We start from the raw sequence: 71,500 nt of genomic DNA on the forward strand, positions 1-71,500 counted from the left end.
CTAGAGTGACAGAAGCTTATGTTGGGAAACGTAGCAATAATTCAAAATTTTCCTACGTGTCACCAAGATCAATCTAGGAGATGCTAGCAACGAGAGAGAGGGACTGCATCTTCATACCCTTGAAGATCGCTAAGCGGAAGCGTTACAAGAACGCGGTTGATGGAGTCGTACTCGCAACGATTCAAATCGCGGAAGATCCGATCTAGCGCCGAACAGACGGCGCCTCCGCGTTCAACACACGTACAGCCCGGGGACGTCTCCTCCTTCTTGATCCAGCAAGGGGAGAGGAGAAGTTGAGGGATAACTCCAGCAGCACGACGGCGTGGTGGCAATGGAGCTCGTGGTTCTCCGGCAGAGCTTCGCTAAGCACTACGGAGGAGGAGGAGGAGGTGTATGAGGAGGGAGGGCTGCGCCAGGGAAGAGGTGCGGCTGCCCTCCCACCCCTCCACTATATATAGGGGCAAGGAGAGAGGGGGAGGCGCCCTAGGGTTTCCCCTAGGGGGCGGCGGCCAAGCAGATTGGATCTCTCCCTAGGGAAAATCCTAGGGAGACTTGCCCCCCAAGCCAAGCAGGTGGAGGCTTGCCTCCCAAGCCAGGTGGAGGCGCCCCACCTCCCCAAGTAACGTGGGAAAGGGTGTGGGGGGCGCACCACCCCTTAGTGGGCTGGTTTGCCCCTTCCCCTTTGGCCCATGAGGCCCTCCAACACTTGTCGGGGCTCCCGAAACACCTTTCGGTCATGCTGGCCATAGCCTGGTACCCCCGGAACACTTCCGGACTCCAATACCCTTCGTCCAATATATCGATCTTCACCGCCGGACCATTCCGGAACTCCTCGTGATGTCCGGGATCTCATCCGGGACTCCGAACAACCTTCGGTAACCACATACTATTTCCCGTAACAACTCTAGTGTCACCGAACCTTAAGTGTGTAGACCCTACGGGTTCGGGAACCATGCAGACATGACCGAGACACCTCTCCGGCCAATAACCAATAGCGGGATCTGGATACCCATATTGGCTCCCACATGTTCCACGATGATCTCATCGGATGAACCACGATGTCGGGGATTCAATCAATCCCGTATACAATTCCCTTTGTCTATCGGTATGTTACTTGCCCGAGATTCGATCATCGGTATCCCAATACCTCATTCAATCTCATTACCGGCAAGTCTCTTTACTCGTTCCATAACGCATGATCCCATGGCTAACTCCTTAGTCACATTGAGCTCATTATGATGATGCATTACCGAGTGGGCCCAGATATACCTCTCCGTCATACGGAGTGACAAATCCCAGTCTCGATTCGTGCCAACCCAACAGACACTTTCGGAGATACCTGTAGTGCACCTTTATAGCCACCCAGTTACGTTGTGACGTTTGGTACACCCAAACCATTCCTACGGTATCCGGGAGTTGCACAATCTCATGGTCTAAGGAAACGATACTTGACATTAGAAAAGCTCTTAGCAAACGAACTACACGATCTTGTGCTATGCTTAGGATTGGGTCTTGTCCATCACATCATTCTCCTAATGATGTGATCCCGTTATCAATGACATCCAATGTCCATGGTCAGGAAACCATAACCATCTATTGATCAACGAGCTAGTCAACTAGAGGCTTACTAGGGACATGTTGTGGTCTATGTATTACGGTTTCCAGTTAATACAATTATAGCATGAACAATAGACAATTATCATGAACAAGGAAATACAATAATAACCATTTTATTATTGCCTCTAGGGCATATTTCCAACAGTCTCCCACTTGCACTAGAGTCAATAATCTAGTTCACATTACTATGTGATTGTAATGAATCCAACACCCATGGGGTTTGTTCATATCTCGCTTGTGAGAGAGGTTACTAGTCAACGGGTCTGAACCTTTCAGATCCGTGTGTGCTTTACAAATCTCTATGTCATCTTGTAGATGCAGCTACCACGCGCTACTTGGAGCTATTCCAAATAACTGCTCTACTATACGAATCCGGTTTACTACTCAGAGTCATTCGGATAGTGTCAAAGTTTGCATCGACGCAACCCTTTACGACGAACTCTTTCACCACCTCCATTATCGAGAAAATTCCTTAGTCCACTAGTTACTAAGGATAAGTTCGACCGCTATCATGTGATCCATTCCTGGATCACTCTTGTACCCCTTGACTGACTCATGGCAAGGTACACTTCAGGTGCGGCACACAGCATAGCATACTGTAGAGCCTACGTCTAAAGCATAGGGGACGACCTTCGTCCTTTCTCTCTCTTCTGTCGTGGTCAGGTCTTGAGTCTTACTCAATACTCACACCTTGTAACACAGCCAAGAACTCCTTCTTTGCTGATCTATTTTAAACTCCTTCAAAATCCTGTCACGGTATGCATTCATTTGAAAGTACTATTAAGCGTTTTCGATCTATCCTTATAGATCTTGATGCTCAATGTTCAAGTAGCTTAATCCAGGTTTTGCATTGAAAAACACTTTTTCAAATAACCCTGTATGTTTTCCAGAAATTCTACATCATTTCTCATCAACAATATGTCAACAACATATACTCATCAGAAATTCTATAGTGCTCCCACTCACTTCTTTGGAAATACAAGTTTCTCATAAACTTTGTATAAACCCAAAATCTTTGATCATCTCATCAAAGCGTACATTCCAACTCCGAGATGCTTACTCCAATCCTTAGAAGGATTGCTGGAGCTTTGCATACTTGTTAGCATCTTTCAGGATTGACAAAACCTTCTGGTTGTATCACATACAACCTTTCCTCAAGAAAATCGTCAAGGAAACAATGTTTTGACATCCTATCTACAAGATTTCATAAATAATGCAGTAACTGCTAATATAATTCCAACAGACTCTTAGCATCGCTACGAGTGAGAAAGTCTCATCGCAGTCAACTCCTTGAACTTGCCGGAAAACATCTTAACGACAAGTCGAGCTTTCTTAATGGTGACACTTACCATCATTGTCTGTCTTCCTTTTAAAATCCATCTGCACCCAACAGCCTTACGACTATCAAGTAGTTCTTCCAAAGTCTACACTTTGTTTTATACATGGATCCTCTCTCGGATTTTATGGCCTCGAGCCATTCGTCGGAATCCGGGCCCATCATCGCTTCTCCATAGCTCGTAGGTTCATTGTTGTCTAGCAACATGACTTCCAAGATAGGATTATGTACCACTCTGAAGTAGTACGCATCCTTGTCGACCTACGAGGTTTGGTAGTGACTTGATCTGAAGTTTCATGATCACTATCATAAGCTTCCACTTCAATTGGTGTAGGTGCCACAGGAACAACTTCCTGTGCCCTGCTACACACTAGTTGAAGTCATGGTTCAATAACCTCATCAAGTCTCCACCATCCTCCCACTCAATTCTTTCGAGAGAAACTTTTCCTCGAGAAAGGACCCGTTTCTAGAAACAATCGCTTTTGCTTCCAGATCTGAAATAGGAGGTATACCCAACTATTTTGGGTATTCTATGAAGATGCATTTATCCGCTTTGGGTTCGAGCTTATCAGCCTGAAACTTTTTCACATAAGCGTCGCGGCCCCAAACTTTTAAGAAACGACAGCTTAGGTTTCTCTAAACCATAGTTCATATGGTGTCGTCTCAACGGAATTGCGTGGTGCCCTATTTAAAGTGAATGCGGTTGTCTCTAATGCCTAACCCATAAACGATAGTGTAATTCGATAAGAGACATCATGGTATGCACCATATCCAATAGGGTGTAGTTATGATGTTCGGACACACCATCACACTATGGTGTTCCAGGCGGTATTAGTCGTGAAACAATTTCCACAATTTCTTAATTGTGTGCCAAACTCGTGACTCAGATATTCATCTCTATGATCATATCACAGACATTTTATCCTCTTGTCACGACGATCTTCAACTTCACACTGAAATTACTTGAACCTTTCAATAATTCAGACTTGTGTTTCATCAAGTAAATATACTCAGCATCTACTCAAATCATCTGTGAAGCAAGAACATAACGATATCCACTGCATGCCTCAGCACTCATTGGACTGCACACATCAAAATGTATTACTTCCAACAAGTTGCTTTCTTGTTCCATCTTACTGAAAACGAGGCCTTTCAGTCATCTTGCCCATGTGGTATGATTTGCATGTCTCAAGTGAGTCCAAACGATCCATCTGTATAGACTTTCTTCATGCATATATACTAATAGACATGGTTCGCATGTCTCAATCTTTTCAAAAACGAGTGAGTCCAAAGATCCATCAACATGGAGTTTCTTCATGCGTTTTATACCAAAATGACTCAAGTGGCAGTGCCACAAGTATGTGGTACTATCATTACTATCTTATATCTTTTGGCATGAACATGTGTATCACTACGATTGAGATTCAATAAACCATTCATTTTAGGTGCAAGACCATTGAAGGTATTATTCAAATAGACAGAGTAACCATTATTCTCCTTAAATGAATAACCGTATTGCGATAAACATAATCCAATCATCTCTATGCTCAACGCAAACACCAAATAACAATTATTTAGGTTTAACACCAATCTCGATGGTAGAGGGAGCATGCGATGCTTGATCACATCAACCTTGGAAACACATCCAACACATATCGTCATCTCACCTTTAGCTAGTCTCTGTTTATTCCGTAGCCTTTTATTTCGAGTTACCAATACTTAGCAACTGAACCGGTATCCAATACCCTGGTGCTACTAGGAGTACTAGTAAAGTACACATTAATATACTTCTGTCGACCTTGCCTGCCTTCTCATCTACGAAGTATCTAGGGTAGTTCTACTTCAGTGACCGTTCCCCTCATTACAGAAGCACTTAGTCTCGGGTTTGGGTTCAACCTTGGGTTTCTTCGCTGGAGTAGCAACTGATTTGTCGTTTCATGAAGTATCCCTTCTTGCCCTTGCCCTTCTTGAAACTAGTGGTTTTACTAACCATCAACAATTGATGCTCCTACTTCATTTCTACTTTCGCGGTGTCAAACATCGCGGGTTGCTCAAGGATCATCGTGTCTATCCCTGATATGTTATAGTTCATCACGAAGCTCTAATAGCTTGGTGGCAGTGACTATGGAGAACCATCACTATCTCATCTGGAAGACAACTCCCACTCGATTCAAGCGATTGTAGTACTCAGACAATCCGAGCACATGCTCAATGATTGAGCTTTTCTCCCTTAGTTTGCAGGCTTAAGAAACTTGTCAGAGGTCACATACCTCTTGACGTGGGCACTAGTCTGAAATCCCAATTTCAGTCTTTGGAACATTTCATATGTTCTGCGACGTTTCAAAAACGTCTTTGGTGCCACAATTTTAAACCGTTAGCATCACACACTGAACTATCACGTAGTCATCAAAACGTGTATGTCAGATGTTTCGCAACATCTACAGACGACGCTCGAGGTTCAGCACACCAAGCGGTGCATTAAGGACAGAAGCCTTCTGTGCAGCAATGAGGACAATCCTCAGTTTACGGACCCAGTCCGCATAATTGCTACTATCAACTTTCAACTAAATTTTCTCTAGGAACATATCTTTAGTAGAACTAAAGCATAAGCTACGACATAATTTGCAAAGACCTTTTGACTATGTTCATGATAATTAAGTTCATCTAATCAAATTATTTAATGAAATCCCACTCAGATAGACATCCCTCTAGTCATCTAAGTGATACATGATCCGAGTCAACTAGGTCGTGTCCGATCATCACGTGAGACGGACTAGTCATCATCGGTGAACATCTCCATGTTGATCGTATCTACTATACGACTCATGTTTGACCTTTCGGTCTCTTGTGTTCCGAGGCCATGTCTGTACATGCTAGGCTCGTCAAGTCAACCTAAGTGTTTCGCATGTGTAAATCTGGCTTACACCCGTTGTATGCGAATGTTAGAATCTATCACACCCGATCATCACGTGGTGCTTCGAAACAACGAACCTTCGCAACGGTGCACAGTTAGGGGGAACACATCTCTTGAAATTTTAGTGAGGGATCATCTTATTTATGCTACCGTCGTTCTAAGCAAATAAGATGTAAACATGACAAACATCACATGCAAATCATAAAGTGACATGATATGGCCAATATCATCTTGCGCCTTTTGATCTCCATCTTCGAGGCACGGCATGATCACCTTCGTCACCGGCATGACACCATGATCTCCATCATCATGATCTCCATCATCGTGTCTTCATGAAGTTGTCTCGCCAACTATTACTTCTACTACTATGGCTAACAGTTAGCAATAAAGTAAAGTAATTACATGGCGTTTTTCATTAACACGCAGGTCATACAATAAATTAAGACAACTCCTATGGCTCCCGCCGGTTGTCATACTCATCGACATGCAAGTCGTGATTCCTATTACAAGAACATGATCAATCTCATACATCACATATATATAATTCATCACATCCTTTTGGCCATATCACATCACATAGCATACCCTGCAAAAACAAGTTAGACGTCCTCTAATTGTTGTTGCATGTTTTACGTGGCTGCTATGGGTTTCTAGCAAGAACGTTTCTTACCTACGCAAAAGCCACAACAGTGATATGCCAATTGCTATTTACCCTTCGTAAGGACCCTCTTCATCGAATCCGATCTGACTAAAGTGGGAGAGACAGACACCCGCTAGCCACCTTATGCATCAAGTGCATGTCAGTCGGTGGAACCTGTCTCACGTAAGAGTACGTGTAAGGTCGGTCCGGGCCGCTTCATCCCACAATGCCGCCGAATCAAGATAAGACTAGTAACGGTAAGCAAATTGAACAAATCATCGCCCACAACTACTTTGTGTTCTACTCGTGCATAGAATCTACGCATAGACCAGGCTCATGATACCACTGTTGGGAAACGTAGCAATAATTCAAAATTTTCCTACGTGTCACCAAGATCAATCTAGGAGATGCTAGCAATGAGAGAGAGGGAGTGCATCTTCATACCCTTGAAGATCGCTAAGCGGAAGCGTTACAAGAACGCGGTTGATGGAGTCGTACTCGCAGCGATTCAAATCGCGGAAGATCCGATCTAGCGCCGAACGGACGGCGCCTCCGCGTTCAACACACGTACAGCCCGGGGACGTCTCCTCCTTCTTGATCCAGCAAGGGGAGAGGAGAAGTTGAGGGAGAACTCCAGCAGCACGACGGCGTGGTGGCAATGGAGCTCGTGGTTCTCCGGCAGAGCTTCGCTAAGCACTACGGAGGAGGAGGAGGAGGTGTATGAGGAGGGAGGGCTGCGCCAGGGAAGAGGTGCGGCTGCCCTCCCACCCCTCCACTATATATAGGGGCAAGGGGAGAGGGGGAGGCGCCCTAGGGTTTCCCCTAGGGGGCGGCGGCCAAGCAGATTGGATCTCTCCCTAGGGAAAATCCTAGGGAGACTTGCCCCCCAAGCCAAGCAGGTGGAGGCTTGCCTCCCAAGCCAGGTGGAGGCGCCCCACCTCCCCAAGTAACGTGGGAAAGGGTGGGGGGCGCACCACCCCTTAGTGGGCTGGTTTGCCCCTTCCCCTTTGGCCCATGAGGCCCTCCAACACTTGCCGGGGCTCCCGAAACACCTTTCGGTCATGCTGGCCATAGCCTGGTACCCCCGGAACACTTCCGGACTCCAATACCCTTCGTCCAATATATCGATCTTCACCGCCGGACCATTCCGGAACTCCTCGTGATGTCCGGGATCTCATCCGGGACTCCGAACAACCTTCGGTAACCACATACTATTTCCCATAACAACTCTAGTGTCACCGAACCTTAAGTGTGTAGACCCTACGGGTTCGGGAACCATGCAGACATGACCGAGACACCTCTCCGGCCAATAACCAATAGCGGGATCTGGATACCCATATTGGCTCCCACATGTTCCACGATGATCTCATCGGATGAACCACGATGTCGGGGATTCAATCAATCCCGTATACAATTCCCTTTGTCTATCGGTATGTTACTTGCCCGAGATTCGATCGTCGGTATCCCAATACCTCGTTCAATCTCGTTACCGGCAAGTCTCTTTACTCGTTCCGTAATGCATGATCACGTGGCTAACTCCTTAGTCACATTGAGCTCATTATGATGATGCATTACCGAGTGGGCCCAGAGATACCTCTCCGTCATACGGAGTGACAAATCCCAGTCTCGATTCGTGCCAACCCAACATACACTTTCGGAGATACCTGTAGTGCACCTTTATAGCCACCCAGTTACGTTGTGACGTTTGGTACACCCAAACCATTCCTACGGTATCCGGGAGTTGCACAATCTCATGGTCTAAGGAAACGATACTTGACATTAGAAAAGCTCTTAGCAAACGAACTACACGATCTTGTGCTATGCTTAGGATTGGGTCTTGTCCATCACATCATTCTCCTAATGATGTGATCCCGTTATCAATGACATCCAATGTCCATGGTCAGGAAACCATAACCATCTATTGATCAACGAGCTAGTCAACTAGAGGCTTACTAGGGACATGTTGTGGTCTATGTATTCACACATGTATTACGGTTTCCAGTTAATACAATTATAGCATGAACAATAGACAATTATCATGAACAAGGAAATACAATAATAACCATTTTATTATTGCCTCTAGGGCATATTTCCAACAGCTTAACCCTAGTTTATGCGTTATTCTGTAAGCGGTTGATTTGGATCCATATGTTCCATGCTATGGTTAGATTTATCTTAATTATTCTTTCGTAGTTGCGGATGCTTGCGAGAGGGGGTAATCATAACGGGGTTTCTTGTTCAAGTAAGAACAACACCCTAGCACCGATCCACCCACATATCAAATTATCAAAGTAGGAAACGTGAATCAACTAAACATGATGAAGTGACTAGAAGATAATTCCCATGTGTCCTCGAGAACACTTTACTTTATATAAGAGGACTTTCTGGCTTGTCCTTTGCTATAAAAAGGATTGATCCACCTTGTTGCACCTTTGTTATTATTGGTACTTGTTACTTGTTCTGAATTATCTTGCTACAAAACTATCTATCACCGATACTTTCAGTACTTGCAGAAAATATCTTGTTGAAAACCGCTTATTATCATTTCCTTCTGCTCCTCATTGGGTTTGACAGTCTTACTTATCGAAAGAACTACGATTGATCCCTTATACTTGTGGGTCATCACCCACCGCCACCTTCATGGGAGCTGGCGCGGGCTTCGCCGGTCCTGATGGCAACGAGGTGGTGGGGAGAGGAGGTGGAGGAGGCGGCGGTGGGATCTAGGGTTCCCTCGTCGTAGCCAGGGTGGGCGATGCGGGGGGGGGGGGGGGGGGGGGGGGTGAGGGGACTGGATTCTTTTTGTTCCTATGCTTGTAAGTGATCTAACGGAAATGCCTAATGGAGCTCGGGCTCCATGTAGCCCTTTATTTGAAAACTTCAAAATCTAAATTTTTAAGTTTCATTTCTTTCTTGAAAAAAATACACATATACATATGGATATATACTACTTGTTTGTGAAGTTTCATGATGAAATACTTTTTTATGCGAGCTACACAAAAATGACAAGATCACGCCTGGCCTCATAATTTTCACAAAAAGATGTTGAAAAAAAAATCTCACATATTTTTTATACCATGTAAACATCTGCAAACCTTTCTGAGATATTCCTATATATTTTTGTTGTCCTGTGAAGTAGAGGAAGATAGTTAGTACGGCTACATTAGCCATTCATCACTTGACTTCTCGCATGATACGAACAAGCAGATACTTCTTCCACCAAGAACTCAGTTCGAAAAAAAAATATCACACGTATCAGTCCAAATTAATATGAACATGATGGTCAGAGTATGTTTTCCTCAACAACAAAAAAATGATGGTCAGAGTATGAAGATCTGGGTCAACCATTCCTAAACTAGCATTGCCACCGACCCAAACCGAGTAGTACTAGTACCACTACCATGTTACTCCCACCTAGTACATGCGTGTGGGCCTGGTGCATTACTGTATTAATATTTCGGCTGGGGTGCTATTTTTAGCAGTATTTTCGGTACTTTTAGGTATCTGGTCTCTCACTTCTCCTTGCATCTATGCTGTAGCTTTGGGGTAAATAATTTGGCCACATGTCGCATGCACTTGACCACCAAAGCATCAAAAAAAAAAAAGTACCCATCACGCGTTCGTGGCTATATATTTAGGCGTCGTACTACGCCTCAGCTCTCACAGACAGTTCGCAGCCCTGTGCATGCATGCACATCTCCCAAGTCCTAACACGTCCACACACACCACACACACACACAGCACTACGACGATCGAACATGGCCGGAGCTCATCATAAGGTCGGCGAGCTGTTGCACCACACGCCGCGGAGCTCGACGGCCGCGGTCGACAAGGCAATGTCCTCGCCCTCCAGTTCATACGCGCGGCACCACATCATCAAGGAGCGCGTGGCGCGGTGGCGGCGCGCGCTCGCCGGGCGGTTCTGGCCGCGTGTCGGCTCGCTGCTCGTCCACGTCGCCTACTTCCTCGGCGTCTCCTGGCTCGGGTACCTCCTCCTCGCGCAGCTCAGGTTCCGCGCCGGCGGCGACGGGACGAAGCGGCCCCGCGGCATCGACCTGTTCTTCACCGCCGTCTCGGCCGCGACGGTGTCCAGCATGTCCACCGTCGAGATGGAGGTGTTCTCCAACGGGCAGCTCCTCGTCCTGACCGTGCTCATGCTCGTCGGCGGTGAGGTGTTTTTATCCCTCATAGGCCTCGCGTCCAAGTGGTCCAAGCTGAGGAAGCAGGCTGCACACAAATCCCGGCGCGTGGAGATCCACCACGTCGCCGAGCTTGAGATGCCGCCAGCCGCCGCCGCTGACATCGATAACCCAACGTCTACCGCCGATGATGAGACGAGCAAGTCGCTGGAGCACGTACATGACACGAGGCTGCGGCGCGACGCGGTGCGGTCGCTGTTCTTCGTCGTCCTCGCCATCCTCCTGGCGGTGCACGTCCTCGGTGCCGGCGCCATCGTGGCGTACATCGTGCACGCGTCGCCGGCGGCGAGGCGGACGCTGCGGGACAAGGCTCTGAACGTGTGGACCTTCGCCGTGTTCACGACGGTGTCCACGTTCTCGAGCTGCGGGTACATGCCGACGAACGAGAACATGATCGTCTTCAAGCAGGACACCGGGCTGCAGCTGCTGCTCGTGCCGCAGGCGCTGGTCGGGAACACGCTGTTCCCGCCGCTGCTAGCCGCGTGCGTGCGCACCGCCGCCGCCGCGACCAGGCGCGTGGAGCTCAGGGAGACGGTGAAACAGGGCGGGGAGCTGACAGGGTACTACCACCTGCTCCCGGCGCGGCGGTGCGCGATGCTGGCGGCGACGGTGGTGGGCTTCCTCGCCGTGCAGGTGGCTATGCTGTGCGGCATGGAGTGGGGCGGCGCGCTGCGCGGGATGAGCCCGTGGGAGAAGGTGTCGAACGCGGTGTTCCTGGCGGTGAACTCCCGGCACACCGGCGAGTCGACCCTCGACCTCTCCACCCTCGCGCCGGCCATCCTCGTGCTCTTCGTGCTCATGATGTGAGTCCTCCTCGATCTGTCTTGTCTCTCTCTTTCTCCTCGCTGTCAGTCGATGCTTACGAGAATGCCATAACTGAGTTCCCTACGTTGAACCCCAGCTAGATTCCAGAAGGTAGAAGCTACTAGGATTTTATTTTCCTGTGCTTCTCAACTAAATGTTTGGCACTGATTATTCATGAACTTCCATAAATCTTTTTTTTTCAATCAAGAGCTTATATTACTCAAAACGGGGGGATTACATCGAACTGAATACAACCCGCTAGGAAAGTAGGCATATAATTAACAGTTTGTCTAATTCACATCTAGATGTTTTTTAAGGATGTCACATCTAAGCTTCCACAAATATATAATGCAGCAATAAGAAATAAAAAAAGACTAGAACAAAAAAATAGACCACAAACAGAGTGGACATCAGCTTAGATGTGACATAACTATGTCATATATAGATGTGTCATAGACAGACCCATTAATTAATCCACAAACATCTCCTTGTCTCCTCTATGGCCTGTTTTGCGCACCGCTTCATTGGCTTCCCTACTTACAAAAGTAAGCTCACAGCTAATAAAACCTCCCATTAACTCTTTGATCTCATGGCAAACGGCAGCAAAAGCTGATCTCTCTGAAAAATTAGAGTTGCACATTTTCACCATCTCCTTTGCATCACTCGCATTTGATCAACACCCAATCATCCTCATCTCATTGTGAACCTACAAACCAAAAATTAGCAAGCGCATTTCACTAGAATTGCACACCTTCAGAGAACAACTTCAGGCTTTGCAGAGAGATATTCTCTTCTTTTTTTTGTACATGGGATTAACAGGGATTTTCAACAATTTCAGGCCAAGGGTAAATGTTATTATAGACAGGCTAATTAAGCTTTGACTACCAACGCGAAAGAATAATACTGTACGTAAATAAGTGACATTTGGACATGACTGTAGTCAAACTGTTAACAATTTCTATACTGCAGTCAAACTTTTAACAAATTTCTTCACAAACAAAAGCATACTAGAATAGAAGTAGCCCCTATATAAAACGTTTTTGCAAGCTAACACTGAACTATGCGAGGACTGCATCGTGTGTACATAGTAATTGGCGTTCTTTCTTAATTCGCTTTAATTAATCTGTCGTCCAAATTGTATATACCCCGATCATTGCTGAAGATACTCCGTGCCAAGGACCAGTCCAACATGGGTGGCGAGGTGCACTTCAGGCGGTTGGCCATTGTGATTGTGGACCTCGTTTCTCAAGGAAATGCCGTTCAATAATTGAACGGAGAGGTCTTTTTCAAAACAATAGTTGAACGGAGCGGTAGAGGAATCTTCCCTCCCTGTGAAAAGATTCGAGCTCGTCAACCTCCTGGCAAAAAAGAAAAAGAAAAAAAGAAGAGCATTGCCATCCACGAGTCGACAGGCACGCACACGCGCTGGCTGACCGCATGCACCTTGGCCGGCCGGAAGAAAAACGAACCACCAGCATCGACACAAGTTGAGAATCGGAACTCTGATCGAAACGTATTCGGACGTACCGTCCAGGCCTCCATTCAGAGCGAGGCCCCATGCATCATGCACATGTCCGATTCAGTTCGCACCGTTGTAGTAGCTTCTCCACTACATTGTTCTCTGAATTCCATACATGCATGCATGGTGCAGTGGTCCATGAGAAATCGTGACCACGTACGTATTGGCAGCGAATCCGGACCCGTGCCATTCCCTGGGAATGTTTCCACTCGCCGGAATGTCCTTGCACGTCGACGTCTGGATACTGAAAGTCCGCTAGTAGGTGCCATTTTTGGGATATCTTCAGAAGAGCAAGTAGAACTGAAGCTCCCGCCCGCGAGTGCTTTCATACCGCATATCTACAATTGGACGCTCTTCTCATTATCCTCACGCACTACACAATCCCAGCGCGTTTTTCCACGAGTTTCAAATCGATAAAGCGCGTTCGTGCGGTCTTTGTAGCCACTAGCCAGGCTTGCCGTCTTGGTCGTCTCACTCACGTTCTGCTTCTTCTTGCTTGCAGGTATCTGCCTCCATACACGACATGGCTTCCATTTGGAGAGAGCTCCAGCGTGAAGGACCATCCCAGGGAGGAGACCCAGGGGGTGAGGCTGCTCAAGAGCACGCTTCTGTCACAACTCTCATACCTCGCCATCTTTGTCATCGCCATCTGCGTCACCGAGAGGGAAAAGCTCAAGGAGGACCCCCTCAACTTCAACTTGCTCAGCATCGTCGTCGAAGTCGTCAGGCAAGTCCCCTCTAACCCTAAGCAATTCAAAGCCTCAAAAAGGAAATAACATACAGTTAAAAAGTGTATACGATAAGAGCTGCAAGCCGCATCCTTCAGGAAGCTGACATTTTTCAGTGTAACGTTCTGCAGCGCTTATGGAAACGTGGGATTCTCCATGGGCTACAGCTGCAGTAGGCAGATCAGCCCGGACGGGATGTGCACTGACAGGTGGACCGGCTTTGCTGGGAGGTGGAGCGATTCCGGCAAACTCATCCTCATTCTTGTCATGCTCTTCGGGAGGATGAAAAAGTTCAGCATGAAAGCGGGCAAATCCTGGAAGCTTAGTTAGAAGAAGCAGCAGCTGATCATTTGCAGTTGCAGACACCAGTGGTCATGGAACGAGCTCCGAGTTAGGCACAAGATGGGGTTCCCCTCTTCTTTTCACCCCCTCTGTATCACTGCAATCTGCATGTCTGTATTCTTTTTAGATGCAGATTACCTTGCCACCTCACTAGTAAAAAACAGGGCTTTGGTCACAGCTCAATATACAGGGCTTTGGTCAGAGCGGCTAAAGGCATTAGTCCCAGTTCAAATGAGACCTTTAGTCCTAGTTCGTATCTCAAACCGGGACTAAAGATTAGACCTTTAGTCCCAGTTTGAGACACGAACCGGGACTAAAGGGTGCGATGCCCTTTAGTCCCGATTCGTGTCTCAAACTACATCTACTAGAAAATGATAAAACTTCAAAAAATAAAATCCTTCGAGATGTAGTTATATTACTACATCTACTAGTTAGGAAAATTAAAAAACTTAAATTTGGGCATGTTTTGCAAAAAAGTGTTATGAAAAAGTAAAACGGCTATAACTTTTGCATACGATGTCAGAAAAAAAGTATAATATATCAAAATGTTCAGCACGAAAATCCGCATCCGATTTTGACCGCCATAGGCCTGTTTGCAAATTTTTAGAATCCTCAAATTCTAAAAGGAAAAAAAGTTATGCTTAAATTTCAGTTTTTTTGAATTTTGGTTAAATCTGGTCAAACTATGGTCAAACTACTTATTCAAGAAGTATTAGTGTTACTAAATAATTATTCAAGAATATTAGTGTTACTAAATAATTATTTCAGCTTTTTTGAATTTTGGTCAAATCTGGTCAAACTATGGTCAAACTACTTATTCAACAAATATTAGTGTTACTAAATAATTATTCAAGAATATTAGTGTTACTAAATAATTATTTCATTTTTTTGAATTTTGGTCAAACTGTGGTCAAACTATGGTCAAACTACTTATTCAAGAAATATTAGTGTTACTAAATAATTTTTCAAGAATATTAGTGTTACTAAATAATTATTTCAGTTCTTTTGAATTTTGGTCAAATCTGGTCAAACTATGGTCAAACTACTTATTCAAGAAATATTAGTGTTACTAAATAATTATTGTTTTTTAGAATAATAGTTTCAAACTCAAACAGTGAAATGTGTGACTTCATGCTCAAGCTAAACTCCTGAGGGTTAATAGGATTGGCATCTTACTATTGTCAGGAAAACAACAAGTGCAGATTTGGAAACAAGGGGGAATAGAACCCGGAAGTTAAGCGTGCTTAGGCTGCAGTAGTGAGGGGATGGATGACCAGCCGGGAAGTTAGATGATTTGGAATGATGAGGGGTGATTAGAGATTAGAGGTTAAATTGAGCACTGATGAGGGGTGATTAGAGAATGTCTATGGTTTACCGTCTGCACCGACCATAGGGGTTGACAACCATGGGTCAACCGTCCTATTCGGAGTAGGCCTTCTAAAGGATGAGATAATAGCATCTACAGCCGGACTCAGCAAATCCGGCCCCTCAAAGCCCGCGGCGCGCGCCCGCAGACGCTGATCGGGCATCCCTCAAATAATGTAATCGACATCCGGACACCTCTATTATCATATCTCAAATCCATACAAACTCATGCAACTATGTCGATTCACCTACGTCGTCCGGCTACTCCATCACTACTAACTAAACATGCCATCAGACTACCAAAATTAGGCATGTTTGGCTATGGTGGAGTTCATCCACGGCTGCCCTTGCCCTTCCTGGCGCCCTTGCTGTCCTTCTCGCGGAATTACCGGTCGAACACGCAGTACGGGTCGAGCCGGATTTGCTCGTCGCCATCACTGTCCTCGTCGTCACTTTCCACCTTCTCCTCCTTCGGTGGCAGTACGACCATGGCACGGATCGCCCGGTTCTGCTCTCGGGCGAGGGCACGCGTGTTCCTCCGCTGTCGGTTCTTCATAATGCGGGCGCGGATGGCCTCCTCCTCTGCAGCTGCCCGCGCCGCCGTCGCCATTTCCGTCGCGATACGGGCCTCATCGGCCCTTATCCTCTCCTTCCCACGGCGGGCCGCCCGGTCCCGGTGGGACTCATAGTCTGCCTAACCGGTGATGGGAAAGGAGAGGAATTCCGGCTGCCATGACCACGAGGATCCAGCCTCGGAGGAACCTGAACGCTCGGTGAACCGAAGCTATGGAGTCGCGGTCGACAGATCCGTCCGTCGGCCAGGCGCTGTCCTCCCGGGAGCAGCGGGGTGCAATGTGAACTGCCATTGCCTCCTCCAACCCGCACGAGATGACACCCCAATCGACGGATCCAGACTGGTCAGAGTCCGATCCGCTGCATGCCATGGCGGAGAAGGCCGGAAACCATCGGAGGTGAGCTCGGATGGCAGAGGGGAGTGGAGTGAAGTGGCTAGGGTTTGCTCCGGCGAGCGGATGGGAACGAATATATGCGGGGTCGGGTGGGCCAGCGCGGTCCTGGTCCGACGTGACGGGCATGCCCGGGCGTCACTATATCTGTCACATATTTGGGCTGAATATGAGGGGTGTCGGTCAGCCCGGGCGTTTGAGGCCCGTTTGAGGCGTCCGTCTGGGTCGAAAAATCATGACCGGTCAGTGACCAACGGCTCGCCCAGGCTTTTGAGGAGGGTTTGGAGAGCCCGGCTATAGATGCTCTAAGCATATTTGTCAAGGCGATGGGAGAAAACGGACCAAAATATAATAACAAATCAAGATAAGGCGGTGAAGAAGGAATAGAGAACGCACTTCCAAACACCAGGCACAGGTTTTGCTGGTGACATTAAACATATAAACCCAGGCAACCCGCCATTCTGGAGGCCTTGCGCGCGCTGAGCTTCGTCGTCCGTTCAATTTTTTACTGTTCATCGATTTTGTCTTCTGGCGTTTGGTCAACCATTGGTCCTTCTGTACATCAGCAGCAGCTTCATAGGTCAGTGACGGGTGGGGCTCATTGGCTGTGGGGTCGAGAGAATTAGGTGGTTTTGCTTCGATTTTGCGTACGTGAGGGAATTTTACTGCAGTGGGGACGACGAGAACGTGGGGTGAAACCCTATCAGCCAATCCCTCGTGCTCCTCGAGCCCCGCATCCATCCTCCTCCCCCGCTATCCACTCCCCACCCTCCCCCCACACAGCCGCCGCCTCTTCCCTTCCCTCCTCATCTCGAGCCCTTCCCAGCCGACGGAGGAGCCCCCATCCCAATCCCGCGTCGGAGTTCAGAGGCAGGGGAGGTGTGGATCGATGATGGTGTAGCAAAGAAAAGGATGGGAGATCGAGGAGGGAGCGAGCCGTTGCAGAGGAGATGGGAGAAGGGGGTGCGCGGTGGTGAGGCATCGGCACCGGAGAAGCAGATCAGCGGTGCGCGGTGAAGCGGGATAGGTGACGCCGGCCGGCGCTTGCGGGTACGTCCTGCGGGATGAGACCGCAGCTCCAGTCTTCTCCCCGCGGTGGTCCACGGCGCTATCACTGTCGTCCTCAGCAGGAGGAGCGCGGGACGCAGAGGCGGCCGGCTCCGTCCTGCTCTTGTGCCATCGTACCTCTGCCTTTCTCGTCTGCCGCGCCTCAGGCTAGCAGGTGGACGGCGTGGAGAGCTCTCGTCACAAGACACAGGAGGATGGCTCTCGCCGACGCCGCGCACTGCTCCTCTCGCCTCTGTCGCGCTCTGCTCCGGCTCATCCTCGCCGCGCTCTGCTCTGGCTTGTCGTCACCGCGCTCTGCTCCGGCTTGCCACCGAAAAGGTTGTGCTTTCGGTCCAAGGAGACGATGGGTCGCCGGATCCGTCGGCCACCCCATGGACTTCGCCTGGAACGCGGGCTGGGAGGCGGCGCCGCCAGCCTGCAACCCCGACCCCGACCAACCCGGCGCCGCAGAAGGTGGAGGCGGAGTCCATGATGCTTGTCTCCGGGCCGCGCGTCGCCGTCTCCGGGCTGAGGCGAGCCGACTGCCGCGCAGGTCGTGCTCTCCACCATGTCAAGTTACCGTCCTTCGCTGGTCTTGCCGTGGATTAGGCTGTTGCGGTCCATGAGTTGACAAGTGGATTCATAAGGTCGGATTGATAAGAATCTGGATAGGAATCCTTGAGTTGGCTCGGATTGATAAGCACTAGGAATGGTGCAGCCCCCAAATCCTTGAGTTGGTTCAGAGTTAGCCTTGGCTGCTCCCCTGCTTGAAAATGGCCCTGATTTAGGTTTAGAGTTAACCTTTCTTAGGCTATTTCACACGCTATGACTGAAGTTTTTGTTCCCTGCTAAAAAGCCTTCATTTTTGTTCCCTCCGATCAGGTTCATTTTTGTGTACTGCTCCCTGCGAAGAAACCTTCATCTTATACTGCTCCCTGTTCTTATTACCCTTTCAGTGCCTACTCTCATGAAGATGAATGTGTCATGTTCGTCAATGCCGGTGGGTATATCTGAAATAACTGCAAAGGAAGCAGAAGACAATGTGCTCCCGAGAGAGATGGTAAGCAGTGCCATCAATCTTGACAATTAATTTGCTAGAATTATCGCAAGACTTGTCAAAACTGAAAATTTTGACTGCATCGGGTAAGATTGACTGAAGAAAGCAACTAAAACTTCAGAGAATATATTGTTGTTTATATAAACTGAATACTGGTGTACTGTCAATATTCAGTAGCAGAAATTAAACTTCTGAGTATATTGTACTGTCAATATTCAGAAGTAGAAATTCAGTGGTGTACCACTAAAACTGTGATGGTTCCTCTTTGCTGTGCAATGTTAACATCAGATTATCCAATGTTCCATATTTCAGCACAATATTCAATACTCTTATGTCCCGCACAATGCACCGCACAAGGTCCCTGCTCCCTTCCCTGCTGCAGGTAGCACCCTCCCTTTTGTTCAGTTTCAGTATGCAAGCGAACATGTGCAGTTCATGTGCACTGATTCTCAAAACTGAAGCATTTACATGGCCATGTTGGTTTCTTCAGTGAGGAGACGAGAGAGGAGATTGCTGGATCTGGAAATGGAGGTCAGTACCACCTACAGGACAAGAGCGCCGCTCCTCTCCGACTCTTCAAGTCTCTCATGCTCTGCTCTTTGCTCTGGCTGAATTAGAAGGTTAGGTGTGACAAAAAAACTGAAACTTTATCTCCTAATATCCCTCCATTTTTGCAAAATCAAATTTGTGTCAGCTATGTGACCAATGATCATACACTTGTTTCGAATAATCATACGCTTATCAATTTCCACGGACAGGTTAATGGTGTATACCTGCTTCTGAGCTGCCATGCAGAGACTCTGTTATCTCTTGAATTTATCCACTGCCAACTTTATCCTGCAGTCATGGATAAAGTTTGCATTAGTCTTTGCCAGCCAGGTTCCCAAAACTACAAGTTCCAGTCCTTTTATTCTGCCTTGGTCCTAATGTTAATTTTTCTGCCATATGTTAAATTTTTTGTCATATGTAGGCCAACAGATAACTTGTGTATGTTCATCTAGCTGCAAAAGAAACTTATGACTTGTGCCGTCAGTAAAAAAAATAGTAGATAGTTGAAAGGACCAGGCACAGCCATTTGCTTGCTGTGTTATACTCTCAATGAATCTTAATTATTTCTAATTTCAACAAATGACAAGACTAATCTGTCATTCACAATGTTTTTGCAGCTAGCATTAAAAGCTGATGTGTTTTATAACAGAGTGACAAATATGACTATTTGGGGTAACCATTCAACAACTCAGGTGAAGATATGATTACAAACATGGCTACTCTGTTGGTAGTGCTTTGGAGTACTGATTTGATGATTTCCACTTGAGTAGGTTCCTAATTTCTTGAATGCCAAAATTAATGGGAGGCCAGTAAAAGAAGTCATCAAAGATACAAAGTGGCTAGAAGAGGATTTTCCTATAACTGTTCAAAAGGTACACAATTCCTGATTGATTGGGACAACTAAGAGAATATTGTGTACTGATTGATTGATTGATTTCTTGAATATTTTGTATTGGCTTGAGGTCATGCAACTGCTCTCGTTGCTTACGCAGGTACATGGAGAAGGTGGTGGTGCCGCCGAGGCTGTTGCTCCCGGTGTTAGAGAGGGCGTCGCTGACCGATGCCGCCGGCTTGCCCGAGGTGGCCTGCACGTCTTCATGACCAGCCATCTCCCCAGGTGAATCCCTTCCCTTTAGGAAAATCTATCTAGCTAATTTGTTTGTTAGGATTGCAGAACGTGAATCTTCCTTAGTCATCACCAAATTGACATGCTCTGACTAACTGAAAAACAACAAAGTATTGAATGGTGCTACTCGAATGGAGTATGAAATGATTTAGTAATCACTTGTATGCAAAAAGAGGTGCACAATTTGGTGTTGTGAGAATTGAACTGGAACGGAATTTTCATGCCTATGTTTTTTTCCATGTCGACCTATCTCCAGTCGTATGCAGATCCACAGTGGATCAAGCGGAATTGGCACATTTGCTATACAGATTGCAAAGCGCCTTGGAATCAAGGTTTTTGTCACTGCAGGTTTATTGGTTCAGATAGATACAGTATATATGGTACAAAGTTGTTTTCCGGAAGCAACTCTGTTATGCCGCTCTAGAAAGCCAAAGAGAAACTAACCGCTTGCGACGTTTAAGGTGTGGATATATGCAGAAACTACAAAACCTTTGTAGCACGTATCGAAGAAGAAACTAATGGAAATGGTATTATCCTGCCATCCTCTTGTGACGCTTGATGCCCTGATGCAAAAGTAAAATAAAATTATTTGGCTTTACCAAGTTATACCCGTCAATTTCATATACATTCTAACTGTAATATGTGGAATATCTCTACAAGACCTTGATGTCATTCTGGACAACGTAGGCAGATCTTATCTCCAAGGCACTCTGGATAGCTTAGCAGTTGATGGTAGACTTTTCATCGTTGGTTTCATGTGAGGCGCTGTAATTGAAGTGAACCTGCAGGCGATGCTTGCCCGAAGACCGACTGTACAAGGTTGTATCGATCTATCTATATACAACCATGCCTCTTTCAGTTTTATGTGTTTTTTCCTGATAACACATCTTACTCTCTGAACACAATGCTCATAGGACTGTTGATGCTTTTCTGCTGTTAGAATTTCATGCTTTGTTTTTCGGCAACTGATTATGCAGTGCTATGATGTAGCTTTGTGTCTTCTAAATTATTTTTTACTCACAAATAATTTATTAGACAACGGAAGAGCTAAATGCGTACTTTTGTGTATACTTACCTCCATTCACCTGATTTCTATTTCAGCATCTCGCACAATGTATTCAGAGAGATGCTGCCACTGGTGATACATCTGTGCGAAGCCAGATCCAGAATGAGTCGACAGAGTTGGGAGTAGCGATACAACATCTGGGGGCTATGCTTTTTGAGCTTGGACGCTTAGAATGGGGCCATCTCCTGTATACATTTTTCTACTATGTCACTATCACACAAGTGATTCACAAGGTTTAAGTATTCTTATAGCTTTTTTATTTTGTAGGCTAATGTTTTTGTAAATGCTGGGCATGCTGCTTATACAAACCCCACTGGACCAAGTCCAATCATGGTTCAGGCTACCTGTATAGCTTTGCTTTCCTATCATGAACTGCTGACAACTTTGTTTTGGGCTATCATGCTAGCATGCACTGTAACATATATCACTATGTATTAACATGCTACCTAAGTATCTATTTCTTTATACATTAAGGATCTTATTATCAGTCCTTAAACAAATTTTACGTGCATGATTTGAATGCTTGGTTTGCTGTCGCCCTTTGCACCATCGGCGCAACGGGTGGTTAGCTGCTTTTTTATGTGTGAGAATGTTAGGAATGTTTCTATATGTGCCCAGATTTATTTGGTGTGCCTGCTATGTTTCACTTTCACTGCTCTTTGTTGAATAAATTGAGAAATTCTTGATTCTTTTTATGTTATTTCTTTACATGAAGGATCCAGATTAAAATCTAATGTGTTATTCTTGCTGGCTTAGTTTAAACAAATGCATTTTAGATCACCTACTTCTCAGTTCATGATTTTTGATTCGGTGTGTTGCAGCTGATTACCGGAACACACTCACCCAAAGTGTCGATCTACATCCATACATAATTTACTAAAAGAATTTTTTTGAGTTGTTTCTGCATATGCCTCTTGGTATTTACTAGGTCACCTTCGAGATTCGTTAACTAACATACATATCCTATCTACGCTTTTCAAATCCATATAATGATGCCATGTTTTTCCTTTTGAGTAGACGATTCTTTATTTATTAACCTATACATCAATATGTTGTTTCCATTGATCTCATAGTACTTTTTTGTGTGTTTCTTTATCTTGGGCTGAAAACTTATTGTCGGTTCAAGCTATTTTTAAGTCATGTATACTATGGAAGTTGTGTAAAAGAACGTTTACTGAAATGTTATGTAAAACCTATGGCTCAAAGCTAAGCTTCGGTAAATTGGAATATTTATAGATATATTTGGGAGTTTCATTAGATTAATCTGGAATTTCAAACTAATCCATTTAATTATTTGAGAGCACCAGCAACACAATTTTTGAAAAAAAAACATGCCCACCAAACGAAGGGCATGGCTATGTTGTCCATTTATGCAAATCTCTAGGAAGGAGAAACCCTCAAGAACTGCTAGGAAGGAGAAAGCCCTTCCACGTCTCCGAGCCTGACTATGCCTCCGTACGTTCCCTCTTTCGATCTGTCTCTCCCCTTCCGGTCCGTTCCGTTCCCCCCTCACGGCGCCCGTGTTCGTGTCTCCTGGCCTGACGTATGTTGACGTATGTGCGTGTGTGGTTCTTCTGCAGCTCGCGGCGAGGATTGCTGTGTCCAACCTGCCCAGGGCCCCAAGTGGAAATAGTCTGTGTGGCGCTCGTAAATAGAGAGCATTCTGGTAGAAAGGTACAGGAAAGAATAGGGAAACTTCTGTCATTTTCTTTGGTCTCTGAAAAATAAATGGTGATATGGGCTGATACATTGCTAAATTACATGATACAAACTCACTTCTCTTTTTTGATTTTTGGTTTACTTCGTTGTGCTACAATGGCTCTCCTAGGAATGTCCTTCCATGCTTTGATGTGCACAATCCAGAAAGTGCATGCATCCAGAAACCAAATAGGATTTTTTATGTGTTATCTTCTCATAAATCTTGTGCTCGTCCAATAAGAATAAGGTTTGGTGGTATTGCTTTTGTCTGTCACCCGGTAGATTTCAGACTTCAAGCTAGCTGCAGTTATTTCAGGTTATATGCGCAAATCCTTGGTGTGACATGATTGGTAACTGACCATGAATACGTTGCAATCTGATATGTCTAATTCTTGATTTATGTGGTACCATGGTCTAAAAATTGGTCCTAAAGATACATGATGTTTTTGTACAAAGTTGAGACAATTATTTTTGAACGGAGGGAGTATTAGATTATTTTGTTCCTTTTTAATTTGGTTCTAAAGATATAGTTTCTGAGTGATCATTTTGCATCAGCCAAGCTTGCCGTTGTTACAAATAATTGTTCTGTTGTCCTCAATTCACTTTCTCGGTTTTTTAATGCTACAAGCGTTATTGTTCCAGTTTTTTTTAGTTATTGATCATGCCATTTTTCTTTCTGCCTTTGTAGCTGAAAGATTAGTGAGACTGACTAAATTCTGAACATGTTCCATGTGAGAGAAATACATGTTGATTTCATCTTGAAATAATCACAGCTGAGGGACGAGGTTCGTAACTGAGGGTCATGTGCAGAGCTGGAGGAAGAAGTTGCGAGGCTTGGAACTCTCCTTGTGAAGGGCTCAGGGACAGCAGTGAGGACTATGCCCTTTAGTTGTGATTGTGATACTCCTGATGTGCAAGTAAACACTCCTGTGATACTCCTTATGCTACAATGTTGATTGTTAGTACAGAGGTGGTGACATTATTTGGTTCTTTGGTATTGATTTCATGATTTGTGGTTAATACATGACGTAATACAATCCACATTGCATTATATTTCCAGTTACATCTCCTACTTACTCACTACTAACATTCTTTCTAATTCGCTTCTTGCGCCATTGGCGCAACCAGGTCATCTAGTATTAGAAAGAACATGAAGGATTTGCACAACAACCAACAATGTGTGAAGAACTCACTCTAATAAGCAAAAACTCCTAGATTCAGATGAGTTCAAAAGATCTTGCAAAGCAGCAATTTTAAGATATAAAGCAGAAGGAAACAAACACTTTAACCCACCATGAAACTCTGCTCATTCTGGGTGCCAACCTACTTCAAGGACTACTTCTACCCATTCTCAACAACAACTACACAGAACGAGAGAACAAACTCTGTGGAAAAATTACGTGAACCATGAAGACACCATAAAAAAACTTTGTTGAGGCTTACAAGTACATTCAACAAATTACCTTGCCACCCGCGACAAGAAAAGATACAGAACAATAGAGAAGACATCATCAACAGAGACTGGCTTCCTAATCGAAAGAGAAGCAAGCCAAATATACACAAACGATATATTCAGAAACTTCCAGTTAGAGCTAAAGAACAGAACATACTACCATGACGTGGCACAAGGGAGACAGTATCTCTTAAAAAGGATTGAAACGATAGGGGGAAACCGTACCAAGGTGAAGAATTCCACAGGTCAGAATTCAGAGTAGATGTAGATGACGAAAAGGAAAAATACAAGTGCACCTTCAAGAAGATGCAAAGGGATGGCATACATTGTTGTCACGTACTTAAGGTAATGGACGATACAACAATGGTGGAACAACTGCCAAAAACTTTTATCAACCCTAGATGGACAAATAACGTAGTAGGGAGCATGGAAGCACTGACTACTAGTTAAGAAAAGAGCATGCCAGTAATAGATGACGAAAGCATGAGATTCAGCCTAGCGTACACATAAGTGGCAGAAATCTTCTCACACGGTAACAATGAAGACAAAAGATACAAAGTGCTAATGGAGTGTATGTAAGACATGAAAATTAAAGTATTGCGGCACTGTACTCGCCTCCTTCACCGAGTAACTCCGGCGGTGGTGATGATTGGTACATGGACACGGGCGCTACCACTCACATGTCAGCACATCTTGGTAACGTCATCTCTTCCTATCCAGTTCACACATCCACTCGCATCATCGTTAGCGACAACTCCTTTACCTATCACACATATCTGTCATAGTTCTTTTCCTTCTACATCCATGGCATTATCTATGTCTAACATCCTTGTCTCACCTGCACTAATCAAGAATCTTGTTTCTGTTCGTTCTTTTACTGGTGAAAATCTGGTCACTGTTGAATTTGATGAAATTGGCTTTTCTGTTAAGGAAGCCCGTACCCGATGGTTCTCCACCAGTGCGATAACCTAGACGAGCTCTACCCGGTGCACTCATCCTCCACCACCATCGCCACCCCTGTCGCCCTCTCCGCTGGTGTCAACCTCTGGCATGCTCGTTTAGGTCATTCCAATTCAGCCGCACTTCGTCATATTCTTTAGAGTTTCTCCTTCACATGTAATAAGATCGATGACCATACCTGCCATGCTTGCCATGTTGGAAAGCATGTTCGTCTTCCATTTAGTGCATCCACCACCATATCTTTGTTTCCGTTCCAATTACTTCATAGTGATATATGGACATCTCCGGTCGCGAGCAATACTGGCTATCTTTATTACCTCGTGATCTTAGACGATTTCTCACATTATGTGCAGACGTTTCCCTTATGTCGCAAGTTTGATGCACTCGCGACTCTTACGGCTTTCTATGCCTACGTCTCCACACAGTTTGGTCGTCCCATACATGTACTCCAAACCAATAATGGAAAAGAATTTGACAACCTTGCCGTTTGCACACTTCTCGCATCACATGGCACCATCTTTCGCCTCATATGTCCATACACATCTCAGCAAAACGGACGCGCTGAATGCGTGCTACGCACTCTCAATGATTGCGTCCGTACCCTTCTCTTTCATGCTAAGGTGCCTCCTCGGTTTTGGCCCGACGCACTCGCCACCGCATCTCTTCTACTTAACATACGTCCGTGTCGTGTTCGCTGGAACTATGCACCCCACGAGCTCCTCTTCGGCACTCCACCCTCGTATGATGAGCTTCGTGTCTTCGGGTGTCTTTGTTACCCTAGCATCGCCTCCACCACCCCACACAAGCTCGCACGATGCTCCCTCGCTTACATATTCCTCGGGTATCCTCCCAACACCAAAGGTTACGGGTGCTATGATCCCGTCTCCCACCACGTGTTGACCTCGCGACACGTTTACTTTGACAAGAGAGTTTTTCCCTTTCACCAAGTACCACCGGCCGCGACATCTTCGCCGCCCCCTCCTGAAGCGCTCCAGTCCTGGTGTCCTAGACGGACGAGGGCCACTGCTACGGGCGCGACCGCCTTGCCACCTCCCTCAAGCGCGGCCACCTCACCGGCCTCGTCGAGCGCGACCACCTCACCGACTACCTTGCCGGCCCTCTCACCAGCCTCCTCGGACGCAGCCACCTCGTTGGCCGCCTCGTCGGCTGCCTTGCCGGTCACCTCGGGTGTGGCCTCCTCGCCGCCCGTGGGTTCTGGATCCACGCCGAGCTCGACACCACCTTCGCCCGTCACTCCTCTAGTGGTGCCCCACCACATGATGACTCGTGCTCGCGCCGGTGTACTCCGTCCCAGCACGCGCTATGCATCTGACGAGTACGCATGCACCACGTCGACATTGTCACCACCGCCGGTTCCCTCTTCAGCTCGCGCTGCTCTTCGCGACCCTCATTGGCTCGCCGCGATGCAAGAGGAGTTTGACGCGTTGCAGCGTAACCGCACGTAGAAACTTGTGCCGCGGCCCCCTCACACCTACGTCATTACCGGCAAAAGGTGTTCCGTCACAAGACCCGCCTTGACGGTTCTCTTGAGCGCTACAAAGCGCGATGGGTGGTCTGGTTTTCGGTAGCGCGCCAGAGTTGACTTTCACCGACACCTTCACTTCGATTGTTAAACCAGGCACAATCCTGTTCGAAATATGCCCTAGAGGCAATAATAAATGGTTATTATTATATTTCTTTGTTCATGGTAATTGTCTATTGTTCATGCTATAATTGTATTGTCCGGAAATCGTAATACATGTGTGAATACATAGACCACAACGTGTCCCTAGTAAGCCTCTAGTAGGCTAGCTCGTTGATCAACAGATAGTCATGGTTTCCTGACTATGGACATTGGATGTCATTGATAACGGGATCACATCATTAGGAGAATGATGTGATGGACAAGACCCAAACCTAAGCATAGCATAAAAGATCGTGTAGTTTCGTTTGCTAGAGCTTTTCCAATGTCAAGTATCTTTTCCTTAGACCATGAGATCGTGCAACTCCCGGATACCGTAGGAGTGCTTTGGGTGTGCCAAACGTCACAACGTAACTGGGTGACTATAAAGGTGCACTACGGGTATCTCCGAAAGTGTCTGTTGGGTTGGCACGGATCGAGACTGGGATTTGTCACTCCGTGTGACGGAGAGGTATCTCTGGGCCCACTCGGTAATGCATCATCATAATGAGCTCAATGTGACTAAGGCGTTAGTCACGGGATCATGCATTGCGGTACGAGTAAAGAGACTTGCCGGTAACGAGATTGAACAAGGTATTGGGATACCGACGATCGAATCTCGGGCAAGTAACATACCGATTGACAAAGGGAATTGCATACGGGATTGATTGAATCCTCGACACCGTGGTTCATCCGATGAGATCATCGTGGAACATGTGGGAGCCAACATGGGTATCCAGATCCCGCTGTTGGTTATTGACCGGAGAGGCGTCTCGGTCATGTCTGCATGTCTCCCGAACCCGTAGGGTCTACACACTTAAGGTTCGGTGACGCTAGGGTTGTAGAGATATGTGTATGCGGAAACCCGAAAGTTGTTCGGAGTCCCGGATGAGATCCCGGACGTCACGAGAGGTTCCGGAATGGTCCGGAGGTGAAGAATTATATATAGGAAGTCAAGTTTCGGCCACCGGGAAAGTTTCGGGGGTTACCGGTATTGTACCGGGACCACCGGAAGGGTCCCGGGGGTCCACCGGGTGGGGCCACCTTATCCCGGAGGGCCCCATGGGCTGAAGTGGGAAGGGAACCAGCCCCTAGTGGGCTGGGCGCCCCCCCATGGGCCTTTCCCCATGCGCCTAGGGTTGGGAACCCTAGGGGGGGCTTCCCACTTGCCTTGGGGGGCAAGGCACCCCCTTCCCCCTTTGGCCGCCGCCCCCCCTTGAGATCCCATCTCCAGGGCCGGCGCCCCCCCACCCAGGGGGCCTATATAAAGGGGGGGGGGGAGGGAGGGCAGCAACCTTACACCCTTGGGCGCCTCCCTCCTCCCCTGCTACACCTCTCCGTCTCGCAGAAGCTCGGCGAAGCCCTGCCGAGACCCGCTACATCCACCACCACGCCGTCGTGCTGCTGGATCTCCATCAACCTCTCCTTCCCCCTTGCTGGATCAAGAAGGAGGAGACGTCGCTGCACCGTACGTGCGTTGAACGCGGAGGTGCCGTCCGTTCGGCACTCGGTCATCGGTGATTTGGATCACGGCGAGTACGACTCCGTCATCCACGTTCATTGGAACGCTTCCGCTCGCGATCTACAAGGGTATGTAGATGCACTCCTTTCCCTCGTTGCTAGTATACTCCATAGATGCATCTTGGTGAGCGTAGGAAAATTTTAAAATTATGCTACGATTCCCAACAGTGGCATCATGAGCCAGGCCTATGCGTAGTTACTATGCACGAGTAGAACACAAAGCAGTTGTGGGCGTTGAGTTTGCCAATTCTTCTTGCCGCTACTAGTCTTTTCTTGTTTCGGCGGTATTGTAGGATGAAGCGGCCCGGACCGACCTTACACGTACGCTTACGTGAGACAGGTTCCACCGATTGACATGCACTAGTTGCATAAGGTGGCTAGCGGGTGTCTGTCTCTCCTACTTTAGTCGGAACGGATTCGATGAAAAGGGTCCTTATGAAGGGTAAATAGAAATTGGCAAATCACGTTGTGGTCATACGTAGGTAAGAAAACGTTCTTGCTAGAAACCTACAAACCACGTAAAAACTTGCAACAACAATTAGAGGACGTCTAACTTGTTTTTGCAGCAAGTGTTATGTGATGTGATATGGCCAGAAGATGTGATGAATGATATATGTGATGTATGAGATTGATCATATTCTTGTAATAGGAATCACGACTTGCATGTCGATGAGTATGACAACCGGCAGGAGCCATAGGAGTTGTCTTTATTATTTTGCATGACCTGCGTGTCATTGAATAAACGCCATGTAAATTACTTTACTTTGTTGCTAAACGTGTTAGCCATAGAAGTAGAAGTAATCGTTGGCGTGACGACTTCATGAAGACACAATGATGGAGATCATGATGATGGAGATCATGGTGTCATGCCGGTGACGAAGATGATCATGGTGCCCCGAAGATGGAGATCAAAGGAGCATAATGATATTGGCCATATCATGTCACTATTTGATTGCATGTGATGTTTATCATGTTTTTGCATCTTATTTGCTTAGAACGACGGTAGTAAGTAAGATGATCCCTTATAATAATTTCAAGAAAGTGTTCACCCTAACTGTGCATCGTTGCGAAGGTTCGTTGTTTCGAAGCACCACGTGATGATCGGGTGTGATAGATTCTAACGTTCGAATACAACGGGTGTTGACGAGCCTAGCATGTACAGACATGGCCTCGGAACACACGCAATACACTTAGGTTGACTTGACGAGCCTAGCATGTACAGACATGGCCTCGGAACACGGAGGACCGAAAGGTCGAGCATGAGTCGTATAGAAGATACGATCAACATGGAGATGTTCACCGATCTTGACTAGTCCGTCTCACGTGATGATCGGACACGGCCTAGTTAAACTCGGATCATGTTTACACTTAGATGACTAGAGGGATGTCTATCTGAGTGGGAGTTCATTAAATAATTTGATTAGATGAACTTAATTATCATGAACTTAGTCTAAAATCTTTACACTATGTCTTGTAGATCAAATGGCCAACGTTGTCCTCAATTTCAACGCGTTCCTAGAGAAAACCAAGCTGAAAGATGATGGCAGCAACTATACGGACTGGGTCCGGAACCTGAGGATCATCCTCATAGTAGCCAAGAAAGATTATGTCTTAGAAGCACCGCTAGGTGATGCACCAATCCCAGAGAACCAAGACGTTATGAACGCTTGGCAGCAGCGTGCTGATGATTACTCCCTCGTTCAGTGCGGCATGCTTTACAGCTTAGAACCGGGTCTCCAAAAGCATTTTGAGAAACATGGAGCATATGAGATGTTCGAGGAGCTGAAACTGGTTTTTCAAGCTCATGCCCGGGTCGAGAGATATGAAGTCTCCGACAAGTTCTTCAGCTGTAAGATGGAGGAGAATAGTTCTGTTAGTGAGCACATACTCAGAATGTCTGGGTTGCACAACCGCTTGACTCAGCTGGGAGTTAATCTCCCGGATGACGCGGTCATTGACAGAATCCTCCAGTCGCTTCCACCAAGCTACAAGAGCTTTGTGATGAACTACAATATGCAGGGGATGGAAAAGACCATTCCTGAGGTATATTCAATGCTGAAATCAGCGGAAGGGGAGATCAGAAAAGAACATCAAGTGTTGATGGTGAATAAAACCACTAAGTTCAAGAAGGGCAAGGGTAAGAAGAACTTCAAGAAGGACGGCAAGGGAGTTGCCACGCCCGGTAAGCCAGTTACTGGGAAGAAGTCAAAGAATGGACCCAAGCCCGAGACTGAGTGTTTTTATTGCAAGGGAAGTGGTCACTGGAAGCGGAACTGCCCCAAATACTTAGCGGACAAGAAGAAGGCCGGCAACACCAAAGGTATATGTGATATACATGTAATTGATGTGTACCTTACCAGTACTCGTAGTAGCTCCTGGGTATTTGATACCGGTGCGGTTGCTCATATTTGTAACTCAAAACAGGAACTACGGAATAAACGGAGACTGGCGAAGGACGAGGTGACGATGCGCGTCGGGAATGGTTCCAAGGTCGATGTAATCACCGTCGGCACGCTACCTCTGCATCTACCCACGGGATTAGTTTTAAACCTCAATAATTGTTATTTAGTGCCAGCTTTGAGCATGAACATTGTATCTGGATCTCGTTTAATTCGAGATGGCTACTCATTTAAATCCGAGAATAATGGTTGTTCTATTTATTTGAGAGATATGTTTTATGGTCATGCCCCGCTGGTCAATGGTTTATTTTTGATGAATCTCGAACGTGATGTTAGACATATTCATAGTGTGAATACCAAAAGATGTAAAGTTGATAACGATAGTCCCACATACTTGTGGCACTGCCGCCTTGGTCACATTGGTGTCAAGCGCATGAAGAAGCTCCATGCAGATGGACTTTTGGAGTCTCTTGATTACGAATCATTTGACACGTGCGAACCATGCCTCATGGGTAAGATGACCAAGACTCCGTTCTCCGGAACAATGGAGCGAGCAACCAACTTATTGGAAATCATACATACCGATGTGTGCGGTCCAATGAGTGTTGAGGCTCGCGGAGGATATCGTTATGTTCTCACTCTTACTGATGACTTAAGTAGATATGGGTATGTCTACCTAATGAAACACAAGTCTGAAACCTTTGAAAGGTTCAAGGAATTTCAGAGTGAGGTTGAGAATCAACGTGACAGAAAAATAAAATTCTTACGATCAGGTCGTGGTGGAGAATATTTAAGTCACGAGTTTGGTGCACACTTAAGGAAATGTGGAATAGTTTCACAACTCACGCCGCCTGGAACACCTCAGAGAAATGGTGTGTCCGAACGTCGTAATCGCACTCTATTGGATATGGTGCGATCTATGATGTCTCTTACCGATTTACCGCTTTCATTTTGGGGCTATGCTTTAGAGACTGCCGCATTCACTTTAAATAGGGCTCCGTCGAAATCCGTTGAGACGACACCGTATGAATTATGGTTTGGAAAGAAACCTAAGCTGTCGTTTCTAAAAGTTTGGGGATGCGATGCTTATGTCAAGAAACTTCAACCTGAAAAGCTCAAACCCAAATCGGAGAAATGCGTCTTCATAGGATACCCTAAGGAAACCATTGGGTATACCTTCTGCCTCAGATCCGAAGGCAAGATCTTCGTTGCCAAGAACGGGTCCTTTCTGGAGAAGGAGTTTCTCTCGAAAGAATTGAGTGGGAGGAAAGTGGAACTTGATGAGGTGATAGTCACCCCTTCCGTACCGGAAAGTAGCGCAGCGCGGGAAGATGTTCCTGTGGTGCCTACACCGACTGGGGAAGAAGTTAATGATGATGATCATGAAGCTTCGGATCAAGTTGCCACTGAACTTCGTAGGTCCACAAGGACACGTTCCGCACCAGAGTGGTACGGCAACCCTGTCCTGGAAATCATGTTGTTAGACAACGGTGAACCTTCGAACTATGAAGAAGCGATGGCGGGCCCGGATTCCGACAAATGGCTTGAAGCCATGAAATCCGAGATAGGATCCATGTATGAAAACGAAGTATGGACTTTGACTGACTTGCCCGATGATCGGCGAGCCATAGAAAACAAATGGATCTTTAAGAAGAAGACGGACGCGGATGGTAATGTGACCATCTACAAAGCTCGACTTGTCGCTAAGGGTTATCGACAAGTTCAAGGGGTTGACTACGATGAGACTTTCTCACCCGTAGCGAAGCTGAAGTCCGTCCGAATCATGTTAGCAATTGCCGCATACTATGATTATGAGATATGGCAGATGGACGTCAAAACGGCATTCCTTAACGGCTTCCTTAAGGAAGAGTTGTATATGATGCAGCCGGAAGGTTTTGTCGATCCTAAGAATGCTAACAAAGTATGCAAGCTCCAGCGCTCAATCTATGGGCTGGTGCAAGCATCTCGGAGTTGGAACATTCGCTTTGATGAGATGATCAAAGCGTTTGGGTTTACACAGACTTATGGAGAAGCCTGTGTTTACAAGAAAGTGAGTGGGAGCTCTGTAGCATTTCTCATATTATATGTGGATGACATACTATTGATGGGAAATGATATAGAATTCTTGGAAAGTATAAAGGCCTATTTGAATAAGTGTTTTTCAATGAAGGACCTTGGAGAAGCTGCTTATATATTAGGCATCAAGATCTATAGAGATAGATCAAGACGCCTCATTGGTCTTTCACAAAGTACATACCTTGACAAGATATTGAAGAAGTTCAATATGGATCAGTCCAAGAAGGGGTTCTTGCCTGTATTGCAAGGTGTGCAATTGAGCACGGCTCAATGCCCGACCACGGCAGAAGATATAGAAAAGATGAGTGTCATCCCCTATGCCTCGGCCATAGGGTCTATTATGTATGCCATGCTGTGTACCAGACCTGATGTAAACCTTGCCGTAAGTTTGGTAGGAAGGTACCAAAGTAATCCCGGCATGGAACACTGGACAGCGGTCAAGAATATCCTAAAGTACCTGAAAAGGACTAAGGATATGTTTCTCGTTTATGGAGGTGACGAAGAGCTCGTCGTAAAGGGTTACGTCGACGCTAGCTTCGACACAGATCTGGATGACTCGAAGTCACAGACCGGATACGTGTATATTTTGAATGGAGGAGCAGTAAGCTGGTGCAGTTGCAAGCAAAGCGTCGTGGCGGGATCTACATGTGAAGCGGAGTACATGGCAGCCTCGGAGGCAGCACAGGAAGCAGTCTGGATGAAGGAGTTCATTACCGACCTAGGGGTGATTCCCAATGCGTCGGGCCCAATGACTCTCTTCTGTGACAACACTGAAGCTATTGCACTTGCGAAGGAGCCCAGGTTTCACAGGAAGACCAGGCATATCAAGCGTCGCTTCAACTCCATTCATGAAAGTGTTCAAAATGGAGACATAGATATTTGTAAAGTACATACGGACCTGAATGTAGCAGATCCGTTGACTAAACCTCTCCCTAGAGCAAAACATGATCAACACCAGGACGCAATGGGTGTTCGATTCATCACAATGTAACTAGATTATTGACTCTAGTGCAAGTGGGAGACCGTTGGAAATATGCCCTAGAGGCAATAATAAATGGTTATTATTATATTTCTTTGTTCATGGTAATTGTCTATTGTTCATGCTATAATTGTATTGTCCGGAAATCGTAATACATGTGTGAATACATAGACCACAACGTGTCCCTAGTAAGCCTCTAGTAGGCTAGCTCGTTGATCAACAGATAGTCATGGTTTCCTGACTATGGACATTGGATGTCATTGATAACGGGATCACATCATTAGGAGAATGATGTGATGGACAAGACCCAAACCTAAGCATAGCATAAAAGATCGTGTAGTTTCGTTTGCTAGAGCTTTTCCAATGTCAAGTATCTTTTCCTTAGACCATGAGATCGTGCAACTCCCGGATACCGTAGGAGTGCTTTGGGTGTGCCAAACGTCACAACGTAACTGGGTGACTATAAAGGTGCACTACGGGTATCTCCGAAAGTGTCTGTTGGGTTGGCACGGATCGAGACTGGGATTTGTCACTCCGTGTGACGGAGAGGTATCTCTGGGCCCACTCGGTAATGCATCATCATAATGAGCTCAATGTGACTAAGGCGTTAGTCACGGGATCATGCATTGCGGTACGAGTAAAGAGACTTGCCGGTAACGAGATTGAACAAGGTATTGGGATACCGACGATCGAATCTCGGGCAAGTAACATACCGATTGACAAAGGGAATTGCATACGGGATTGATTGAATCCTCGACACCGTGGTTCATCCGATGAGATCATCGTGGAACATGTGGGAGCCAACATGGGTATCCAGATCCCGCTGTTGGTTATTGACCGGAGAGGCGTCTCGGTCATGTCTGCATGTCTCCCGAACCCGTAGGGTCTACACACTTAAGGTTCGGTGACGCTAGGGTTGTAGAGATATGTGTATGCGGAAACCCGAAAGTTGTTCGGAGTCCCGGATGAGATCCCGGACGTCACGAGAGGTTCCGGAATGGTCCGGAGGTGAAGAATTATATATAGGAAGTCAAGTTTCGGCCACCGGGAAAGTTTCGGGGGTTACCGGTATTGTACCGGGACCACCGGAAGGGTCCCGGGGGTCCACCGGGTGGGGCCACCTATCCCGGAGGGCCCCATGGGCTGAAGTGGGAAGGGAACCAGCCCCTAGTGGGCTGGGCGCCCCCCCATGGGCCTTCCCCCATGCGCCTAGGGTTGGGAACCCTAGGGGGGGGCTTCCCACTTGCCTTGGGGGGCAAGGCACCCCCTTCCCCCCTTTGGCCGCCGCCCCTCCCCTTGAGATCCCATCTCCAGGGCCGGCGCCCCCCCACCCAGGGGGCCTATATAAAGGGGGGGAGGGAGGGCAGCAACATTACACCCTTGGGCGCCTCCCTCCTCCCCTGCTACACCTCTCCGTCTCGCAGAAGCTCGGCGAAGCCCTGCCGAGACCCGCTACATCCACCACCACGCCGTCGTGCTGCTGGATCTCCATCAACCTCTCCTTCCCCCTTGCTGGATCAAGAAGGAGGAGACATCGCTGCACCGTACGTGTGTTGAACGCGGAGGTGCCGTCCGTTCGGCACTCGGTCATCGGTGATTTGGATCACGACGAGTACGACTCCGTCATCCACGTTCATTGGAACGCTTCCGCTCGTGATCTACAAGGGTATGTAGATGCACTCCTTTCCCTCGTTGCTAGTATACTTCATAGATGCATCTTGGTGAGCGTAGGAAAATTTTAAAATTATGCTACGATTCCCAACAGGTGCTTTCCTACAGCTCGCGGTGTCTCGTGCATGGCATGTGCATCAGTTGGACTTCTCCAACGCTTTCTTCACGGCCATCTCGCCGAGCAGGTGTTCTGCCAGCAGTCCACCGGATTCGTCGACGCCACTCATCCGGATCACGTGTGCCTGCTTTCTCGGTCCCTCGATGGGCTCAAGCAGGCACCCCGCGCGTGGTACCAGCGCATCGCCGCCTTCCTCCAGCGGCTAGGCTTTCGCTCCACCCGCTCCGACGCTTCTTTGTTCGTCTACCATTAGGGCGCTGCTACTGCCTACCTTTTGCTCTACGTCGACGACATCGTCCTGACGGCATCCTCTACTAAGCTTCTTCATCAGCTCACTGCTCGTCTCTGAGATGAGTTTGCCCTCAAGGATCTGGGGCCTCTGCACTACTTCCTCGGCATCGAGGTTGCACGGCGCGCTGACGGGTTCTTTCTTCATCAGCAACGGTATGCTCATGACCTGCACGCAGACATGCTTAACTGCAAGCCTGCCCCACGCCTGTTGACATGAAGGCCAAGCTCTCTGTACTTGACGGCTCACCTGCACCGAATGCGGCGTTCTACCGCTCCATCGTCAGTGCATTACAGTTCTTGACGCTTACTCGCCCGGATCTCTTGTATGCCGTGTAGCAAGTGTGCCTTCACATGCATGCTCTTGAACCCTGGTGAAGCGGATCCTTTGATACATTCACGCCACCATGGCTCTTGGGCTCACGCTGACGGCGTCCTCCTCCACCGACCTCGTGGCCTATTCGGAAGCCGACTGGGCTGGCTGTCCGGATACTCGACGCTCTACATCAGGCTACTGCGCCTATCATGGGCCCTCGCTGATCTTGTGGTTGTCTAAACGACAACCCACGGTTTCCCGCTCGAGCGCTGAGGCGGAATACCGGGCAGTGGCTAACGTTATCGCTGAGTGCTCTTGGCTTCGCCAACTCCTTCGGGAGTTGCTTTGCGATGTCCATAAGGCCACGGTCGTGTACTGTGACAATGTCTCCGCCGTCTACCTATCCACCAACCCTGTTCGTCATCACCGGAAAAAGCACATTGAGCTCGACATACACTTCGTTCGTGAGCAGGTTGCACTTGGACGGATCCGCGTTTTGCATTGTTCCCACCGCTCAACAGTTCGCCGATGTTATGACTAAGGGGCTTCCGACATCCACCTTCGAGGAGTTTCGGTCCAATCTTTGCATCGCCGGCGACGTTTCGACTGTAGGTGGGTGTTGAACGTGTATGTACGTATAGGTTAGGGTCATGTATTGTCACGCCTCCTCTCTCCTACGTACAGTGTATAGCTTGGGAGACAAGTCGAGGTTGTGCACCCTTGTACCTATATATGTGTACTTGCATGTGATCAATGAATTGAGTCGCATGCAATACAATTTTTCCTAATCACAAAAACAAATGCTCCATATTCTATTTTTGCTCACAGAAATGGAACTGATCGTTACCAATCCCTCCTCTTTTGAGCGAATTGTCTTTAGTGAGAACACAGCCTTTCAGCATTAGCCACACCCAAAAAAAAACTGATCTTTAAGTTTCAAGATAAATCTGTAACCTACTAATGTAGCAGCCTTAAAATGAAGGTACAAGTCTCTCACAACAATATTATTCTTGTTATTCAGCGTCCACTTTACGCTACCCTTATCATTAGAGAGTTCCACTTCATATAGCAATTTTTTCAGAGCAATCCATTGCCGCTCAGTCTCCCCATAGAGTGTCTTCCTAAATTCAAAACCATCCCAGCCTCTAGTTTTGGCAGACTGAACAGTGATGAATTAGAGAAAGATATGTTATACAATCAGGGGAATCTCTCAGCCAGTGTCTTATCGCCAAGCCAGACATCTTCCCAAAAAGAGTTTTAGATCCATCTCCCAGAACCCTCCTAGCAAGCTTTTGAAGTGTATGGTTAATGTTCATCACACCTTGCAAAAAGTGTGAGCCACCACCATCATCACCCCTCCTGATAGGGTTTTCTTACTATGGTATTTTCTTTCAAACAACTTCTGCCAAACTCCATTAGTGTTTTCCAACCTCAACAACCATTTCCTCAAAAAGAATTGATTCATCACCTTAAATGGGATCACTTACTTGTTACTTACTTAGATATACAGCTAGGATATACTCCAAAGTCCAAACACAATGCGTGCTTGTGACGGTGCTCTTGAAATAGAGTAGGGAGAGGTTTTTTGGGGTCCGACGAGGATTCCCTCGACTCGTAGTCCAACAAAAATTCAGTTCCTGGACATTTTAAAGTTGCATACAACGGTAAGTTAGAGATGTGCAACCCTGTTCTTTAAACTAGAGTTGCATCGTGCGGAAAATTTAACTTTGAACTCGACAATAATGCTCACGTAACTTTTGCCTTTTTTGGAATGAGAAAAATTTCCTAAACAGCGGAGAAACACCAAATCTATGCACCACTAATCAAAGGTAAGAAAAGAAGCATCTTCGTGTTCGTGGTTGAAGATGGGGCGTCTAGTCTCGCGTCTTCCCCGACGGCGGCGCGCGGCCATCGAGGTTCCGTTCGACTTCCAACCGTACGTTGCACTTACACACCGTGAACTTCTCGTCCTCCCTGTATATATACGTGACGGACGTCTCCACTGTTTTCCGCACCGTGCGTCTAGTCTCACTGTATATGTCCGCCGTCGAGATGGAGGTGTTCTCCGACGGCCAGCTCTTCGTCCTCACCGTGCTCATGTTCACAGGAGGCGAGGTGTTCGTGTCGCTTGTAGGCCTCGCGTCCAAGTGGTCCAAGCTGAGGAAACAAGGTACTATAAGCATATCACAGCGCGTCGAGAGCCACGACGACGAAGGAGTCGAGCTCGAGACGACGCCACAGGTAGCTAACGCCACCGACACCGACAGCTGGACGAGAAACTCCGACGAGACGAGCAAAAGCCCGATTGACGCGAAGCGGCTGCGGCGCGAGGCCGTGCGCTCGCTGTCCCTAGTCGTCCTTGCCATCGTCGTGGCGGCGCACGTACTCGGCGGCGCCGCCATTGCTGCCTACGTCTACGCGTCTCCGGGCGCGAGGCGGACGCTGCGGAGCAAGGCCCTGGGCGTGTGGACCTTCGCCGTGTTCACGACGGTTTCCACGTTCTCGAACTGCGGGTTCATGCCGAACAACGAGAACATGGCGGCGTTCAGGCGGGACACCGGGCTGCAGCTGCTGCTCGTGCCGCTGGCGCTGTCGGGGAACACGCTGTTCCCGACGCTGCTGGCCGTGTGCGTGCGCGCTGCTGCCGAAGCGACGCGGAGGCCGGAGCTGGTGGAGATGACGGCGAGAAACGGCAGGGAGCTGACGGGGTACTATCACCTGCTCCCGGCGCGGCGGTGCGCGATGCTGGCGGCAACGGTGGCCGGGCTCGTCGCCGTGCAGGTGTGCATGGTGTGCGGCATGGAGTGGGGTGGCGCGCTGCGGGGTATGGGCCCATGGGAGAAGGTGTCCAACGCGCTGTTCGTGGCGGTGAACTCCCGGCACACCGGCGAGTCGACCCTCGACCTCTCCACCCTGGCGCCTGCCATCCTCGTCCTCTTCGTGCTCATGATGTGAGTCCTTTTTCATTCACCAAATCAGCTAAGTTCACAGTTTGTTTCCCTTCATGATTCCTAGCTAGGATTTTATTTTTCTCCGTTTCTGCATTGCATATTTGCATGTCATTAAAACCGAAGAATTTACCTTTCTGATCTTGTTATGGTTGGTGCAGTTTAGCACATACTAGCAGGGCGTGTACGTGTGGTTGACGATTTGCATAACACCCCTTTTCCTTATTTTTTTTGAGAAAATGTTTTGCTGAAGCTAGAATCGACCCGAACAAGGAATTCAGACGTGAATTCTTTGGAGTCTATCACAACTTTAATAGGACAACGCTAACGCCCACATGTGTGGTGGGAGTCAAAACCGCCCACACGCTCTATAACACACGGCCTGCGCCACGTCACCGCATGCATGCATTGGAGAATCTTTTTGGATTTTCGGTTTTTAAAATGTTGTATCTCTTAAATGAAAAATCCGATTGAAGATCCGTTTTCACCATTAAATCCCTCGCGACGAGATCTTCGAAACTAGATCCCATATCAATATATTTCGACGATTTTTTTGAGTTAAAAGTTGCCATGTCTATTGCACATGAATTGCCATGATGTTTACACTGAAGTTGCCATGACATGTTTCAACTATTTTCTTCTACATCTAAAAATAAATTTTGACATATTATAAAACGGGAAATTAAGAAACTAGACTTGCCATGAAACATAAAATAAAATTGCCATGATTCATAAAAAAAAATTTCCATGGTCAAAATACTAGAATTGCCATCATAAAAAAACTAAAATTGCCGTGCTCTACAAACTAAAATTGCCACATGGCAACTTTAGTTTAAACACTATGGCAACTACAGTGTAAATATCATGGCAACTTTTGGGGAAAAAAATTCGTCGAAATATATCAACATGGGGTCTAGTTTTGAAGATCTCGTCGAGACGGATTTAATGATGAAAACGGTTTTTTTTATTTTTTAATTAGGAGATAAAACATTTTTAAGCCGAAAACAAAAAAAAATCCTGCTGATGTCATCTATTTCTACATGGCAAAACGAGTGATGATGAAGGTGTGTGGGCGATGTGCAAAATGCCCCACGTGTGGGCGTTAGTTTTTCCGCCTTAATAACCATACACCGTAGCTACAAGTCTTCCACAAAATAAGAGCAAATCAGCATGCTTCGTTTGGTCTCGAGTACCATATTTTACACCTTGACCAGTGCTGACTATACTGTGCAACATACAATATAAATTGACCAGCTAGAAGCTTTCTTCATGTGCTCCAAGCCAAAACCCCATGTGCCTCTTCTGCTCATAGCGACATTGTGTCTGGCTTCTGTTGACAAGTGGCATCAATCAATGTACTTTTTCGCAATAGCGAGGCTCGCATGGGCAGTACAAAACGACGTTGAATCATTGAGCAGGAGTACACCTTGTGCGTACAACGGGCCAGCGCCAACGAGCTATTCTCTCAAAAACAGACAAGCGCCACGCGGTAGGGCCAAAAAGTATCTGGACCCGTGAATTACATTATTATAAGCTTCCATGGCCATTAATTATCCCGTGGATGTGTCTTAGACCAACTCCCCAAACAGACATTCGCTTTGCCCGTATTCGATCCGTTTGAGTAGGGCAAAATAGGGTCATGTCTGGACTTGTCCTGAGATGCGGTGGCTGTGCGCCCAACACGCGGCCGCATCCTTTGGCTCCATCTTGTCCACCTCCATTTTAAAAACAACAACGTTCGAAATACCAAGCCCTAGTTCACGCCGGCAACAGAGCCAGCGGCCTGCACGTCCTCGCCGGCAACACGGCCAGCCTCCAAAATGAATAGTTTTGTTCGCCGGCAACACAACCAGCCTCCAAAATGAATGTGTTTCTCGCCGGCACACAGCCAGCGGTCGGCACCCATGCCAGCCTCCAAAAAAGAACGGCCACGGCCGATCGGACGACCTAGTTCAGGTCGTCGGCGTCGAACATCTCCTTCTGCCTGGCCTCGAATCAGCTCATCGTCTTCATGCCACGAGTCAGCATGGTCGTAGTCAGCACGATCGTGGGGCTCTTCATCAGCAACGTACTGGGCGCGGCCATCCTGACTTTGGGTCTCGTCCGGATTGTAGGCACCGCCATGCCCACCCTCGTAGATAACATTCTGCATGTACTGGTTGTAGAAGGGGTCGTCGACCGTTGGTGTTGGCGTTGGCGTTGGCGTTGGTGTTGGCATTCCGTCGAACAGGACGCGGGGCGACGGCATGGTGCCCGTAAACGGCGGCCGTGCTTGCTTTCTTTGCATCTCGACGGACGGCTGGCCGCCACTACTGGACCCCAACGTGACGTTGAGGTCGATGACGGCCGAGGGGCGCGGGGTGGACGGCGCGATCATGCCAACGTCCGGCGACCCCGAAAAACGGGTCTGGCCGTCGTGCCTTGGTGGGGGATAGCCGGGCGACATAGGCGTGGTCCGCGACGTCGGCGACTGGCAGTGCGGAGGCCTGGCGACTGACGAGCCTGTGCTTGCCGGGCCGACGGCTGCTGTAGAGAAACCCGTCGGACGGCAAATGCCAAGCATGAGGAAGGCGTGCGCTTTGTTGACGATGGCCTCCTTCTCCTCGACCTCGGCCTTGCGCCGCGCGGCCTCAATCGCATCGCGCTCGGCGGCGAACTTGGCCGCGGCGGTCTTGCTCTTGACGGCCGCCCTCCGGTTCCTCCTCTTCACTGAATCCGCGTCCAACTTGGCGATCTCCTCCGGCGTGCATTCCGACCGCGGCTTCCTTGCATCCTTGGCCGCCTTCTTCTTCACCTTTCCGGGCGGGTCGACGGCCAGGCCGCTGGAATTCGGCTGGGCGTCGGCCATGGACAGGGGAGGGTGGGGGGACAGGCGGGACGTGGGAGGGTTTGGGAGGAAATAGCGCCAAATGGGGCGCGGGGTGGGGGGGGGGGGTTTGCTTTGTGCCACCGACGGGCGGGCCAAGGGAGGACAAGCGCGCGCGTCCCGCCTGTCCGCGCGTTGTCCGTTTCACCCCAAAAGCGGCGCAAATTTGGGCCGGGGATGGGTCGAAAGCGGACATAAAACGAACAAAAGTCCGTTTGCGCCCGCGCGCTGGGCCGTCTGATTTGTCCCTTTTGCCCCAAACGGATGCACCCAGACAGGATGGGGTCGCGCGCTGGAGTTGGCCTTAGGTTGGCAGAGGCATGCATGTGACGGACGGGCGGAGAAACTAATTTTCTCGACATCTTCACTCGCGTGCCCATCTCTGATGAACGGTGTAAAATGTTACACCGATACCAAGCGGAGCCTTAGGGGAATTTCTCCGGAAATTAATAGACCGTTTGCTAGGGCCGTGGAATTTGAGTACCTTGAGTCATTCCAAAAATGGGGGAAACCCTTTTTCGTCGAATTCGAGTACCTTAAGTCATTCCATAAGTGAAAGCGAAAGATGTAAATAGGGCTTGCCTTGGCTTACATGAAGATCCATCCATAGTGGCACGACGCATGCAGACGCCGCCGTCACTCCACAATTCTCTGCGAAGGTGGTTGGACCGGATCAGTGAGGCTCCGCGGCAAAACCGCGTAACGCCGGCCAGATCACTCACCGACGGCGACGGGCCGGCCATCCAGGAGGCGACACGACCAAACGGTCGGCGCGTCGGCTCCACATTCCTTCCATGACGTGGATGGGCTGCATACATACAGTCTGTGGTTGATTGATCAGCATCCGGCAGTCGGGTTTTCCCGCGTGCTCATGCTAGCCACTAAACCAGAGAGCATCTAGAGCCGGCCAATCATTCACATGCCCATGCCCATGCCCAGTCAGCACGCCGCTGCTGTTGCTTCTCCACGGGCCAGCATCATCAATCAATCACTAGGCTCACAGCCAAGCAGCTGATAAGCGAGCGGGCCGTACGTGCAACTTCTCCAGCGTGGCAGCCAACGCCCATCCATATATCACTCACTGTCACTGGTCCATGAGACGCAACCTGTCAATCGCCAACTTCTGCAGCTATTTATATATGTCCGTCGCTTCTCTTGCCGCGTCATTTCATTTTCTGAAAGAAAACTGAATTAGTGCTCTTGCACGGCATGGGAAATTCAGGCAACACCTAATCATGCATGCTCCAATAATAGATTTTCAGAGAGTATTGCACGGAAGGGTCTCTGATCGTATTTCTGTTCCAGGTACCTGCCTCCATACACCACATGGTTTCCATTTGAGGAGAGCTCGGGCGTGAAGGACCATCCCACGGAGGAGACCCAGGGGAGCAGGTTGCTCAAGAGCACGGCTCTGTCACAACTCTCCTACCTCGCCATCTTCATCATCGCCATCTGCATCACCGAAAGGGAGAACCTCGAGGAAGACCCCCTCAACTTCAGCTTGCTCAGCATCGTCGTTGAAGTCGCCAGGCAAGCCCCCTCGAAAGCAAAGCAAAACCCTGAAACGAATAACAAATATAACTGCAACTTAGTTCCGGCATTATTGGTTTCCTTCATGGAAGCTGACATATTTTAGCCTCACATTCTGCAGTGCGTATGGAAATGTGGGGTTCTCCATGGGCTACAGTTGCAGTAGACAGATCAGCCCGGACCGGCTGTGCACCGACAGGTGGACCGGCTTCGTCGGGAGGTGGAGCGATTCTGGCAAGCTCATCCTCATTCTTGTCATGCTCTTCGGGAGGCTCAAGAAGTTCGGCATGAAAGGTGGCAAAGCCTGGAAGCTTGGTTAGATGCAGCACCAGGTGGCCATTGCACTGCAGGTGGGTGGTCATGTTGTTTTGTGAATGGACTCTTCCCCTTTTTTCATTTTCTTACCTTCCATCTTTGTGTACTCATATAAGGTGCACAAGGAAACCTTCCACCTGCCATCCTTGTACAGATTCACCTGCAAGTTCTGCTAGTATCACATAGGTGAATGAAAAGTTAAATCATAAAAAAGAAAAAAATCAAGCATGGCTTGGTGGTTTGCTAGTCACTTGTTCCAAAAAGTTGGCAGCCACAGATCTGGAGCTGCAGATACACCACATCCTCGTGTGTACAGGGAGATTTTCCAGTCAAGTGGTGCTCAGCTCACATTGGATGTCCGGATGTATCTGAGGCCACAGATAATTATTAATGGAAAAGAACTATATTGCTATCTTCGTGCAACCTCACTAACCACACACTTTTCCTCAGAGATAAAAAGGAATAACACGCGTGTGCGACTAGATTGTGCCACATTGAAAGAAATGGAAAGGAAAGGAGGATAAGAAAAGTCCCACTACGATTGTATTCGCTTGAACATTCCTTTGCACGACGCGGTGTACACACATGTGTCTATCGGAACATGATCATTGAATTTAAGTTGTAGGAAAAAAAATCGCAATAAAAACCAGCCCAGAAAATCCCAGCATGTACTGATAATTGAACATCTAATCAAGTAATGCAAATTTTGCAACTCAACTTGAAATCCCAGTCATGTATTTCAATCAATGCAGTCTTGTCCTGTGTGGCGCTTTCTGTCAGATGGACTAAATACATCCACTTATCCCAACCCGCACTAATAATTGAAACTATAACCAAGAGAATGCAAATGTTGCAACGCAACTTCACAATCGGCATTTATTTCAGTCATTGCAGTCGTGTCTCCTCCGAGGAGCATTACAGAACACTAGATAGATCATATTGCAGTAGCGCGTTTACAGGGTAGTGAATTTCAGCATCACAATACACTAGTGAATACAGCTAGAAAAGTAGTGCCAAACCAAAATAATGCAACTTTACTTTGCAGGATCAAGTGTAAAATAATAACTGAACATAAAATCAGTGCGAAGATAAAGTGCTGAAATTAAATCAACAATATCCTCAGATCCAAAAATTGTTGAATGAAGGATGATAATTGCCCAAAATCGTTTCAATCGGGTCATAAAGTAGTTGAATGTTTTAATAATAGAGGCACATGCGTGTCCATGCATCAATTGTACCTGTGACCGGGCCCTTGTGGACACAATCAGCATCATGATTGTACAGGTGGACACACTTGTCTTACTCCACCCTACATATTGAGCACCAGAACTTGATCGTGTTGGGCAATGCTTGCAGGTGGGAATACTTAACCCATAAGACACCATGAAAACACAGCTTCCAGTTGCCAGGTCCAGCACTTCCATGTCTGAACTCAAAAGCCCACAAACCTCGATGCATCGATTCAGCTCAGCTCTAGTTATCCTGCAGAATCTGCCATCGCGTACAGCCATGAAGGCTGAAGCTCCCATTATTCAGTTTGGAAGCGCTTAGAGTCACCAAGGAGATGGTGAAGCATTTCCATGAGTTTGTGTCCAGAAGGCTCGGTTCCCTCTCCAAGTGTACAGCAGATTTATTCAGACGCTCTTACTTGTTTCTGGTATTCAAAAGCAATCCTTTGGTAGTCCAGCATTTGCTGGTTTCCTTGCTCTGAAGAACCTCGCGCCACTGAATAAGCCATCTCCAAGGAACTTGGATCTGATATTCACCTCTGTGTCCACAGTGACGGTGTCAAGCATGGCAACAATTGAGATGGAGGACTTCTCTGGCCAGCAGCTCTGGGTTTTCATCATACTGATGATATTGGGAGGAGAAGTGTTCACTTCTATGGTAGGGCTGCACTTCAAAAATGCTCGGGCCAACACTGAGGATGCTCTCCAGACAAGATTGGCTTTCATAAGCAGGGACATCGAATCCTCTGATGATTTCAACAACAGCAGTCAGAATTATATGGAAGGCATCCAGTCAGAGGAAACCATGCCGCACAATCAGGTACAGGAAAGCAAAGGGATGAATCATAAATCTCGCAATATTTTGGCTCATGTAGTAGCAGGCTATTTCATAGCAGCAATAGTTTGCAGCTCTCTTGTCATCACCATCTTCCTTTGGATTGATTCCTATGCAAGGCATCTACTGAAGAGTAAACATATCAAAATGTGGACATTCTCAATCTTCACAGCAGTATCATCATTTGCAAACTGCGGCTTCACTCCGTTAAATGATAGCATGGCAATTTTCAAACATAACCCGACTTTCCTTCTTCTAGTTACCCCACAGATTCTTGTAGGCAACACTTTGTTTGCACCACTGTTGAGGTTAAGCATATGGACCTTGGGAAAGGTGAGCAGCAGAGAAGAGTACGCTTACATCCTTCAGCACCCAAAGGAGATTGGATACAGGCATTTGCAACCTTATAAGAATTCTGTCAAATTGGTTCTGACTGGAGTGATGCTAATTTTGCTGCAAGCGATGCTTATTTGCTATTTCGAATGGGATTCGAAGTCCTTGGAGGGAATGGGATGGTTCCAGAAATTGATAGGCTCGCTGTTCCAGAGTGCCGATTCAAGACACGCTGGTGAAACTGTCATTAACATCTCGACCCTTTCTCCACCGATTATGGTGATATTTGCACTTGCCATGTGAGTATCCCTTAATAATTTACTTAAGTTCAATAGCATACTTAGGTTAGCTCTTACTGATAGCACGTATTACCTGGAGCAATATGACTATCTGAACCTTTATTTAGTTATTTTGCATGACTTTCTGAACAATGACAATAACAAAACAGCATAAATCTGAACCAAGATCAAATCTGTACCTTAATTATGGTCTGAAGTGGACAAGAGCTATTACTGAGAAAATAAGGCAAAACTAGTTATCATAGCTTGCAACATACCAGTCTTACATTCTCGCAAGGGTTTGAAAGATAATAACACATTAGCAGCTGAACATGCCTTATTCTACTAGACCAAAATAACAAAAAAAATCGGGAAATTCAAAGATCTTTACGTTTCATTGCATTGAAGAGAAGGGATAGTACAATCCTCCTAGGAGGCTGGGGTTACAAAGATCAAACCAAAATAAGAAATTGTTCACTCAAAACTGATGACACACCTAGGCTGAAATCAAAACAACTATACAGAGCTCAGCAAAGATAGAAATATAGTTCATTTCAGAGCAACAGGTTCAGGAAAACCAAGAAGTTCAAAATGACAACCAAATTTCAACACCAGGATATAATAGTGCCGATGGAGAAAGAAGTTTTTTCTAGAACAAGTGCCGCTGTGTTACCTCTGTATCTTCCTTTTGTGGTAATAACAGATCATGGGCTTATTTGCAGGTACCTTCCTTCTGGTACTTCAATCCTCGCTACATATGGTGATATCCGAAGTTTAGCAGATAAAAAGGAAAATCCGAATGGCAGAGCAACGTGGAAGAAGTTTGCCATGACCAAGCGTACTTGTTTAGTAATATTCACAGTTTTGGCATGTATAACTGAGAGGAAGTCAATGACTGCCGATCCACTCAATTTCAGCATCTTCAGCGTGGTATTCGAAGTGATCAGGCAAGTTGACATCCTTATGCGCAATTTCCTGTAGAAATAATAGATGGATAAATATGAACTAGCAGCATAAGAAAAGGTTGAGCTAATCTTGCCATCGGGGCTTATGAACACCGAGTGTGCTGGTTCAAAAACAATAATGCACATTTCTCTTTTTGCAGCGCGTACGGCAATGTAGGATACTCGCTCGGCTACATCTGCGACAAGTTACTGAAGCCTGATTCCGCGTGCAGAGACGCCTCGTACGGGTTCGTCGGCAGGTGGAGCGACAAAGGGAGACTGATCGTCATCCTGGTGATGTTCCTCGGGAGGTTCAAGGCGTACACCCTCAAAGGGAAGAAAACCCTGAATGTGCATCCATGTAGAAGTGGAACACCACATCAGAGGCCAGAGGTGGCTGGAAATTAGGAACCTGCATAAGATGGACCCTGAGCGTGTAGATCGGCTTAAGTGGCACCGCGTTGGGCGTGATCAAAGGAGAATGTATTATAGCAACCCTAAAAGACCAGGGATGCTCATAGCATTAGCTGTAATGTTGTAAGCTCGTCACCCTGGATATGGATGGGATGGGACGGGATGCGAAGCAGAGGAGACGGCCCCTTCGGCGAGGGAGACCGAGCCCCCGCGCCTCCCAGGTGCTTTCCGGCTCCACGGACATCCGGCTTCCGCAGTTCCGTCGCCGGGGCTTTTTTCAGTTTTGAGGGTTGCAAGAAACGGAGGCCGGTCTATTCTGTCTGGGCTTGTTCATATATGGCCCAACCGTGTATTAGGCTAGGGATCATGCTGATGAGAAAACCTATAGCCGGTTCTATAGAAACATGCGAGCTGCCTGGGATCCGGCACAGGAAGCAAAGTTCAGGCCTCTGGAGTACAATCTGTACACCATTCAATTCTCGTGCTTGGGGGATTGGGAGAGAGTCATGCAGGGTGGGCCATGGCATTTCCGGGGCGACGCCGTGATCATAAGGACTATGACGGGGTGACAAAACCATCCACAATCAGGCTTGACACCATAGAAATATGGATCCAAATTCATGACGTTCCCGATTTGTACGCTCATCTAGTCCCACAGCTAGCTGCCAAGGTGGGTGAAGTTTTGTTCACCGAGCCCTAGTCCCAAGACTTCACGGGAAACTTCTTTCGTGTTTGGGTTAGAATCAATGTGACAAAATCCTTTGAAAAATGCGGTGTCTATGATCCGAGATGGTGCACGCCAGATCTATAAAGTAAAGTATGAGAAACTACCGGATTGATGCGCCGTTTGTAGCATGTTGGGGCACCTTTTCAAGGGACATGGAAACGGGGAGGCGTGAGTACAACTTCCATTTCCACGTGGGTGGCCATTGAGATGTGATCGAAGTACTCGAGGACACAGGGAGGCGTGCATGGTCGTCGGCTGATTCAGCCTGACGAAGCATGTCGTCCTCGACCCATTCCTGCAATTCCCATGCCCTCTCCTAGAACTCTATCTCGGCATGGTCCTCTTTCGTCTCGCCAACGAAAGGTCCGTGGGAAGGGCACAACAACATTGACATGGTCGATGGGTGTGATTATGACGGTGACGAGGATGGCGGAATAGAGGGCGAAGGGCGACGGGGATGGGGGAGAGGGTGAGTGTGGTGGCGCCAGCAAAGGGGGCGATGGGGTTTATATACCCTTGAATGGGTGCGCTTAAGTGGGAAAAGAAGACGAATTTATCGTGTGCGGGTGGGAAACGGATGCGAAATGCGACAACGGGCATTAATTGGCGTTCTTCCCGGTGGACAAGAGATTGCGGCATTGGCAGGGCGGAAGAGGTGCTCATAGGAACGACAACGCAATTGACTAGTCTGCCCATGGGAGGAAGAGACCGAGCTAGAACTCCCACCTGCGCGAGCGATTGGCGGATGGGCACCCCAGCCTCCAAATATGGAGTCTCAAGGACTGTATATGGAGGGAGCGTGCTCCATAAATTATGTAGGATGAAGGTCACAACGGATCATCTATACTGCCATTTTCAGCCAAAATCATCGTAATGACGGTTATTATGTCGACGAGGGCATGTAGCGACTCTGGTAGGGTTACTCTAAAACCCTTGTACATCTAGCCAAACCCTAAAAAAAGGCTTAACTCCTCAAAAGATCTTTTAAGGAATTAACGTACACTCAATCAAACTCTCAAATGGTGAACTCCTAAAAAATGAGGAGTTAAACCAAAAAATCTCCTCCGCTCTCTCAATTTTGAGCAGCCACCAACGCTTCTCAGCAAAAAATTCTCTCTTCCCGCTACCATCTGTGATGCCTCCTTGATGGTGTTCTGAATTAGAGGGTGCTAGCCACGTCGGCTCCAACCATATGGGCTGGGCCGAATACCCCTCAAGATTATTAAGCAAGTGAGCCTCGTTCATCGGGCCATGGAGAGCCAAGATGGAAGATTCTGAAGACTTGGCGTGTACTCCAAAGATTTAGAGGTAGTCTTCAACACGGTTGCCCATTTGTAAACAATTGTTTTAAATGTAAGGTACATTTTTTGAATGTACGAAACATGTTTTTGAATAATGCAAACATTCTTTACACATTGTATGAACATTTTTCTAAAATGGCACGTACATTTTTTAAAACACGTGACATTTGTTAAATGTCAAAAAAAAACATAAACATGACTAACATTTTTCTAAAATGGCACGTACATTTTTTAAAATACGTGACATTTTTTAAATGTAAAAAAAAACATACACATGACTACCATTTTTCTATACATGTTTTAGCATTTTCAAATGCACGATTAAATTTTTTTAAATGGTTCTTTGTAATATAGTATTTAGAATACTCAGAAATAAATAAAAATTTATAAAGCAAAAAATGTGAATGTAAAACTGAAAATAAATAAATAAGAATGAACATGACATCAGATGGTGCACGGTTACTGGGCTGGGCCAACACATGTTCCTTGCAAGCGAGCCTTGGTAGGACTCGCAGCGGGCGGCACATAGCCTCACTCCGGGGAGCTCCTATTACGTGCCTTTAGCGCCGCGGAGGCCAACTGGCGCTCACTAAAGCGCCTAGTTGGGCCGGCACAAGAACGCACAAAGCAACAATCCTAAGCACGAAAAACAAGAATGAACATGACGTCAGATGGTGCACGGTTACTGGGCTAGGCCAACACATGTTCCTTGTAGGCGAGCCTTGGTAGGACTCGCAGCGGGCGGCACATAGCCTCACTCTGGGGAGCTCCTATTACGTGCCTTTAGCGCCGCGGAGGCCAACTGCTCACTAAAGCGCCTAGTTGGGCCGGCACAAGAACGCACAACACATCAATCCTAAGCGTGAAAAAACCACTCAAAAAGTTGAGCTCTCTAGGATTCGAACCTGCACCGTAGCTTTTTTGTACTAGTTAGGCCTCTGTTGGAAAAGGTAGTGCCTAGGAGGCGCTTAGGCACGCCTAGGCGCTAGGCAATGGCCAAACGCCTCGCCTAGGGCATAGGCAGAAGTCTAGGCAGAGCAAGTAAGAAATCCTCTACCCAAGCGAGAAATCATGCTAGTAAGAGCAAGTAAGAATTTTGCACTGAGATGCCAAAATGGCCATATTCCAATCGTAGTAGCTGGTAGTTAACATACTTATATGCCTTAAATTAATAAAATACACATATAATGACCACATATACACCTTGATAGTAAAAATTATATAACCGCCTAGGCTGCGCTTAGGGCCCTTAAGCAATGCCTAGGCACTAGGCGAAGGCCAACCGCCTCGCTTACGCCTACCGCTTTTTCGACTTAGGAATCACTACAACCACTCGACTTTAGTGCCTGAGAATAACATCAATTGTATAAGAACGATCGTGGTCGCGATATTTACTGCACAACACCGTCTACTGTAACACCTGGAATTTTGAATTATTTGGAAAAATCGTGAATTTGATAAGGTTTTGTTAAAAAGTTCATCAATTTTGAAAAATGTTTCACAAAAAACTGAAAAATGTTCATCAAGTTTGAAGAAAAGTTCATCGATATTGAAAAATGTTCACAAATTTGAAAAAAAAATCATTGATATTAAAAAGAAAGTTCATCATATTGGAAAAAAAAACTGATTTTGGAAATTAGTTCATTGAATTTGAAAAAAAGTTCATAAAATTTGAAAAAAACATCAAATTTTAAAAAAGTTCATTGAATTGAAAAAAGTTTATCGGATTTGAAAAATCCATCAATTTTAAAAAAAAGTTTACCTCGAATGAAAAAAAAGTTCATCAAATTGAAAAATGTCATCAGATTTGAAAAAAAGTTCATCAATTTTATTAAAAAGTTCATCAATTTTGAAAAACAAAATCATGGATTTGAAAAATGTAGACACATTTAAGAAAAGAAAAAAGAAAACAGGAAACAGAAAAGGAAAACACAAAAAGATAATATAGAAAACATAGGGGGGATCTTCTATACATAGAAATACATCGAATTAAATAAGTAGGTAAGTTGGCGAGGTGGTTAGTGCAATTCGGTCGCATTGTTGAGATCGCGAGTTCGATGGCTATTACTTGCAATCCCGCAGGTGACTTTTTTGAGTTTTAACCAGAAAACAAAAACATGAAATGGGCCAGCCGAGAGCTGAGGTTGTGTGTGCGCCGGTTTGCAGAATGTATTGCAACTGGCACTGAAGATGCGACTCAAAACTGATGCCGGTGGTTTGAGAGTGTGCATTAGAAATACCCTAAGGCCCGAAAGAGCTGGCCCTAATAGGCGACGCTAAAAGGAGTGCGAGAACCTGGAGGTGGTTGCTTAATTAGCAAAACCCTTGACCTTGAGCATGTATTTATCAGAGATTGATAAATGAACCACAAAACTTTGAGTGCCCATAACTAATTGAGAATGAAAATGATAGTGTTAAAGGAACGAATTAAAAATCCAATCACTCTATTCATGAAGCGCTGCACAGGGGAAAGGGTTTCACACTGCCCGGTGTGTTTGCAGTGCACTGTTTGTTACATGCAATCCCGCACGTGACTTTTTTTTTGAGTTTTAAGCAGAAAACAAAAATGTGAAATGGGCCAGCCCAGACTGAGGCTGTGTGTGTGCCGGTTTGCCGAATGTACTGCAACTGGCGCTGAAGGCGTCAAATAGGATTTGCCTTCACTTCATCCATACCTATCAATGAGCAGATACAGACCCGTGTTGAATGACAAAAAGCATTCAGACAACACTACTCAAATGGATGTTGGTGGTTTGAGAGTCCGCGTTGGAAATATCCTAAGCCCCGAAAGAACTGGCCCTATTAGAGCATCTCCAACAGACGCGCTAGATTAGCCGCGCGCTGGAAAAAACGAAAATATTGCGAGTGCGGGACCAAAACTGACGCTCCAGCAGCCGCGCTAATGTCACGCGCGCGGTAAGTTGGTTCAGCGCGCTGAGGAAAATGGCATCGCGCGCTACTTATTTGATGCGCCAGCTCCCGCGCGCTGGACGGGGAAGATTTGCGCGCAAGCGACCAACTGCCGCCCTCACCTCTCCGGCCGCCCCGCCCCGCGCCGTCACCGGTGAAATTCCACCGATGGAAGGCTGCGCCGACATCCGCCAGCCCCTCCCTACACCTGCGACCCCTCCGCCGTCGCCGCCGCAAACCCTAGCGCGGGGTTGACCTTCGGCTTCGCCGACAGCGCCCCTTCTCCTCCAAGCACCGGTCTTGCACGCGGCCTTTTCATGACGCCCCGGACGACCTCGCAGGGTGGCATTGCGCCGCCGCCCACTATGAAGCCACGGGGCTGTTGGAAATATGCCCTAGAGGCAATAATAAAATGTCTATTGTTCATGCTATAATTGTGTTATCCGGAAATCGTAATACATGTGTGAACACATAGACCATAACATGTCCCTAGTGAGCCTCTAGTTGACTAGCTCGTTGATCAATAGATGGTTACGGTTTCCTGACCATGAACATTGGATGTCATTGATAACGGGATCACATCATTAGGAGAATGATGTGATGGACAAGACCCAATCCTAAGCATAGCACTAGATCGTGTAGTTCGTTTGCTGAAGCTTTTCTAATGTCAAGTATCATTTCCTTAGACCATGAGATCGTGCAACTCCCGGATACCGTAGGAATGCTTTGGGTGTACCAAACGTCACAACGTAACTGGGTGGCCATAAAGGTGCACCACAGGTATCTCCGAAAGTGTCTGTTGGGTTGGCACAGATCGAGACTGGGATTTGTCACTCCGTATGACGGAGAGGTATCTCTGGGCCCACTCGGTAATGCATCATCATAATGAGCTCAATGTGACCAAGTGGTTGGTCACGGGATCATGCATTACGGTACGAGTAAAGTGACTTGTCGGTAACGAGATTGAACGAGGTATTGGGATACCGACGATCGAATCTCGGGCAAGTAACGTACCGATTGACAAAGGGAATTGTATACGGGATTACTTGAATCCTCGACATCGTGGTTCATCCGATGAGATCATCGAGGAGCATGTGGGAGCCAACATGGGTATCCAGATCCCGCTGTTGGTTATTGACCGGAGAGTCGTCTCGGTCATGTCTGCGTGTCTCCCGAACCCGTAGGGTCTACACACTTAAGGTTCGGTGACGCTAGGGTTGTAGAGATATTAGTATGCGGTAACCCGAAAGTTGTTCGGAGTCCCGGATGAGATCCCGGACATCACGAGGAGTTCCGGAATGGTCCGGAGGTAAAGATTTGTATATAGGAAGTCCAGTTTCGGCCACCGGGAATGTTTCGGGGGTCACCGGTATTGTACCGGGACCACCGGAAGGGTCCCGGGGGTCCACCGGGTGGGGCCACCTATCCCGGAGGGCCCTATGGGCTGAAGTGGGAAGGGGACCAGCCCCTGGTGGGCTGGTGCGCCCCCCATGGGCCTCCCCCTGCGCCTAGGGTTGGAAACCCTGGGGGTGGGGGGCGCCCCACCTGACTTGGGGGGCAAGTTCCCCCCTTGGCCGCCGCCCCCCCTTGAGATTGGATCTCTAGGGGCCGGCGCCCCCCAGGGCCCCTATATAAAGAGGGGGGAGGGAGGGCTGCGCACCCAAGCCCCTGGCGCCTCCCTCTCCCCCCGTAACACCTCTCCCTCTCGCTGAGCTTGTCGAAGCCCTGCCGAGATCCCCGCTGCTTCCACCACCACGCCGTCGTGCTGCTGGGTCTCCATCAACCTCTCCTTCCCCTTGCTAGATCAAGAAGGAGGAGACGTCTCTCCCAACCGTACGTGTGTTGAACGCGGAGGTGCCGTCCGTTCGGCGCTAGGATCATCGGTGATTTGGATCACGACGAGTACGACTCCATCAACCCCGTTCTCTTGAACGCTTCCGCTCGCGATCTACAAGGGTATGTAGATGCACTCCTCCCTCTCGTTGCTAGTAAACTCCATAGATTGATCTTGGTGATGCGTAGAAAATTTTAAATTTCTGCTACGATCCCCAACAGTGGCATCATGAGCTAGGTCTATGCGTAGTTTCTATGCACGAGTAGAACACAAGTTGTTGTGGGCGTCGATTTTGTCAATTTACTTGCCGTTACTAGTCTTATCTTGATTCGGCGGCATCGTGGGATGAAGCGGCCCGGACCGACCTTACACGTACGCTTACGTGAGACAGGTTCCACCGACTGACATGCACTAGTTGCATAAGGTGGCTAGCGGGTGTCTGTCTCTCCCACTTTAGTCGGATCGGATTCGATGAAAAGGGTCCTTATGAAGGGTAAATAGAAATTGGCATATCACGTTGTGGTTTTGGCGTAGGTAAGAATCGTTCTTGCTAGAAACCTATAGCAGCCACGTAAAAGTTTGCAACAACAATTAGAGGACGTCTAACTTGTTTTTGCAGCAAGTGTCATGTGATGTGATATGGCCAGAAGGATGTGATGAATGATATATGTGATGTATGAGATTGATCATGTTCTTGTAATAGGAATCACGACTTGCATGTCGATGAGTATGACAACCGGCAGGAGCCATAGGAGTTGTCTTAATTTATTTATGACCTGCGTGTCAACTGGAACGTCATGTAATTACTTTACTTTATTGCTAACCGTTAGCCATAGTAGTAGAAGTAATAGTTGGCGAGACAACTTCATGAAGACACGATGATGGAGATCATGATGATGGAGATCATGGTGTCATGCCGGTGACGATGATGAACATGGCGCCCCGAAGATGGAGATCAAAAGGAGCAAAATGATATTGGCCATATCATGTCACTATTTGATTGCATGTGATGTTTATCATGTTTTACATCTTATTTGCTTAGAACGACGGTAGCATAAATAAGATGATCCCTCGCTAAAATTTCAAGAAAGTGTTCCCCCTAACTGTGCACCGTTGCGAAGGTTCGTTGTTCCGAAGCACCACGTGATGATCGGGTGTGATAGGTTCTAACGTTCGCATACAACGGGTGTAAGCCAGATTTACACACGCAATACACTTAGGTTGACTTGACGAGCCTAGCATGTACAGACATGGCCTCGGAACACAAGAGACCGAAAGGTCGAACATGAGTCGTATAGCAGATACGATCAACATGAAGATGTTCACCGATGATGACTAGTCCGTCTCACGTGATGATCGGACACGGCCTAGTTGACTCGGATCATGTATCACTTAGATGACTAGAGGGATGTCTGTCTGAGTGGGAGTTCGTTAATAATTTGATTAGATGAACTTAATTATCATGAACTTAGTCTAAAAATCTTTACAATATGTCTTGTAGATCAAATGGCCCACGCTAATGTTGCCCTCAACTTCAACGCGTTCCTAGAGAAAACCAAGCTGAAAGACGATGGTAGCAACTACACGGACTGGGTCCGTAACCTGAGGATTATCCTCATAGCTGCCAAGAAAGCATATGTCCTTGAAGCACCGCTAGGTGATGCACCTGTTTTCCCAGCAACTCAAGACGTTCTGAACGCCTGGCAGTCGCGTAGTGATGATTACTCCCTGGTTCAGTGCGGCATGCTTTACAGCTTAGAACCGGGGCTCCAAAAGCGTTTTGAGCAGCACGGAGCATATGAGATGTTCCAAGAGCTGAAAATGGTTTTCCAAGCTCATGCCCGGGTCGAGAGATATGAAGTCTCCGACAAGTTCTACAGTTGTAAGATGGAGGAGAATAGTTCCGTCAGCGAACACATACTCAAAATGTCTGGGTTGCACAACCGCTTGTCTCAGCTGGGAGTTAATCTCCCGGATGACGCGGTCGTTGACAGAATCCTTCAGTCGCTCCCACCTAGCTACAAGAGCTTTGTGATGAACTTCAATATGCAGGGGATGGAAAAGACCATTCCTGAGGTATATTCAATGCTGAAATCAGCGGAGGTGGAGATCAAAAAGGAACATCAAGTGTTGATGGTGAATAAAACCACTAAGTTCAAGAAAGGCAAGGGTAAGAAGAACTTCAAGAAAGACGGCAAGGGAGTTGCCGCGCCCGGTAAGCAAGCTGCCGGGAAGAAGACAAAGAATGGACCTAAGCCTGAGACTGAGTGCTTTTATTGCAAGGGAAACGGTCACTGGAAGCGGAACTGCCCCAAGTACTTAGCGGATAAGAAGGCCGGCAATACCAAAGGTATATGTGATATACATGTTATTGATGTGTACCTAACCAGCGCTCGTAGTAGCTCCTGGGTATTTGATACCGGTGCGGTTGCTCATATTTGTAACTCAAAGCAGGAGCTGCGGAATAAGCGGAGACTGGCGAAGGACGAGGTGACGATGCGCGTCGGGAATGGTTCCAAGGTCGATGTGATCGCCGTCGGCACGCTACCTCTACATTTACCTACGGGATTAGTTTTAAACCTCAATAATTGTTATTTAGTGCCAGCTTTGAGCATGAACATTGTATCTGGATCTCGTTTAATGCGAGATGGCTACTCATTTAAATCCGAGAATAATGGTTGTTCTATTTATATGAGAGATATGTTTTATGGTCATGCCCCGCTGGTCAATGGTTTATTCTTAATGAATCTCGAACGTGATGTTACACATATTCATAGTGTGAATGCCAAGAAATGTAAGGTTGATAATGATAGTCCCACATACTTGTGGCACTGCCGCCTTGGTCACATTGGTGTCAAACGCATGAAGAAACTCCATGCAGATGGACTTTTGGAGTCTCTTGATTATGAATCATTTGACACGTGCGAACCATGCCTCATGGGCAAAATGACCAAGACTCCGTTCTCCGGAACAATGGAGCGAGCAACCAACTTATTGGAAATCATACATACTGATGTGTGCGGTCCAATGAGCGTTGAGGCTCGCGGTGGCTATCGTTATGTTCTCACCCTCACTGATGACTTGAGTAGATATGGGTATGTCTACTTAATGAAACACAAGTCTGAGACCTTTGAAAAGTTCAAGGAATTTCAGAGTGAGGTTGAGAATCAACGTGACAGGAAAATAAAGTTCTTACGATCAGATCGTGGAGGGGAATATTTGAGTCACGAATTTGGCACACACTTAAGGAAATGTGGAATTGTTTCACAACTCACGCCGCCTGGAACACCTCAGCGTAATGGTGTGTCCGAACGTCGTAATCGCACTCTATTGGATATGGTGCGATCTATGATGTCTCTTACCGATCTACCGCTATCATTCTGGGGTTATGCTTTAGAGACTGCCGCATTCACTTTAAATAGGGCTCCGTCGAAATCCGTTGAGACGACACCGTATGAATTATGGTTTGGAAAGAAACCTAAGCTGTCGTTTCTTAAAGTTTGGGGATGCGATGCTTATGTCAAGAAACTTCAACCTGAAAAGCTCGAACCCAAGTCGGAAAAATGCGTCTTCATAGGATACCCTAAGGAAACCATTGGGTATACCTTCTACCTCAGATCCGAAGGCAAGATCTTCGTTGCCAAGAACGGGTCCTTTCTGGAGAAAGAGTTTCTCTCGAAAGAAGTAAGTGGGAGGAAAGTGGAACTTGATGAGATGACCCCTCTCGAACCAGAAAGTAGCACAGCACAAGAAAATGTTTCTGTGGTGCCTACACCGACTAGAGAGGAAGTTAATGATGACGATCATGATCAAGTTACCACTGAACTTCGTAGGTCCACAAGGACACGTTCCGCACCAGAGTGGTACGGCAACCCTGTTCTGGAAATCATGTTGTTGGACAACGGTGAACCTTCGAACTATGAAGAAGCAATGGCGGGTCCAGATTCCAACAAATGGCTTGAAGCCATGCAGTCCGAGATAGGATCCATGTATGAAAACAAAGTATGGACTTTGACAGACTTGCCCGATGATCGGCGAGCAATAGAAAATAAATGGATCTTTAAGAAGAAGACGGACGCGGATGGAAATGTTACCATCTATAAAGCTCGACTTGTCGCTAAGGGTTATCGACAAGTTCAAGGAGTTGACTACGATGAGACCTTCTCACCCGTAGCGAAGCTGAAGTCCGTCCGAATCATGTTAGCAATTGCCGCATTCTACGATTATGAAATATGGCAAATGGACGTCAAAACGGCATTCCTTAACGGCTTCCTTAAGGAAGAATTGTATATGATGCAGCCGGAAGGTTTTGTCGATCCTAAGAATGCTAACAAAGTATGCAAGCTCCAGCGCTCAATCTATGGGCTGGTGCAGGCATCTCGGAGTTGGAACATTCGCTTTGATGAGATGATCAAAGCGTTTGGGTTTACGCAGACTTATGGAGAAGCCTGTGTTTACAAGAAAGTGAGTGGGAGCTCTGTAGCATTTCTCTTATTATATGTGGATGACATACTATTGATGGGAAATGATATAGAATTCTTGGAAAGTATAAAGGCCTACTTGAATAAGTGTTTTTCAATGAAGGACCTTGGAGAAGCTGCTTACATATTAGGCATCAAGATCTATAGAGATAGATCGAGACGCCTCATAGGTCTTTCACAAAGCACATACCTTGACAAGATATTGAAGAAGTTCAATATGGATCAGTCCAAGAAGGGGTTCTTGCCTGTATTGCAAGGTGTGAGATTGAGCACGGCTCAATGCCCGACCACGGCAGAAGATAGAGAAAAGATGAGTGTCGTCCCCTATGCCTCGGCCATAGGGTCTATTATGTATGCCATGCTGTGTACCAGACCTGATGTAAACCTTGCCGTAAGTTTGGTAGGAAGGTACCAAAGTAATCCCGGCATGGAACACTGGACAGCGGTCAAGAATATCCTGAAGTACCTGAAAAGGACTAAGGATATGTTTCTCGTTTATGGAGGTGACGAAGAGCTCGTCGTAAAGGGTTACGTCGATGCTAGCTTCGACACAGATCTGGATGACTCTAAGTCACAAACCGGATACGTGTATATTTTGAATGGTGGGGCAGTCAGCTGGTGCAGTTGCAAGCAAAGCGTCGTGGCGGGATCTACATGTGAAGCGGAGTACATGGCAGCCTCGGAGGCAGCACATGAAGCAATCTGGATGAAGGAGTTCATTGCCGACCTAGGAGTTATTCCCAATGCATCGGGGCCGATGACTCTCTTCTGTGACAACACTGGAGCTATTGCCCTTGCCAAGGAGCCCAGGTTTCACAAGAAGACCAGGCACATCAAGCGTCGCTTCAACTCCATTCGTGAAAATGTTCAAAATGGAGACATAGATATTTGTAAAGTGCATACGGATTTGAATGTCGCAGATCCGTTGACTAAACCTCTTCCACGAGCGAAACATGATCAACACCAGAACTCTATGGGTGTACGATTCATCACAATGTAACTAGATTATTGACTCTAGTGCAAGTGGGAGACTGTTGGAAATATGCCCTAGAGGCAATAATAAAATGGTTATTATTATATTTCCTTGTTCATGATAATTGTCTATTGTTCATGCTATAATTGTGTTATCCGGAAATCGTAATACATGTGTGAACACATAGACCATAACATGTCCCTAGTGAGCCTCTAGTTGACTAGCTCGTTGATCAATAGATGGTTACGGTTTCCTGACCATGGACATTGGATGTCATTGATAACGGGATCACATCATTAGGAGAATGATGTGATGGACAAGACCCAATCCTAAGCATAGCACTAGATCGTGTAGTTCGTTTGCTAAAGCTTTTCTAATGTCAAGTATCATTTCCTTAGACCATGAGATCGTGCAACTCCCGGATACCGTAGGAATGCTTTGGGTGTACCAAACGTCACAACGTAACTGGGTGGCCATAAAGGTGCACTACAGGTATCTCCGAAAGTGTCTGTTGGGTTGGCACAGATCGAGACTGGGATTTGTCACTCCGTATGACGGAGAGGTATCTCTGGGCCCACTCGGTAATGCATCATCATAATGAGCTCAATGTGACCAAGTGTTGGTCACGGGATCATGCATTACGGTACGAGTAAAGTGACTTGTCGGTAACGAGATTGAACGAGGTATTGGGATACCGACGATCGAATCTCGGGCAAGTAACGTACCGATTGACAAAGGGAATTGTATACGGGATTACTTGAATCCTCGACATCGTGGTTCATCCGATGAGATCATCGAGGAGCATGTGGGAGCCAACATGGGTATCCAGATCCCGCTGTTGGTTATTGACCGGAGAGTCGTCTCGGTCATGTCTGCGTGTCTCCCGAACCCGTAGGGTCTACACACTTAAGGTTCGGTGACGCTAGGGTTGTAGAGATATTAGTATGCGGTAACCCGAAAGTTGTTCGGAGTCCTGGATGAGATCCCGGACATCACGAGGAGTTCCGGAATGGTCCGGAGGTAAAGATTTGTATATAGGAAGTCCAGTTTCGGCCACCGGGTAAGTTTCGGGGGTCACCGGTATTGTACCGGGACCACCGGAAGGGTCCCGGGGGTCCATCGGGTGGGGCCACCTATCCCGGAGGGCCCCATGGGCTGAAGTGGGAAGGGGACCAGCCCCTGGTGGGCTGGTGCGCCCCCCATGGGCCTCCCCCTGCGCCTAGGGTTGGAAACCCTGGGGGTGGGGGGCGCCCCACCTGACTTGGGGGGCAAGTTTCCCCCCTTGGCCGCCGCCCCCCCTTGAGATTGGATCTCTAGGGGCCAGTGCCCTCCCAGGGCCCCTATATAAAGAGGGGGGAAGGGAGGGCTGCGCACCCAAGCCCCTGGCGCCTCCCTCTCCCCCCGTAACACCTCTCCCTCTCGCTGAGCTTGGCGAAGCCCTGCCGAGATCCCCGCTGCTTCCACCACCACGCCGTCGTGCTGCTGGATCTCCATCAACCTCTCCTTCCCCTTGCTGGATCAAGAAGGAGGAGACGTCTCTCCCAACCATACGTGTGTTGAACGCGGAGGTGCCGTCCGTTCGGCGCTAGGATCATCGGTGATTTGGATCACGATGAGTACGACTCCATCAACCCCGTTCTCTTGAACGCTTCCGCTCGCGATCTACAAGGGTATGTAGATGCACTCCTCCTCTCTCATTGCTAGTAAACTCCATAGATTGATCTTGGTGATGCGTAGAAATTTTTTAATTTCTGCTACGATCCCCAACAGGGGCCCCGTCTCCAAGCGACCGAATGCGGCAGCGGTGACGGCGACGTCGTCCGAAAAGAAGAAGAAAGTGGACGACACTTCTAGGCGCCCCAAGGAGAATCTTGCAGCGCGTCCGACCACGCCTCCGCCGCCCCAGGCACCGGTAAGCTTGCAATTTGTTGCGCCTGCGGCCGATGTGCACAAGGTGTTTGATGAAATGCCCACAAGGTATTGGTTTTACCTCTTTTTGTTGTTGTTGTTGTTGTTAGATAAATGTATACATATGGATAGCTTGATTAGTTTTCTTATTATCATACTTCGTAGTTTCAATGATGACATATATATGTCAACTATGGGTGTTGGCTCCAACAATTCTCATTGGTCTCAAACCAATGAAGTGCATGAAGATGATCATGAGTATGAAGTGTATGAGGATGATGAGGGTATCATCGATGCACCGAAAGGAAGGGCGTGCAACTACACCATTGAGGAAGACATCTTGCTATGTAATACATGGTTGAATGTGTCTATGGATGCCACCGTTGGAGGGGACCAATCTAGCGATACATATTGGTTTCGGATGAAGGAGTTCTTTGACGCACACAACAAGAGTGAAATTGAGTGCACCGATAGATCTCTTCGCTCCTGGTGGTCGAAGATAAACAAAGGTTGTCAAAAGTGGGAGGCGGCAATGAAGTCGGTTGACACTATAAACCCAAGTGGCACTAATGATAGAGATAGGGTAAGTGACATTTCTTTATGTTCCATGGCATCGAGGTTCTGACGGAGGCCCTAGCTCAAGGCGGCAAGTTGCAGAGGTGTGGTAGTTCCTCTCATTCTTTTGTCGTTTTGCCCCATCCTGAACTTGTTGATTTTTTAGGGTTCTTGCCTGGTCATTCAGCGCGTCTGAGGCATTGGAGGGAGCCAACTACCAATTGACTAGAAAGATGGAGGTGTTGCAGTTGGTCGATTGCGACTATGAGGTGAGGATCCTTTTCTTTCTTTTATCTTCTTCCTTTTTGTGATTGGTTGATTGGTTGCAGGGTAAGTTGGAATTTTGTCCCATATCACAATGTTTTGTCTGTTGGTGTAGAACTGTTCCTATTTTATTATGGGTTTCTGATTGGGCAACACACCAAATGAAGGGTAATTTGATTTGTGAGTTATGAGTATCAAGGTCCTGTGAGATATCTGTACTTAACAGGCAACACCTTCTTATGTGAAGAACCACCTAATTAATCAGCCTACTAATCCTTCTTTGACATTTAGAGGCAAGAGATCGCTATCTCCAATGGATTGATGTGGGAGGTGGTAGTGCAGATAGCGGCATCAGGCAGGGAGATACTGGAGGTGGCTCGATCGTCGACTGACAGGCTGGACATGCGGTGGAGGTGGAGGTCGTGCGAGGCGGCTCTTTCACCGATCTGTCCGTTCGAGCCCTTGCCCCTTGGTTTCCTGCCATGCTAGCAAGCATGACCACTGCCACGTCTTCTCTGGTGCTACCAGCAAGCAGCCGACCATGCCGCTGCCATGCCTCCGGCGCTCCCTGGCAGCCAGCCCTACATGACCAGATTTGTGAGCATTGATGCTTGTGCTTTCTTGTTCATGTTCTGGTGAGGAAGAAGGAAAAACGCTGGAGCCAATGGATTTTTAGTGGGACCATGTTCTATTTTAATGACAATGCTAAAGGAAGCACATTCCACAACTTTCTCTCAGTCATTGTTTTATCTCTAAAAATTGTTCTTTGGATGGTGAGAAATCACAATGCCTAGGTTAATTAATTGTTTGTTCTGATAATTTGTCTTAATGCAATGAAGGAACCAAAATATGGGGATGACGTTCATTCTTGGCCGGTTATTGATTGCGCTTCCGAATAAGTTGGAGCAATAATATTAGTTGGAGGCTCAAGTTGCTAGCAGGAGCAATGATAGTATAAATGTTCAACATATGAGTTTTCTGCACCTGTGTTTTTACGGGTGCCACCCTTCCTGTTATAGTAGGTTTTGCAGCCTAATCTTGTTCATCTTTGTGCTTGTTTCCTGATTCCCTTTTCTCATCCGTGATGTGATGCTCATAGGAAAAGGAAGAGTAAGAAGAAATCCATGAAAGAAAGATGGTTGATCGGCCGACGACGACGCGACTGTTCCCTCCAACGTTAATTCCGCGACTGTCAACAAGGTACTAGACCCTCTTTTCTCCCCTTGGTTCAATTCGATTCGATTTGGATGTTGCGTTGTTGCTACTCATGGAGGTCTGATTTGCTTTCCTTTCTGATGTGGTCGGTTTCAACATGCAGGTCGTCGTCATCAAGGCCTCGAGCTGGCTGCAACCAAGCACGACCTTTAGCTCATCCTGCACCGCGCTTGCAATCGCACGTGATAGCATGGGCTGTTCCACGCACGGATGACAAGCACGGCGGCCCCGACCAAGGTGCTCTCGCCCCTCTAATCTTCCCTGTGCCTCTATCCATCCCCCCCTGTTAGTTGTTGTTTGGAGTAGCTCTATTGGTTAGAATTATTTAGATGTAGCGTTCCGGATTTGCAGTCGTGCGCAGTAATCCTGTCGAAGGCATGCTATTATGTTTGTTCAAGTACCAACTGTGGTTTTAAATTGGGGCGAAGGAAGTGAAGATATTTAGGTTCATTATGTTTTCACAATTGCTAGGGCTTGCAGGTTAGAAGGACATTTCTTTGCGACACTGCAATGTGAGAGTTTACCTACTTCTTATGTTTAGTTCCTGAATCCCAATAAAACTATAAAAATCCTAAGCTACCTCTACACTGACAGAGCTTACAAGTTGGCGTAATTAGTATGAACACGCATGCATGTTTACCTTATCATCATGACCCCCAACAAGAAGTAGCTTCGCATCTAATAAGAAGTGATACACACAACCTGGTTTATGCTTGCTCGAGCTGAAGAGATCTCTCGGAAGATAAATGCTGTGTAAAATGCACATGGAACTTAATATAGAAGAAAGTAATGATAGTTAAACACTTAATTAGCAGTAAAAATAGCTGACACTATACTGAAATATAAAGGTGGGAACCTGGACGACTCTACCTTTTTCATGATAATCATCTGGCATACTTATCTGAACTGAACAAACCAAGGAACCGATGGAGCTACCACATAAAACAGTGAAAGAAAATAGGAAGAAAATAATCTAGGATGTGATCGACATGGCCATCACACATTGTTGTGATATTGGCAGTTTGTTTGACAACATATGTTTGGTTTATTTCCACTACAAGGCAAAGCAAGTGAAAAGAACAAATAAATCTTGTGTGGTTGTGTGATGCGACTCTTGTTGGTATACGACTACGACGATATACCAAATATTATTTATGTTTTTTCCTTTTTGAATTTTGTAGTACAGGAGGAATAGTGTTTTTTAGTTATCCATCAGGAACTACGCTTTTGCACTATTGAATAATGGCCTCAATTTTTTTCTAATGGAATTAGTTATGAAAATGACTTTTTGTTGATCACAGCAGTGGTGGATTTGGAGGGAATCAAGAAGTTGCTTCATCAATTGTCATTTATCTCTCTAACTTCCATTTACTCAAAGTGGTACATCATCATTTCTTATGTGTATTTTGAATAATTATGATGCTATATTCATAATTATTCACAAACTGAGCATCTAGCTTCGTTTCGTTGACATAGTAATATTTACATTCTCCTGGACAATGATATGTTTCGTTGGTTTGACACTGAAATTTAGCGTATTGTTTCAGTATCCATGCCTTTTGTTGTAGTGTCAGTAGATCTTCTCTTTTCTCCTTGTTTACTGTGAGATGATATATCTATTTCTATAGTATAGGTTGACTAAAGGATAGCTGTGTTTGCTCAAATAAAGTTCCAAAGAGATGGCATCGAGTTGAGTACATGATTAAGAGATAAAGGTCTCTGTTGATTCGATTGCAGTGAAGTGCAAATCATCTGGTGGAGAATCATTGGTGCAATATGGAATGGTCGTTAACATCTCATCGAACTATCAAGGTTCCTTTGTTTTTTCATGCAGGATCGAAGGATGAACCCGCCGTACTCGCGGCGCATGTCGCTGGTTTACATGCCGGTGCCGACCAAGAAAGTGACACACTTCTTCCTTCATTTTGGCACTTAGCTTCTTGGACGTAGGGATTTGTTGCATTAATTATAGTGATGGTTGATGATGGTTCAGTTCCCCTGTATGCTTTTCTAAATTGTGACCCGTGAGTGGTTCATATGTTGTGGTTTAGTAGATAGGTTTTGCGATCTTACAACATCTTGGTTATCTGCCACTGTGTCCGGCAACCATCTTCTAATGTCCCTATTTCATGCCATTGTTGGTACCTTGCAGATTTCATATGCTCCAGGAGGAGCAGGTGGTGTACAAGCAGCCAGGTAAATCGGTTGCATCCACCCGTTGTAAAGGTAGTTGTATCAATCCAATTACATCGAGTTCGTCGTACATCTAGCTAACTTTGGTCCGATTATTCTCAAATGGATAGTTGCAATGGTGGAGGACGAGATCCACGCGGAGGCTTCCTGAGAAAAGGCAAGATGTCAGGTTGGTCAAAGAATTTTACTGCCATCCAAAAATATGGAAGGACATGATTTTTTTGTATAATGTGAACTAGATTCATGAATGAGTAATTGGTACCTTCATTTGAATCAACTTCATCAAACAATTTTGCTACGATGTGATGTTATTCAGTGATCTAACGTTGTGCAAGTACACAATTTCGTGTGTTAGCTTATTTAATCCAAACACACCATGCCCATGATCATCTGAATAAACTGAAGGACATGCATGATATCACAGAGAGTGAATAAACTGATTTGTCCTGATTTAAAATGAATAATTTTTAAGTTTAATTACATTGATTAGATGATGTTGGTTTTGGAAATTCCAAACAATAGGTCACCACCTCTGTTTAAACACACTACAAATAGCAACCTACCTCTGAATCTCATGTGGTTCTCTGAGATTTGTATGTCACCTTACCCATTATAGTGCCCTCTAGGCGGTCCAAAACACCATTACACAGGTCATTCTGCTTTTGTAATAAGCTATTAGCTTGCATACATGAAAATTTTAGCTAGTATGATTGTTAGGAGGATGGAGGAACTATTTCCCCTCCCTCTTTGTCACACGCCTATCAGTCATGGGCGTCGACGCTGACCGACGAGACCTGGTCTATTGTGGAATGCGCCGCTAAAAATATTGACAAACCTCTTTCCAACATACTTCTGTTTGTGATGCTTTGTTCTGGAGTGCTTTCATAATTTCATTGATGTGCTATTGTGCTTATAAGTACTGATGATGGATTCCATTTCTATGGCAAATATCCATTTCATATTTTTGTAGCATTGTTAAGTGTTTTGTTTGCCCTGATTTGAAGTGGGTGTTATCCTTGAAAGAAATCAACTTTACCTATCTAGTGGCACTAACTTTGCTGCATATGGTCTTCTCATCTATAGTATGCTTTGCAGTACAAACATTTTCAAGATACTTAATAGCATGAAATTTTTACATGGTTGTCATGTACTCCCTCCATTCCTAAATACAAGTCTTTTTAGAGATTCCACTATAGAGACTTGTATTTAGGAACAGAGGGAGAATTTCTCTAATCTGTGTAATAATTAAGACTTCATACGGTTGTAATAATTTCGTGTGTTAGCTTATTTAATCCAAACACACCATGCCCATGATCATCTGAATAAACTGAAGGACATGCATGATATCACAGAGAGTGAATAAACTGATTTGTCCTGATTTAAAATGAATAATTTTTAAGTTTAATTACATTGATTAGATGATGTTGGTTTTGGAAATTCCAAACAATAGGTCACCACCTCTGTTTAAACACACTACAAATAGCAACCTACCTCTGAATCTCATGTGGTTCTCTGAGATTTGTATGTCACCTTACCCATTATAGTGCCCTCTAGGCGGTCCAAAACACCATTACACAGGTCATTCTGCTTTTGTAATAAGCTATTAGCTTGCATACATGAAAATTTTAGCTAGTATGATTGTTAGGAGGATGGAGGAACTATTTCCCCTCCCTCTTTGTCACACGCCTATCAGTCATGGGCGTCGACGCTGACCGACGAGACCTGGTCTATTGCGGAATGCGCCGCTAAAAATATTGACAAACCTCTTTCCAACATACTTCTGTTTGTGATGCTTTGTTCTGGAGTGCTTTCATAATTTCATTGATGTGCTATTGTGCTTATAAGTACTGATGATGGATTCCATTTCTATGGCAAATATCCATTTCATATTTTTGTAGCATTGTTAAGTGTTTTGTTTGCCCTGATTTGAAGTGGGTGTTATCCTTGAAAGAAATCAACTTTACCTATCTAGTGGCACTAACTTTGCTGCATATGGTCTTCTCATCTATAGTATGCTTTGCAGTACAAACATTTTCAAGATACTTAATAGCATGAAATTTTTACATGGTTGTCATGTACTCCCTCCATTCCTAAATACAAGTCTTTTTAGAGATTCCACTATAGAGACTTGTATTTAGGAACAGAGGGAGTATTTCTCTAATCTGTGTAATAATTAAGACTTCATACGGTTGGAATTCCAATTACTTTGTTGACATTCAAGAAATCCATAATCTTTACTTTTTTACGTGAGCTTATCATGTGCTCTTAGTAGCTTACAAAATTCGATGTACTTCACTTTTCTGATACTATACTGCCATGGGTCATTTAGCTAATGGAGGTGTGTGATGCGACCTAAGCTGGAGTACAACCTGTATGCTCATTTATATCCCTCCTGTTGCTAATCTACAGGAAGACATTCTATCTTATATTTTTGTTGCCTAAAGAAACAAATGAACCTCATGTTTTTCCTTGATAGCATATGAGCCATGCTGTTGGCTATTGTTATTTGGAGTTTAGATTGAAATGCTTCGGATTTTGTGCCTCTCATGAACACAATTATGTTATGAAATCAAACTTTCCTATTTCTAAACAGATTAAATCTGTTGGCTGCTAATAATTGTGTTTATAAATAAATTCTATTGTTGTTTATTAAGTTTGTGCCAAATGTGTTCTGCATGCTCATTTCTTTCGCTAATGTGATGTCATGGTGGCGTTCATTTGTCTATTGTACCATTTGGCTGTGTCGCAGTATGATGTTATGGTGGCGTTCCATAGTCTGAATTTGGATCGTGGTGTAGGTCTCGGCAGGACCCAATGGTAGGCTAACGATGTGGTGGCATCTCCAAACCCTTAGGTGGCATCCGCAGGGCAGTGGGCAACAATAGGGCATCGGGATTACAAGAGTGCCAACATATATGCTGACACTGACCCTACGAGTATTACTACGGAGGTGAAGCACTAAAGCACCATTTAGTTTGTTAGTGTGTGTTTCTATTGAATTAGTTATCGCAGTTCAAATTAGTCTAATAACAATGCCTTTCGGGATTTCCTAGCTGGGCAGATTATTCAGCCTATGTGGGCGTTGATGAAGTAGATTTAACCCTGTGAGTGTTATATCTTGTACTTTACATACCTTTATCCAGCCTGAAAAATATCATACCTCGAAGAATTCTCATGGAGAACCAATATGCGTCCATTCCCATATCCTTCATGACACGCTTATCTTCCTGCGGTTTTTGGCAATTAAGGGTCAATACTACTTAATTTCCATTTGTTGGATTTGAACTTAAATTCAAAGATCTTCTCACAGTGCGCTCTTAATCAATAACTTTAAGCATATACTTTATGAAAAAATAAGGATCTAGTTAAAAAGCAAGATTATCGGTTTATCGAAATTCAGGAGTGAATTTCAATGTCCTTTTGTATTGTATGTGCTAAATTCGATGTCTTTGCTAAAATTTCTCTGAGTGATGTTGTATTAGCAACGAAAAAGAGCTGATGTTCTGTCCATTTTCTAATCTCCCTGTTAAAGAAATAATCTAGGTGATTGTGCTGTTTAATTCAAAAGCATAACATCAAAATGTCCTATTTTTAATCATATTATGTATATGCCAGTAGTTGTAGTTCTGTAGGATAATTTGCTCAAATAGCACCAAGCTAAGCAATGCCATGGTTATGACTATAATACACGGTTCTTTCTTCCAGGGAAATGTGCTAGCAAGGGTATGGTCGAGCATGATGGACAAGATGGATGGCAGGAAAGAGAAGGGGTCGTAGAATGTTTCGGCGAATGGCGATGCAAGGCTTGTGCTTCGGGGAGCAGGCCAATGTGGTTGGATGAGCTCAACCCATCAAATGGCGCAGTCAAGTTGTATGCCAAAATTATGGTCTTCGGTAAGCCGAGTTGTCTCCAGGAGGGTGGATCCCTTAACTATGAGGTTGGTGCGTTGATATTTCTACTGTCGGCCATGTGTTTTAGAAGCAACCTCTGAGTCCTGCACTTGTATGTTTATTATGTGGACTACCGTGTGATACTCGAGCCCTCAATCCATATTCCTAGATGCATTTTATCTAACCATAAAGCTATTGGTTTCAGATAATTTCAAGTCGCAAGGTATTGGCATATACCCAAGCATATTTGTGCTTCAAGATGAGGAGCTAGTCCTGACGGCAAACATAAGCAAGAGGTGGTGCGGTGGAAGAATACGGCGTGGACGATTCCAGCAAGATGTGGCTCGAGTGGATGTCGGTGATGCAACAATGAGAAGATCCTCTGGTTTGGCTGCTCTCTAGTCCTCCCAATCCCTCTATTTTCTTAGAATATATTTCTCTTTCTTTCATGACTATCGGAGGGATTGACCACGGGTAGCCTCATGAGCACCCTATAGCGTTTCAAGACATCGGGGCTCTCAAAGCCCCTCGCACCTCTCGAATGCGTGACTGGCTCCTCGGGGCGGCTAGTCCAGGATGCCGGCTACTAGAAGACGGGGTGCTCTCAGAAGGCGGCCTCAAGGGAGTCGGCTCCTAGCAGGCGGCCCTGCGTCCTCTCAAAGTTTGCACCCATTTAGTTCGACGGGACGGGGCATGGCTACAGGAGCACCTGCCACCCCCGAATCCCGGAGGAACGTGGCCACAGTGCAGGCATACCAAGCGGACACCCCTCACCCGGCGCGGCACTGTGGCCACGCGACTCATGACGCGGCCTACGTCAGCTGGCGCCATGCTCCCACGACGGGCGGTTAGTACGGCCCGCAGGCGGCATGCTCTACCTGTCCGCGAGCAACTAGAAGACGGCGTACCTCGACCAGGCGGCCTCAAGGGCGGGCTGGCCTCTAGCAGTCGGCCCTCCCTTCCCTCGTAGTATGTGTCAGCGTTCTGGGACCGGGGGTCCCCAGACTTGCCTGCCTGCGGCCCACGGCGTGGCTGAGCTAGCAGGCCCGTGCGGCCCATCTTCATCAACAAGGCATTCAAGACCCTCGCGAGGGTCCAAGCCTCACGAGGCGGGCGACGCAAGAC

General features: G+C 46.6%; 3 protein-coding genes, 1 long non-coding RNA gene and 1 pseudogene across 18 annotated transcripts; all 5 read left to right on the top strand.

The window, feature by feature from the left end:
* The first annotated feature begins 10,182 nt into the window (after positions 1-10,182).
* LOC123049873 (probable cation transporter HKT7) lies at positions 10,183-14,331 on the top strand. The gene is made up of 3 exons (XM_044472737.1): positions 10,183-11,506; positions 13,529-13,753; positions 13,886-14,331. The coding sequence occupies exons 1-3, from the start codon at positions 10,194-10,196 to the stop codon at positions 14,082-14,084; spliced, it is 1,737 nt and encodes a 578-aa protein (XP_044328672.1). The 5' UTR covers positions 10,183-10,193; the 3' UTR covers positions 14,085-14,331.
* Positions 14,332-17,146: 2,815 nt separating this feature from the next.
* Positions 17,147-21,744, top strand: LOC123054367 (malate dehydrogenase). 15 transcript variants are annotated; one of them, XR_006426137.1, is made up of 10 exons: positions 17,147-18,026; positions 18,430-18,533; positions 18,843-18,912; positions 19,021-19,061; positions 19,697-19,771; positions 19,850-19,951; positions 20,072-20,196; positions 20,462-20,732; positions 20,893-21,024; positions 21,307-21,744. XR_006426137.1 is itself a non-coding variant. In XM_044478132.1 (8 exons), the coding sequence occupies exons 1-8, from the start codon at positions 17,963-17,965 to the stop codon at positions 21,395-21,397; spliced, it is 672 nt and encodes a 223-aa protein (XP_044334067.1). In that variant the 5' UTR covers positions 17,149-17,962; the 3' UTR covers positions 21,398-21,744. The 15 variants fall into 15 exon arrangements, 1 of the variants encoding a protein (XP_044334067.1); XR_006426138.1 differs by having other exon boundaries at positions 20,897-21,024; positions 21,307-21,399; XR_006426142.1 differs by lacking the exon at positions 20,462-20,732 and having other exon boundaries at positions 17,148-18,026; positions 20,897-21,024; positions 21,307-21,458; positions 21,539-21,744.
* Positions 21,745-22,890: 1,146 nt separating this feature from the next.
* On the top strand, positions 22,891-24,026 carry LOC123049874 (uncharacterized). The gene is made up of 2 exons (XR_006423670.1): positions 22,891-22,945; positions 23,658-24,026. It is a non-coding gene; the product is annotated as an uncharacterized lncRNA (long non-coding RNA).
* Positions 24,027-38,321: 14,295 nt separating this feature from the next.
* LOC123049875 (probable cation transporter HKT7) lies at positions 38,322-44,502 on the top strand. Its single transcript, XM_044472739.1, has 3 exons — positions 38,322-39,382; positions 43,551-43,775; positions 43,897-44,502. The coding sequence occupies exons 1-3, from the start codon at positions 38,469-38,471 to the stop codon at positions 44,093-44,095; spliced, it is 1,338 nt and encodes a 445-aa protein (XP_044328674.1). The 5' UTR covers positions 38,322-38,468; the 3' UTR covers positions 44,096-44,502.
* A 942-nt stretch (positions 44,503-45,444) lies between these two features.
* On the top strand, positions 45,445-48,953 carry LOC123054368 (cation transporter HKT4-like; annotated as a pseudogene).
* The last annotated feature ends 22,547 nt before the right edge of the window (positions 48,954-71,500 follow it).

The sequence above is a fragment of the Triticum aestivum genome, chromosome 2D, assembly GCF_018294505.1.
Source record: "Triticum aestivum cultivar Chinese Spring chromosome 2D, IWGSC CS RefSeq v2.1, whole genome shotgun sequence".
Lineage (NCBI taxonomy): Eukaryota > Viridiplantae > Streptophyta > Magnoliopsida > Poales > Poaceae > Triticum > Triticum aestivum.

What these genes read in the sequence shown, in the direction of transcription:
- LOC123049873 (XM_044472737.1), top strand. Translation starts at nt 10,194, where the DNA reads ATGCACATCTCCCAAGTCCTAACACGTCCACACACACCACACACACAC. An exon ending in GTGCTCTTCGTGCTCATGAT is followed by an intron (nt 11,507 to 13,528) that starts GTGAGTCCTCCT and finishes TCTTGCTTGCAG; the next exon opens with GTATCTGCCTCCATACACGA. An exon ending in ATCGTCGTCGAAGTCGTCAG is followed by an intron (nt 13,754 to 13,885) that starts GCAAGTCCCCTC and finishes AACGTTCTGCAG; the next exon opens with CGCTTATGGAAACGTGGGAT.
- LOC123054367 (XM_044478132.1), top strand. Translation starts at nt 17,963, where the DNA reads ATGATGCTTGTCTCCGGGCCGCGCGTCGCCGTCTCCGGGCTGAGGCGA. An exon ending in GCGAGCCGACTGCCGCGCAG is followed by an intron (nt 18,027 to 18,429) that starts GTCGTGCTCTCC and finishes TTACCCTTTCAG; the next exon opens with TGCCTACTCTCATGAAGATG. An exon ending in TGCTGGATCTGGAAATGGAG is followed by an intron (nt 19,062 to 19,696) that starts GTCAGTACCACC and finishes ATGTTTTTGCAG; the next exon opens with CTAGCATTAAAAGCTGATGT.
- LOC123049875 (XM_044472739.1), top strand. Translation starts at nt 38,469, where the DNA reads ATGTCCGCCGTCGAGATGGAGGTGTTCTCCGACGGCCAGCTCTTCGTC. An exon ending in GTCCTCTTCGTGCTCATGAT is followed by an intron (nt 39,383 to 43,550) that starts GTGAGTCCTTTT and finishes TTTCTGTTCCAG; the next exon opens with GTACCTGCCTCCATACACCA. An exon ending in ATCGTCGTTGAAGTCGCCAG is followed by an intron (nt 43,776 to 43,896) that starts GCAAGCCCCCTC and finishes CACATTCTGCAG; the next exon opens with TGCGTATGGAAATGTGGGGT.